The sequence below is a fragment of the Anabrus simplex genome, chromosome 3 (assembly GCF_040414725.1).
Source record: "Anabrus simplex isolate iqAnaSimp1 chromosome 3, ASM4041472v1, whole genome shotgun sequence".
In the NCBI taxonomy this organism is placed as follows: Eukaryota; Metazoa; Arthropoda; class Insecta; order Orthoptera; family Tettigoniidae; genus Anabrus; species Anabrus simplex.
Genome location: NC_090267.1, coordinates 418,551,546 through 418,623,634, shown reverse-complemented (window position 1 = coordinate 418,623,634; position 72,089 = coordinate 418,551,546). Strand labels below are relative to the sequence as shown.

Here is a 72,089-nt window from a genome sequence, read left to right as displayed (position 1 = left end):
CACATACACGTTTGAGATATTCGTTAAGATACTGACGAATCAATTTCAGAAGTAATGTAATTAAATCATTACTAAATGTAAAATACTTCCTACATATTTTTCACATATTACTTTCAAAACAAAGAACACTGTATCTTAACTTCAATGAAACACAGATCGCACATAAACACAGTCATCGATCAGTAAACAGAATGCACAGTCCTGAAATATCACAATAATGAACACACGGTTTTAAATCATTTATTTCAACGACGAATTCCGAATTGTCACATCAGATCTCATTTAGAATGACATGTTCGGAGACAGCTGATCACTATTTACCTACACCAGCGCCGCGTAGTGTAGGAACATATCAACCAGCAGAAGTCGTCATACTATGCAGTTCTTCACAACCGTTCTAGGAATATACTATGACGTCAGCATCGGGAGGCAAGCTTGAACCTTTTCAGTAATAACACAGCAACGAGTTTGGCCTTTAACGGTGAAATTAGAAGAGTTTTAATTCGTTTAATGGTGCCAATTGCTAATACCGTTGTACGTAATGGTACTGATATGTTGCGTTCTCAGGTGTAAGGAGAACTGCGACAGTGATAACGAAGTGCATACATTATGTTTCCGAAAGACGAGGTAATGCGGCAGATATGTTTACGTGCAATTCCAAGACAATACTACAGAGTTACTAATAACTCAATGGTGAGTAACTATTATTATTACATTCTCACACAATCATAATGATCATAGGCTTATGCCGTATTTAACTACACGCAACACCTGGTGATATGTAGGCATATTTACTCTTCAGTGATATAAGGTTATGTTAGCTCAAAATCATCGGATTCATTATTTTAACGATATTATTTTTATTATTATTATACGCATTGAAACATACCACCTATAAGAGGTGCTGGTGTAGGCCGATTCACTCTGTAAATGCACGAATTTCACTCACGGTGATACATTCCGTTGTTCGCACTTACAAATAGTAGCACTAGTGCCATCTACTGTGATACAAACAAAACATTTCAACTGTCGGGCAAGTGTGCGCGCCTAATTCAAGTGTGGAGTAGTAAACACAAGCGACTGTATCGCGGTCATCTTGACAGCTGTCAAAAGCACGTGGATTTTAAATTCCGCGCCCCTATGTAGTCAAGACGGCAGCAGTGAGGTTAGGCCCTGTCAAGATGGCAACAGTGATGTTAGCGACGTTCACTTGTTCAAAATTCCGCGCCCACGTGGTTAGGACCTGTCAAGATCAAACAATCAATCACTACTGATCTGCATTTAGGGAAGTCGCCCAGGTGGCAGATTCCCTATCTGTTGTTTTCCTAGCCTTTTCTTAAATGATTGCAAAGAAGTTGGAAATTTATTGAACATCTCCCTTGGTAAGTTATTCCAATCCCTAACTCCCCTTCCTATAAACGAATATTTTTCCTAATTTGTCTTCTTGAAATCCAATTTTGTCTTCACATTGTGATCTATCCTACTTTTAAAGACATCACTCAAACTTATTCGTCTACTGATGTCATTCCACGCTATTTATCAATTGACAGATCGGAACATACCACTTAGTCGAGCAGCTCGTCTTCTTTTCCCCAAGTCTTTCCAGCCCAAACTTCGCAACATTTTTGTAACGCTACTCTTTTGCCGGAAATCGCCCAGAACAAATCGAGCTGCTTTTCTTTGGATGTTTTCCAATTCTCGAATCAAGTAATCCTGGTGAGGGTCCCATTCACTGGAACTATACACTAGTTGGGGTCTTACCAGAGACTTATATGCCCTCTCCTTTACATCCGTACTGCAACCCCTAAATACCGTCATAACCATGTGCAGAGATCTGTACCCTTTATTTACAATCATATTTATGTGATTACCCACATGAAGATCTTTCCTTATGTTAATACCCAGGTATTTACAATGATCCCCATAGGGAACTTTCACCCCATCAACGCAGTAATTAAAACTCAGAGGACTTTTTCTCTTTGTGAAACTTACAACCTGACTTTTAACCCCGTTTGTCATCATACCATTGCCTACTGTCCATCTCACAACATTATCGAGGTCATTTTGCAGTTGCTCACAATCTTGTAACTTATTTATTACTCTGTACAGAATAACATCATCTGCAAAAAGCCTTATCTCTGATTCCACTTCTTTACACATATCATTTATATATAGTCCGACTCGTTGGCTGAATGGTCAGCGTGCTGGCCTTCAGTTCAGAGGGTCCCGAGTTCGATTCCCGGCCGGGTCGGGAATTTTAACCTTAATTGGTTAATTCCAATGGCACGGGGGCTGGGTGTATGTGTTTCATCCTCATCACGACGCGCAGGTCGCCTACGGGAGTCAAATAGAAAGACCTGTACCTGGCGAGCCGAACCCGTCCTGGGATATCCCGGCACTAAAAGCCGTACGACATTTCATTTCATTTATATATATAAGAAAACAAAAAGGTCCAAAAATACTGCCTTGAGGAATTCCCCTCTTCATTATTACAGGGACAGATAAAGCTTCGCCTACTCTAATTCTCTGAGTTCTAGTTTCTAGAAACAGAGCCACCCATTCAGTCACTCGTTTGTCAAGTCCAATTGCACTCATTTTTGCCAGTAGTCTCCCATGATATACCCTATCAAATGCCTTAGACAGGTCAATCGCGGTGCAATCCAATTGACCTGCTGAATCCAGGATATCTGCTATATCTTGCTGGAATCCTACAAGTTGGGCTTCAGTGGAATAACCTTTCCTAAACCCAAACTGCCTTCTATCAAACCAGTTATTAATTTCGCAAACATGTCTTATATATATATATATATATATAAAATGCTTTCCCAATACTTACATGCAATGCATGTCAAACTGACTGTGCTGTAAGTTTTAGCTTTGTGTCTATCACCCTTTCTTTTATACACAGGGGCTACTATAGCAACTCTCCATTGGCCGCCTCCGTAGCGTAACGGTTAGTGTTATTAGCTGCCGTCCTCGGGGGCTCGGGTTCGATTCCCGGTACTGCCAGAAATTTAAGAATGGCAGGAGGGATGGTATGTGGTTAAAATGTTACCTGCAATGGGGGTGTGCCTGAAAAGAGTATAGTTCGCAAACAATAATCAAATAAGTACTTCAGATTTGGTACTATATCCCAACCCATTTAGTACTAGTCACCTCCTCTATCTGGACATTATCCTTGTAACCAACAATCTTTACAAACTGCTGACTGAATACGTCTGCCTTTTGAAGATCCTCGCATACACACTTCCTTTGTTCATTAATGATTCCTGGAATATCCTTCTTGGAACGTTTCTGACTTAAAGTACCTACACATACTCTTCCATTTTTCACTAAAATTTGTACGGCCGCCAATTATGCTTGCCATCATGTTATCCTGAGCTGAGTTCTTTGCTAGATTCAATTTCCTAGTAAGTTCCTTCAATTTCTAGCAACTGTCGTCTTGACAGCTGTTTAAATTCCGCGCGACTACGTGGTTGAGATGGCAGCAGTGAGGTTAGGGTCTGTCAAGATGGCAACAGTGAGGTTCTCTTGTTAAAAAGTGAGGTTAGGATCCATCAAGATGACAGCTGTCAAAAGCACGTGGCTTTGTTTGTAAACAATGGCACGTGACCGGTCACGTGGTCATTACGTCATGGGGTCAATGACTTTGACCAGGGTCAATGGGCTCGGGTTTTGACTCAGCACAGAAAATGCTGACGAGGTGGCTCACAATCCTCCTATCTCATACTACTATAGTACCTATCATAAGGGCACGACCGCTTCCTTCCCCCTTCCTCGTCTATCCCTTCTAGTCTTCCCATCCCCCCACAAGGCCCCTGTTCAACATAGCAGGTGAGGCCGCCTAGGTGAGGTACTGGTATTCCTCCCCAGTTGTAGCCCCTGACCCAGTCTGACGCTCCAGGAGACTTCCTTTGAGGCGGTAGAGTCCGAGGAAAAAACAACCTTGGAGAGTAAACGGTTTAAAAAAGAAAGAAAGAAAGAAAGAAAGAAAGAAAGAAAGAAAGAAAGTGTACCGGGCGGTACACCTCCACGCCGCTTATTTAAAATTTGCGCCAGTTGAAACTCCTCTGTTGGAGGAAGTCTGAACTTTATCTACGGTATTAATTTTCAAGTTTCTCAGAAGATGTCACTACTTGGAAATCTTGGAGTTTTTGAACTGTGTCATTTTCGACGTATTTTTGTTTTGCTTGTAGTAAGAAGTGTGAACTTTCTCTTCTAGAGGACACTACTGAAGATCAACAATAGTGCACCCTAGTGCGAAGTGAAAGAACTGTTTTTTGGAGAAAATTGAATTTCAAAAGTTTGTTCTTTGCTAAATTTCTTTCAGTCATTGTTTAAGTTGGCAATATTAACCCTTTCTTTCCCCTTGTTTTGAATTTAGCCAATCCCGAATTTCTTAAATTAATTTTCCACCAATAATGTGTTTCTTCTTCATCTTGTGTAGGGGTTCTCTTTATTCACCAATAAAATGATTGTGGGCGGGTGTTTTCCTTCCTGAAACGCCTCGAACTTTCCGCGAGAGTATATAAACTGCTGATTTTAGGGTCTCGGGGCCACTTCTGTTCCATCTTTTCGTGTGTAAAGTACATAGCAGGGGGCGGGAAGCGCCTCTTTCTTCGGCGGCAGTCAACAACCAGGTAATGGCCGATTAATAACTTCTTTTCTTGCTAGCTCAGCAGTTTAACTCTCGGGGCGGGTCCGAAGCGTTTTCACCATGTAACTTTCCTCTAAAATGTAAAGACACTTAGTTTCAATTCTATCTTTTAAACGGCATATCGGGATAGAGAGTGCTTAACCCTCTCGAGCTCCCACTCATATTGTTTTGAGGTGAACTTATTTTTCACAACCAATTCTTCCTTAATGTAATGTAAATTTGCTTCTTTCTAAAGTCACCTCTTTAGTATGGGATTAGCCCTTGCATTAGCGGCCTAGAGCCAAGTTAGGTTTTAAACAAATGCATTAGGAGTGCAAGTCGCCTCCTCTCAAATTGGTATTTTAGAGGCCATGTAATTAACCTGTTCTCATTTAATAGGCCTCAGTAGGTTGGGTATTGTACCCCTGTGTATAGGTCCTTGGAGGACAGCTTGAACGTGGAGTTTGGTGTGGCCTTTGATAGGCTTAAATTTTGAGAGCGCGTCGCTCTTTATTGAAAATTTTGATTTCTGTGTGCCTCGAGGAGGCTTTACTGTGTAAGTAGTAGCAAGAGCTCCTGGGCATTATTGGGGTCTTCTGCCCCGTCGTTGAATCTTGTATATCGTAATGTTGGGCTTATAGCACAAGAATGGTGTGTCTGGCTCTTGAAGCCCAAATCCTGTAAATACTGTACTTGTAATTTGTTACCTTGCTACTCTGTACCTGCCATTCGTGTTTTTTTTCTGAATTTTGGAAAGAAAATATAACCTTGTTAAATTTTACGTTAACTTTAATTTCGTAGCCTGAGACCTGTTCACCCCCGCACCTTCTTTCACCTCTACCTACCACAAAAACACGGTAACAAGTGGTAGCAGAGCGTGGTTGAATGGGTCTCAATTTAGCCCCTTTTGACGGCTAAACATTGTTTTGATCCAACCTCTAACTATTTTCTCAGTTGCTGGATTTTTTTATCTTTCCTGTTTCAAAATTGTTCTGTCATCATGCCCGGCCCTCGCGATGTTCTCCATCTTAACTATTTGCGCAAGGAGGAGTTGATCTATGAGTTAACTATCAGAAATGTGCAAGCTGGAGGCACGGTTGCGATAGACACCAACAAGCTTAGAGAGTCCCTTGATTTGCCCATTTCCATCCCCAATTTGGGAGAGAAAGAAATTGACGACTCTCTTTCCACGATCACCGAGAATACTACTGGGCTAGCTTCTGTAGTTAGTTTTTTTGATGAAAATGATCCTTCTCCTAATCAAATTAAGCGTGTGCAAGCCAGGCTATTTCATTTTTCCAATAGGGTTAACGATCTGTTGTCTCTGAAGTTGAATGACGTTCAGAGGAAGGAAGCTAGTATGCTGCTTGAAAATATTTCTGAATTATCCAGTAAGGTCACTCAATTGTTAACTGGCGAAATTCCTCCCAAAATCGATCAACCCAACACGATGAGTGTAGGTAGCGGGGAAGAGCCTCCTAAGGGAGAAGTCAATAGGATAACCGTTGCTGCTCAAACTATCTCTGCCCCATTGGACAACGAGTCTGAACGCCGTGCATCGTTGAATAATATCCGTTCTGAATTATCTTCCTTGCCACTGAAACCTTTACCTACTATGTCACCCGGGTTTAAGAGCTTGCCTCATCCATTGGCAATGTTGCTCAGAGGTATCTCTAAGTTTTCCGTTAATACCACCAGTGAAGTAATTTCATTTTTAAGATTTTTAGTTGAATTTCAGGATCATGCCCTTGTGTTTTCTCTTTCCCCTTGTCAGATTTTGCAAATCATCTATCCCTATGCAATTGGTATTCTCTCAGACAAAATAGTAAGAGCCATTGCCGAGCAATCATCTATTGAGGATTTCCACGCCCACTTGCTAGCTAACTTCATCCCTGCTAGGGCCAGGTCCTCCCTAATTCAGAAGTACTATTATCGTGTGCAGCGTTTGGATGAAAACTTGGCAGACTTCATCCAAGACATTAAATTCTATACTAGGGTGTTCGCTCTTCATTTTCCTGAAGACCAGATTGTACAGGCTATTGTAGAAGGAATTTCACCATCCTATAGGTCATATTTATGTTTCGCGGTGTGCCCGCAAACTTTCTCTGAACTTGAAGCATTGGCCGTCTCAGCGGAAGGAGTTAGATACGCCGATTCTTTGCGTGTCGCGAAAGAACCCCCTCCTTCTTTTGGTAATCCTCGGCCTCCTCCTCGCCGACCAGTCACACCTCGTAAATGCTATGCTTGCGGGTCGCCCGACCATCTTCGGAACAAGTGCCCATCGCTCAAGTCTAGTGGGACAAGGAATGGAGCTGGTTCATCACAAGGCTGTTTTAAATGTGGGGCTTTCTCACATATCGCCAAGAATTGTCCCAATTCGAATAGCACCCCCTCCTGCTCAACTTCAGGTGCATCTTCCAACAACAATCAAAAGTGACTAGTGGCTTCGGCTGAGTCGACTAATCCATCTTCCCGAGGCTCAGCCCCTGGCAAACAGGTCGTAAATTTAGGGAATGTTCAATCTGCAAATCTATCTTTTGAATGCCCCAAAGAGTGTCTTAGGATTGCGGCGGATACCCCCGCACCGGTCCCTTTTCTCAAACTTGAGTTAAATAATGAACCTGTAACAGCTCTTTTAGATTCAGGCAGTGTTTGTTCGATTATTTCGGCTGAATGGTATTCTAAATTGAAATCTGTTTGTAAACTACCTGACTATGGCTCATCTCCTGTTCAATACGTTTCGGCTAATTCATCTCCATTAGAAATTCTAGGTTCTTTACATGTCAAAATTCGTATTTTTAAATTTACATGGAAAATCAGATTGTTTGTGGCTAAGCACCTGTCTTGCCCCATCATATTGGGAGCTGACTTTATTTCTCACACTGGTCTTGTGCTCGATCTTCAGAGTAAGTCGTGCACGTTCAAATTTGCGTCCAATTGTAAAATCCCCTTGTTAAAGTGTAATTCTGTATCATGTTCATCTATTTCGCCTACCCAGGATGAGATGTTGTTAGACCTTAGACATCTACCTGAGGAGCAGGCTGATAGTGTTCGTAAATTATGTCAGTCATTTCCAGAGGTGTTCTCTGATACTCTTGGCGTTACTGACCTTATTGAATACAAAATTGAGGTCACGGATTCAATTCCTGTCCGTTTTCAACCTTATAGGCTATCTCCACCTAAAATGAAGGCTCTGAAAGAAATCATCGATCAGATGTTGAAGGATGGTATTATTAGGCCCTCTAAGTCGGCGTATTCGTCACCTATTTTTCTAGTCCCGAAACCCCAAGGGGGCTTCAGGCCTGTCATTGATTATAGGGCTCTCAATCGGAAGGTGGTGTTACAATCTGTGCCCCTTCCCGACCTTCATTCTTGTTTTTCATGGTTCCGTAAGGCCAAGTTCTTCACCATCTTGGATCTGAATCAGGCCTACAATCAAATTCCTCTAGCCGAAGAGTCTAAACATCTTACAGCGTTTGCCACGGACTGGAATTTATACGAATACAACCGCGTGCCTTTCGGGCTCCCCACGGGAGCAACTGTACTCACTAGGCTGCTAGATAGGGTCTTCTCCGACATCAAATTTGAGTACTTGTATCACTACTTGGATGATGTCGTCGTATTTTCGGAGACTTTTGAAGAACATCTTGATCATCTGCGAGAAGTTCTCAATCGCCTTCGCAAAGCTGGGTTAACTGTCAAGTTGTCCAAGGTTGCCTTCGCTAAACCCTCCATGTCATTCCTAGGGCATATTGTGTCGCCCGATGGTGTGGCAGTCGATCATTCCAGAACACAGGCCATCCGGGATTTTAAACCTCCCAAGGACATCAAAGGTATCGCTAGGTTCATTGGTATGGTGAATTTCTTCAGGAAGTTCATTCCTAACTTCGCTAATAGAGCGGCGCCCTTGAACCTTCTTCGTAGGAAAGGCATCAAATTTGAGTGGGGACCTTCTCAACAAGCCGCTTTTGAAGATCTTAAATTAGCTCTCTGTAATGCCCCTGTCTTTGCTATGCCTGATTTCTCAAAGAAATTCATCGTCCAAACCGACGCGTCGTCGTCAGCAGTAGCCGCAGTCCTTCTTCAAGAGACTGAATTAGGGAGGCGACCCATCGCCTATGCATCTAGGACTCTGTCGGCTCAAGAAGCCAAGTATTCCATCTATGAGCTTGAAGGTTTGGCAGTCTTATTTGCCCTAGAAAAGTTCCGTCTATATCTGGAACATGTCAAATTCGACCTAGAGACAGATGATCAAGCCTTTAGCTGGGTCTTAGGTAGGCCGCGTCGTACTGGTCGTATAGCCCGTTGGGCCATCCGTATTTCTGCCTTCCAATTCGATGTCCGGCATATCAGAGGTACCGAAAATGTTGTTGCTGATGGACTCAGCCGTATGTTTTCCAACGACGTCGAGACCCATGAACCGGTCGACAGTTCATCACCTCCCGAGTCCATACTATCTGGTGTTAATGCCATCTTAACAGATGCTCCCATGCTCTTTAGGGATATCGAGAAATACCAACGTGAAGATCCGACGCTGGCTCCGATAATGGAAACCCTTTCTTCTGGGGAACATGTTGTCCCTTATGTTCTGAGGAATGGTGTTCTATGTTGCCCTTCGAGGCATGATAAGATGATGAAGGTTGTCGTTCCAGCTGTTCTTGTGCCTATGATCTTCAAGTACTATCATGAGACCCCATTGGGGGGGCATCTTGGAATCTTTAAAACTCGTGAAAAGATTCGTGAAAGGTTCATCTGGAAGGGTATGGACGGTGAAATCCGTGAACTAGTAAAAGCTTGTAAATCTTGTTTGCTCAGTAAACCCACCATGTCAACCAAGGTAGGCCTTTTGTCTTCGCATCAAGTGTCGCGCCCCATGGAACGCCTGTATATTGATTATGTAGGACCCTTCCCCCAGTCAAAGGGAAATGCCAATAAGTTCATCTTTGTATGCGTAGATGGTTTTACAAGATTTTCCTGGTTATTTCCGACTAAGCTGGCTACCGCTCAGTCCACTATTTCTTGTCTAAATTCTATCTTTGCTTCTTTTGGTCCGTGTCAATATATTGTATCTGATAACGCTAAGGCTTTCACATCTAATTTATTTCGTAAATTCTGCTTTGACCTGTCCATATCTCATGTGACTACTTCTGCTTATTACCCTCAACCATCTCTGGCTGAACGGGTTAATCGTAATCTCAGGTCCGCGCTTATTGCCTATCATCATGAAGATCATTCTAGGTGGGACACGTCCCTGCATTGGTTAGCCTTTGCTTTGAATTCGGCGGTTCATGAATCTCATAAGTTTACTCCAGCTTCGTTGATGTTCAAGTTCGTTCCCAACACGCCGCTCTCTAACCTCTGGTCTCTGAGTGACATTCTACCCGAGACAATAGATCCGGATAATATTAAAGATCTTTGGAAGAAGGCTAGAGCCAATCTTAAAGTCTCTCATGAAAAGGTTAGGGAAAGATATGATCGTGGACGGAGACCCACCCATTTGAAGATAGGTGACCAGGTGATGGTCAAAAATTTTGTTCCCGCGGGCAAGCTTGCCCCCAGATTTCATGGGCCATGCATTATTCTCGATTTTCTTACGCCGGTCACATTATTACTAAGCAATCCAGCCACCGAGAGGATATTTAGGGTTCACCTGTCACAGGTGAAACCGGTGTAATTTCTGTGTTAACTTGCTTCATATAGTTTTGAAAGAAATAGGAAGGTTATATTTTTTTTTGAGGGGTTTCTCTTTTAAGGCCTTCTGCCCTTGGAATCTGTTTACCTTGTCTGTAACCATTGATTGTAAACCTTCCCCGATTAGTTAAACTGCCATCCTGTCCTTGCCACGGCCATTACCACGCTCCCGTCTCCTGCTCCACTACACACAGTGGCTCGCATCTGAAATGAATTTCTGCACGCCGCTGGCCCCTCAACCTCCCCACAAAGCCTGTGCCCTCAAAAATGATGATGGTTCAACAAATTCTGCCGCCTAGCTTGAATGTTTCAGTGCCCCCGCAGCCGCGTGGCGCCGTGCCGCGACTGGGGTAGAGGAAGGGCCCCCTCTTCCCCAGCGAGGACGACATGTGCACGGCGAGCCGGAGCCCTCCTCCCGGCCAAGTCTGATGTGCGGCGCACGACCTGCTACTGGCCCGCAGCCTGTATATGTTCACCGCGGGCGCGGCGTGCTTCTACACCACTACTCCTCTCATAGTGCGGGCGAGCGGTATCTCAGGGTACTTGAGGGGTCCGAGCGGCCTCCTCTGGACACAAGCTGCAGCGGCCGGTCTGGCCATCCAATTTAATTAACTACATGGACAATTACTATCAGCAATTACTACACCTAGGGATTCAACAGCAATATCTGGTGGACTTAGAAAGTTTTTCCTCAACTCTAAAAACTAAAGTTTTTCCTGCTGAATTCAACTTCTACCAACTTAAAGACATTACTTCAAAAGTTACTACAAGTATTTTGAAACTGGATCAAACCAAATTTAGAAAATTTCATAAATGCTTCTGCAATTACTCTCCATATCAACCTCATAACTTGCACCTGGTTTACAAACAGATTTCATGTGTCACCCCTGGAGGAACTTTTGGGGGGGGGGGGAGGTCTGTACCGGGCGGTACACCTCCACGCCGTTTATTTAAAATTTGGGCCAGTTGAAACTCCTCTGTTGGAGGAAGTCTGAACTTTATCTACGGTATTAATTTTCAAGTTTCTCAGAAGATGTCACTACTTGGAAATCTTGGAGTTTTTGAACTGTGTCATTTTCGACGTATTTTTGTTTTGCTTGTAGTAAGAAGTGTGAACTTTCTCTTCTAGAGGACACTACTGAAGATCAACAATAGTGCACCCTAGTGCGAAGTGAAAGAACTGTTTTTTGGAGAAAATTGAATTTCAAAAGTTTGTTCTTTGCTAAATTTCTTTCAGTCATTGTTTAAGTTGGCAATATTAACCCTTTCTTTCCCCTTGTTTTGAATTTAGCCAATCCCGAATTTCTTAAATTAATTTTCCACCAATAATGTGTTTCTTCTTCATCTTGTGTAGGGGTTCTCTTTATTCACCAATAAAATGATTGTGGGCGGGTGTTTTCCTTCCTGAAACGCCTCGAACTTTCCGCGAGAGTATATAAACTGCTGATTTTAGGGTCTCGGGGCCACTTCTGTTCCATCTTTTCGTGTGTAAAGTACATAGCAGGGGGCGGGAAGCGCCTCTTTCTTCGGCGGCAGTCAACAACCAGGTAATGGCCGATTAATAACTTCTTTTCTTGCTAGCTCAGCAGTTTAACTCTCGGGGCGGGTCCGAAGCGTTTTCACCATGTAACTTTCCTCTAAAATGTAAAGACACTTAGTTTCAATTCTATCTTTTAAACGGCATATCGGGATAGAGAGTGCTTAACCCTCTCGAGCTCCCACTCATATTGTTTTGAGGTGAACTTATTTTTCACAACCAATTCTTCCTTAATGTAATGTAAATTTGCTTCTTTCTAAAGTCACCTCTTTAGTATGGGATTAGCCCTTGCATTAGCGGCCTAGAGCCAGGTTAGGTTTTAAACAAATGCATTAGGAGTGCAAGTCGCCTCCTCTCAAATTGGTATTTTAGAGGCCATGTAATTAACCTGTTCTCATTTAATAGGCCTCAGTAGGTTGGGTATTGTACCCCTGTGTATAGGTCCTTGGAGGACAGCTTGAACGTGGAGTTTGGTGTGGCCTTTGATAGGCTTAAATTTTGAGAGCGCGTCACTCTTTATTGAAAATTTTGATTTCTGTGTGCCTCGAGGAGGCTTTACTGTGTAAGTAGGAGCAAGAGCTCCTGGGCATTATTGGGGTCTTCTGCCCCGTCGTTGAATCTTGTATATCGTAATGTTGGGCTTATAGCTCAAGAATGGTTGTGTCTGGCTCTTGAAGCCCAAATCCTGTAAATACTGTACTTGTAATTTGTTACCTTGCTACTCTGTACCTGCCATTCGTGTTTTTTTTTCTGAATTTTGGAAAGAAAATATAACCTTGTTAAATTTTACGTTAACTTTAATTTCGTAGCCTGAGACCTGTTCACCCCCGCACCTTCTTTCACCTCTACCTACCACAAAAACACGGTAACAGAAAGAAAGAAAGAAAGAATCAATCGTCAATGGACATAGGTAAGTGAAACAAAGGAAAAAAAAAAACATTTAAATGGGATTGAACACCGGGCGCAAAAGTATCAAGTTGCGGCGATAGGCGTTGCGCCACGGTGTCGATTACATTGGTTACGCTCTAAAAGGCACATAAAACACGTCGGACCTTTATTTTCTTGGAAACGGTCGAGTGTTTTACGGATAAGCCGAAACTTGTGCACGCTTATTTCGACCCCTCTTTCTGTGAGCGAAATTTCTGGGAAGACGGGTTATTACACCCTTTGTAAGACCTGGTTTGAGATTCACGCAGCCTACATGAGAACAACTGAGGAGCTATCTGATGTTGAAGTAGTAACCCTGGTTCAGATATCCAATTCCCCTGTGGGTGGGGCAGTAGAATAACACCCACGGTATCCCCTGCCCGTCGTAAGAGGCCCAAGGGGTTCGCAATTTGGGAGCGTGGTTTGGCGACCACGGGGCCATTATCTGAGTCCTGGCATTACTTCCACTTTTGCCGGGCTCCTCACTTTCACCTATCCTGTCCGACCTCCCTTGGTCAACTCTTGTTCCTTTCCGACCCCGACGGTATTAGAACACTCGAGGCCTAGGTAGTCTCATTTTCATGCCCTTCGTGGCCCTTGTCTTCCTTTGGCCGATACCTTCATTTTTCGAAGTGTTGGACCCCTTCCAGTTTTTCTCACTGATTATTAGTATATAGAGGATGGTTGCCTAGTTGTACTTCCTCTTAAAATAATAATCACCACCACCACCACCACCACCAGAAGGCCAAGAATAACGTAACACGCTCTGACTACCTCTCAGTCTACAGCCCTTTGGGCTGTGCAGTGGTCGCTTGTTAGCCCAAGGCTGTCGCGCAATAGGTTTCATGTATAGTCAAGAATGGCCGATGGTGGAATAACGTGTTCCCGAATATGTACACATTGGCTAAACTAGTCGTCTTCTGATTCAAAAAGAATGTAAATGTGTCTCATTTCCAAGGCTCTCTATTGTTATATCAACCATCTAGTATTGTTGCTGTATCTATGGTAAACTCTAGGAGCCACTAAGGCAGGCATAAAGACCCAAAATTCCAAGTTTCATTTTACTCCCAATTATGACCGCAAAACACTTAGCGGCATGTGAATTTGTTTGAGCCCCAGGTGGAAAACAATCGAGAGCTACCATGGCTCCGAATAGCAGAAGTCCGGAACAGGAGGACTTCCTCAATGAGATGGAACATGTATTGGATTCGCCTATCGACTGGGACCAAGTGGATAAAATCGGAAAGCCTAGCCTTTTTAAGTGCGTCAAACACTATCTTTTTAACTACGTTGACCCGGACATATACATAAAGATTGGTGATAATACCTTCCATTGCCATATTCTTGTGCTGAAATGCTACGCAGCTTATTTTAAACGTTTTAAATATGGAGAAACTGTTATCTTGCCTGAGGAGTACGTCTCAGCTGATGCTTTTGAGACTGTATACGACTGGATGCTTAGTCCGAAAGAAAGATTGCTTCATATTTTGACGAGAAGAAATTCCTTGGATTTGCTTCTAGCTGCGCAGTACCTTGGGATTTCAGTACTAGAGGAACAATGCTGGGCATTCATAGACTCAATTTCCATCTTTAATGAAGAAACTGCACTAATTTTGCATATAAAAGCTGCATTACGAAATATTCACACTGTTGCAGATCTGATGCTCCCAAGAATTTCGAGAGCATTTTTACCACTCGTGAAATCTGACGTCTTTGAAAAATTACCGAAGCATATTATCTGCAGTTTGCTCTCTTCCAATTTCATTGCTGTACATGGAGAAGATGAAGTTTTAATGGCTGCTGTTAAATGGATCCTCTACGATTGGAAGACGCGCCAAAAAGATCTAATTGATATCATGAAGTGTGTTCGGTTTGGTTTCCTGTCACCTTGCAAGTTAACACAACTACAGAACGATCAGTCTGAGTACTTCACCCAGTCAGAAGTAAGGGACATGATAGAGGAAGGGCTAGCATATGCTGTGTGTCGCTGTAGTTACCAAGAGTTACAAGGAGAATGGGCCACACAGCTCAAACTGAAGATTCCCGAGCATCGGAATTGGATAGGACCTGAAGTCAACAAGCAGCTTACATCTTTAGCCGGTATGTACGCTCAGTTTCATTGCCTCCTGATCATAGTGAAGCAAATTATTCCAGTACATATATTCGTGTTAAGATTTTACGAGCACGTTGTAGGCGGTATTTCAAAGCTATATCTGGTACAGTAGCCTATTTTAATGATACGGCGCCTGGCTTTTCTACAGGTGTCAAAATTCTTGGGTAGACGAATTGGGTTTGTGATCGTGGATGATAAACTGGCCTAAACATGTATTCCGTTGATTTTCACGGTTTTCCTATTCCTTTCTGTCATAATATCATCTTGTCCTAATCGCATAGTTGGAAATTATTTTCTTTCTTTCTTAAGCTGTTTAACCTCCAGGGTTGGTTTTTCCCTCGGACTCAGCGAGGGTTCCTACTTCTACCGCCTCAAGTGCAGTGTCCCGGAGCGTGACTTTGGGTCGGGGACACAACTGGGAAAGAGGAACAGCACCTCGTCCAAGTGGTCTCACCTGATATGCTGAACAGGGACCTTGTGCGGCGAGGGGGCGAGTGGGTGGGAAGATTGGAAGGGATAGATAAGGAAGAGGGAAGGAAGCGGCCGTGGCCTTAAGTTAGGTACCATCCCGGCATTTGCCTGGAGGAGAAGTGGGAAACCACAGAAAACCACTTCCAGGATGGCTGAGGTGGGAATCGAACCCACCTCTACTCTGTTGACCTCCCGAGGCTGAGTGGACCCCGTTCCAGCCCTCGTACCACTTTTCAAATTTCGTGGCAGAGCCGGAAATCGAACCCGGGCCTCCGGGTGTGGCATCCCCTGTGGGTGGGGGCGGTAGAATAACACCCACGGTATCCCCTGCCTGTCGTAAGAGGTGACTAAAAGGGGCTCCAGGGGCTCTGAACTTTGGAGCGCGGGTTGGCGACCACGGGGCCCTCAGCTTAGTTCCACTTACTTATGCCAGGCTCCTCACTTTCATCTATCCTATCCGACCTCCCTTGATCACTTCTTGTTCTTTTCCGACCCCGACGCTATTAGGTTTGCGAGGGCTAGGGAGTCTTTCATTTTTCACACCCTTCGTGGCCCTTGTCTTTCTTTGTCCGATATCTTCATTTTTCGAAGTGTCGGTTCCCTTCCATTTTTCCCTCTGATTAGTGTTATATAGAGGATGGTTGCCAAGTTGTACTTCCTCTTAAAACAATAATCACCACCACCACCACCACCGGGTGTGGCAGCTAATCACACTAACCACTACACCACAGAGGCTGACACACTTATTTTTCGCGGGAGAAAAATATGGAAGGAAAATATTAAATGTCAATGATTGCTCAGATGTGTCAAACCTCAACATAATTTTCTTTTAACTTGTATCCTGTTAGTCGCTGACTCATTCTTTTATTTACAAAGAGGTTGAACATGGCTCACTGTCAGAATAGATCACGATGGGGGAAAACCGAGCTTGATAGCTGCAGTCGTTCAAGTGCGGCCAGTATCCAGTATTCGGAAGACAGTGGATTTTGAACCCCACTGTCGGCAGCCCTGAAGATGGTTTTCCGTGGTTCCCATTTTCACACCAGGAAAATGCTTCGGATGTACCTTAATTAAGGCCACGGCCGCTTCTTCCCCACTCCTAGCCTTTTTCTGTCCCATCGTCCTCCTGTGTCGGTGCGACATAAAACAACTTGTGAAAAAAGGACAGTGGGGGGAAAGAATATGCCTGCGAATGTGCGAGCCAGGCACCTTCGTACCTTGACGCCGCTGTACGTATTATGTCTGGCCACGCCTTATCTCTCCCCAAACACCGTCAACCCGCTATCCGGCACACGGAGGTCTGACGCGAACTGTACTGGGGTAGAGGTGGGAACGGAGCGAGTAATACCGATGAGTAATCCGGTTGTAGCGGTAGAGCGCACCACCGATCCCCTCCGCTTACAACTGCAAGTACTCGCGGAGGACCAGAGCACAGTGTGGCGCACGACACGTGTTTAACAAGGAGAGCTCACGACGTTCAGATCACGGATCATCTTCATATTTTGTACACTTTTAGTAGTCTATTAGGACAAGATAATGTGCAAATAGTAAGGCGTACTATTAAGGTGTTTTCAAGAAAATCGCAAGAGAATTTTCGCGTCGAATGTGTACCGGTGCGTTGCGGTAACGAGCACGCGGTGGCGACGGGCGAGTGGTTGGCGTTCAAGCTCCGTAATCGCTGGATCACTGGATCGAGTGTCGCTTTTCACTTTTTGTTTTTCAACACTGGTCATATTCTTTCATATATATTGCAGATCAAAGCGTCCAGGTGCAAAGCAGTTCCGGGTACCTTACTCGATTTCACTGTCAGGTATGAGGGATTTCACAAATCACGACAGGCATACATTTTCAGGAATACTTTATGCACTGGGCCGTTTACTTGTTGATAATTATAAATGATATATTTTTTTGTAGTCCACCTCTGTCGTGGAGTGGTTAGTGTGATTGGCTGCCACCCCAGATGCCCGGGTTTGATTCCCGGCTCTGCCACGAAATTTGAAAAGTGGTACAAGGGCAGGAACGGGGTCCACTCAACCTCGGGAGGTCAACTGAGTAGATGGGGGTTCGATTCCCTCCTCAGCCATCCTCGAAGTGGCTCCACAAGGCTCCTGTTCAACATAGCAGGTGAGGTCGCCTGGGCGAGGTACTGGTCATCCTACCCAGTTGTATACCCGACCCAAACTCTCGCGCTCCAGGACACCGCCCTTGAGGCGGTAGAGGTGGGATTCCTCGCAGAGTCCGAGGGAAAAAACCAACCCTGGAGGGTAAACAGATTAAGAAAGAAAGATATTTTTTGCAATGATAAACATTAGTAAAGAGCCAAATAACATTGGAAATCCAATAAAATTTCATGCAAATATAACTTTTTTCAGTATATTACCTTTGAATTGTAATGTATATGAAAGAATTTTACCAGTGTTGAAAAACAAAACGACAAGCGGGACGCGAACCAGCGATTACGGAGCTTGAACGCTAACCACTCGTCCACCACCGTGTCGGCTCATGATCGCAACGCACCGGTCCCTGGCACGCCGTCCCTCTCTGATAGGCGGATGACCTGGAACAGAGTAGAGAGCTCCCTCTCCGCGTCGCGCATCCGCTCCTCGTTGTGGTGTCTAATGATGAGGCCTCCTGGTAGGAAGGTTTCGACGGCCATGGTCGTCGATAGGATTCTGCCTCCGTGGTAGGGACGCCGCATTCTGTCCAGGACTAGGCCCCGTTCAGACGATACAGGGATCCCCGGCCTGTAGTACACCAGCAGCGCATCACTCTCCGGGTCGAAGTAGCCCTCGGAGAAGAAGAAGCCGTTACGGGGGTCGCACCCGTCCCTGTACGGCTCAGTCTCCACCTCGATCTCCGGCGCCTCCTGCTTCAGCTCCAGCTCTGGTGCCGGGGTCTCTGGCTCCGTACTGATCTCCGTCGCTGGTGGGACTCGGCTGAAGAGGTTCCGGACCATGAGCCCGGACACCCTCGCAACCTCTTCCGGCTTCCTCGGTTCCATCTGATTGCCCTCTGTTGTCCGCAGTAGTCCTCCTGTAATAGAAATCCTGAAAGAGAAGCGAGCATTGAGAAGTGCTCAGCTTAGACAAATGCTCCTTCGGGAAAGTACTAATAAGTACAGTTGCCTGGCATGCCTGGCGAGGAGAAGGACGGTGGAGCGAGAGACAAATACGTGTTTTCACTAGCACAGTCAAGCTCGTCCTCGTCGGGGCCCAGGCGGCATCACCTGCTATGCTGAACAGGGGCCTTGGTGGGGATGGGAAGACTGGAAGGGATGGACAAGGAAGAGGGAAGGAAGCGGCCGTGGCCTTAAGTTAGGTACCATCCCGGCATTTGCCTGGAGGAGGAGTGGGAAACCACGGAAAACCACTTCCAGGATGGCTGAGGTGGGAAACGAACCCCCCTCTACTTAGTGGACCTCCCGAGGCTGAGTGTACCCCGTTCCAGCCCTCGTACCACTTTTCAAATTTCGTGGCAGAGCCGGGAATAGAACCCGGGGGGTTGGCAGTTAATCACACTAACCACTACACCACAGAGGCGGTCATGACCAGTGTTGAAAAACAAAAAAGCTATGGGCGGGACTCGATCCAGTGATCCAGCGATTACGGAGCTTGAATGCTAATCACTCGACTGTCGCCATGTCGTGCTCGTGACCGCAACGCACCGGTACATATTCGACGTGAAAATACTCTCGCGATTTTCTCGAAAACATTTGAGTAGTCCTAATGGACTACCAAAAGTGTACAAAGTTTGAAGGTAATCCATGATCCGAACGTTGTGGATCTCCGCTTGTTAAACATGTGTCGTGCGCTACACGGTGCTCTGCCGTAGCGCTGTGAAGAGGAGGCGATCCTCCTGTTGATTGAATCGGATAATACGATTACAGCGCTCCTTCGGTGATCTCCGGTACTACCGACGGAGGCAAAGCAGTTACGGAGCTCCGGAGGTTAACCGGAGGGCCGCCTGCTATACAAGAGTCTAGCACCTGCGATCTAACTATGGCTCCACCACGCCGAATACTTCCGAACAAACCCGAGAGTTATCGAATGCACTTGCCAGGGGGTGGAGGTAAATGACCCGCCTCCCTTTGGAATTCCAGCTGGCGTTTAGTGTGTTCTGTGTTACCTGGCGCCTTTCTTAACTGGTTTGTAGTGGTAGAAGAAATTATCTTTAACAGGTGATATATGTGTCGTAAGTTATACGGTCGGTTTGTAGCGGTAGAAGAAATTATCTTTAACTGGTGATGTACGTGTCTTAAGTTATACGGTTCGTACTATCATTTTTAAAATGCCAAAATCATATATCTGTTCGGAATGTGGAAACAGCTACGATTATAACAAAAATCTTAGGAAACACGTGTCAAAAGTACATCCAGACAAATTAGGTGATATAGCTCCCCTTAAAAACAGCAAGAAAACATATGCTTATAAGTGTGAAAGTTGCGACAAACAGTTCAATAACCAGTACGTTTTTAAACAGCATGAACGGCAATTTCACGGGGCTGTTTATCTTAATGAGAAGAGGTTACAGTGTTGTGACGTATTGTGGATTACACTTAAACCACCAAAACGAGATCTGCGCATAGGCAACACTGCATCGAGGAGTAGATCAAATAAAACAAGAAAACAGCAGAGTGAGCGGAAGCAGCACTGGGGGAGGGATAGTAGGAGAGGTTTACCGTGGATGGTACCAAATAAGAAAATCAAAAAAGAACACCTCGTTGCTAAAAATTTTTAGATGACCAAGTGTATTGGAAACAGCAGCTTTAACGAGAATACATTATACATTAGCATTTTTGAAAAAAACAGATCCTCATATATACTCTAGATATTGTAGGAAATAATCAAATGGACAATTAAGCTAAAACCTACAGAATAAAATTGACCAATATATATATATATATAATATGCACCTTGTTAAAACAAGAAAATATAGTCCGAGAAAAATATCCCAGGCATTGATTTTACAAGGACAAAACAGCTCTGGTCCCCGTTTTAGAAAAGGGGACTAACCCTCAGATAAGTTAGGACAAAAATTAAAAAAAAAATTTTTTACAATAGAATCACTGTGTCAGCGTAAAAATCTCGACCAAAACAGTTTCTCATATATTACTATTTATAATTTGAATAGAGACGTGTCATACACACAATCACCTCAGAAGGTTTTTTCTAAATATTATTATCTGATCAAATTTCGAGGCAACAAGTACAGTTTTTACCATGAAGATCAAGAAATATTTGGCCACACTAGAAAAAACCAAATACGCCTCCAGGGCGCCCTAATATAAAAAAGCATACACACCTAATAAAAGAAAAAGGGGTAGGGTAATAAGGAGGATCAGTACAATAAGGACAAGTGAGGATGAAAAGAAAGGAAACTCCGACTGCGTAATGCTGGAGAGTGTCTGATCTGCCAATAGATTTTTTTAGAATCATCTAAAGTTGTGAAAATTTTCCGTTTGACGATGTTTAGGCTCAGTCCACATCACCAGGTATTCAGCATAAAGAATCAATCAAACTTAATCAGTTTTGAAGGTGGCAATAAATTAAATTTAAAACCAAGGCCTTGAAAGTTTTTGATAGCATGCCATTGCTCAAACATGCCGAAACAGGCCGAGTATTAAAGTTTTGCACAAACAAGTTTAGCAAATGATATGTTTAGCTCACCAAAGTCCTTTCAGAATAATTCCATCAGCTCGTAGGGAAGAAAATGGCGCAGCACACGGCAAGCCGTGCGAGGTCCGTAGTCCCTCCACACACACACACTATTTACAAAGGATGATGCCAGTCTGCCGAAAACGGGCCAAGCAGTCCAATATATACACGCCCGGAAGCGAAGACTAGTTCATTCGAGAAAGATCAAGTGACGTAGCAGATGACGTAGTAGGTGCGAGGCAGACAGAAAGACAGCGGTCAGTGTGTCGAAAAAAGTCGGAGGGTAACGACAGGTGAGCAAAGTAAGGTAATTCTGATGATAGGAAGAAGTATTGATAAGCAGAGCAGACAATAATAATAGCATTATAGTCTTGTAGAAACATAAACTTGTAGAGTATGTGGAGATGTACATGCGACGAAGTTTGCAGAAACTCGTAGAACGTCGATGGAGAGGTTATGGCAGTAGCACGTTACATATTCCTGCCACCGGGCGGAATCCGAAGGATGGGCGAAAGCAAGTAGGCGTAGCAGCAGCAGCAGCGGCAGCAGCAGGGATGTCCAGGAGCAGCTTCTCCACCGGAATCGATGATCGGCGACCAGAAGAAACGCAGTATCGGAAAAAAGAAAAAGGAACAACAGAAGTATGGAAAACAAGAAACAAGCAAAACAAGGAAAACAGAGAAAAAGAAGGGAAAGGGAAAAAGGAAAGAAGAAGGAAGTAGGAACAATGAAAAGCGGTCCAGACGAATACATAGTAGACTAAGTGGCCAAATATAAAAATGACAGGAAGTTTCCCATGAAAAATAAAAAGCAAGAACAATACAAGAAAGGGGCATGGGAGAGTCTGACATCAAAAGTGTGTGTGGGTGGAGGGAAAAGAAAAAAAAAAGGACTGGGTGAGCGAAGAGAGAAAAATAAATTTTCAGAGACGTGGACCAGAACAAACAAAGCAAACAGAAAATAAATCCAAATAGCAAATAATAAACAAAAAGGGACTCTCCCTCAGTACGCAGGAAGGTTCAGGAGGAAAACTTCTTAAGTTCGGAAAAATGGGCCTGCCGAATATCCTGAGGGTTGGAGAGAGACTGCAATTGAGCAGTAACCAAAGAAGGGAAAGAAAGAATTCGGTATGGGCCAATCCATGAAGGGGAAAGCTTAGCCGAAATATGATGTTGGGTAGAACTAATGGGATGGTTTTTTAACAAAACCTGATCAAAAAGCTTGAACTTAGGCGGACGAAGACGGGAATTACAAGTTTTACGGTAAAGGTCCCTGGCATGATTTAAATTACCAAGAGCTTCCTGAAGTTGAGAGTCAGTGAGTAAATGAGGAGGGGTAAGCAATAAAGAGGGTAGGTTCCAGTTTAAAGATAGAGGAGTATGAAGATCTCTTCCCAAGAAGAGTTTAGCGGGAGAAAAGGAGGTAGAGTCATTAACAGTAGCATTTAAAGCTAGACAAAAGTGAGGGAGTTCAGTATCCCATGACTTTTGATCTTGGGAATGAAAAATGGAAAGAAAAGATTTAAGATTCCGGTGGTAACGTTCAACAACATTTGCCTGAGGGTAATAGGGTGAGGTACAGACCTTTTTGATACCATAAGAAAAACAGAAATTATAAAAAACTTTTGAAGTAAAAATTGACGCGTTATCAGAGACCAGAATTTTAGGAATGCCTATAAGAGGAAAAACGTGATTAGTTAGTAAGTTAATGATAATCTGGGAAGAAATGTTACGTAATGGGCGTACAACAAGAAATTTGGAAAAACCATCCAATAAAGTAAAGATGTAGGAGTTTGATTTGGAAGATTTGACCAAAGGACCGACAATGTCGATATAGAATTTCTCGGCCGGGTAAGTAGAGGGGGAGGCTGCATATGTCCCAAAAGGTTGATGATTTTGGGGCTTATGCTTTTGGCACAGGTCGCAAGATCGGACCCAAGAGAAAACATCCTTTCGCATTTGGGGCCAATAAAACTGAGAGGCAATGCGAGAATAAGATTTCGCCATTCCAAAATGTCCACCAGTAGGGGATCCATGAAAATATTGAAATATCATGGGGCGTAATGCGGAGGGGAGAACCAGACGAGGAGTAGCCCGAGGAGTAGGTTTAAAGACAAGAAGTTGATTTACAATGCGAAAAGGCCCAGAATAATCATTAGAAGAAATATCGTTTTTCAATTGTTGGCAGTATGGATCGAGATTTTGATGGTCTTGGCAGGATTGAAAGGACAAAGGAAAATCAGTAAGAGAAGAAATAGAATTTACCATAGCAACCGGAAGGTGGTGTATTTCGGAATCAGCAAGATGATGATCGTCAAATAGGCGAGACAACGCATCAGCGACCGAATTTTGAAAACCAGAAATAAATTTCAAAGAAAATTTGAAACGTGACAAACGAAGCAACCAGCGACCAGTACGTCCGATTTTCGGAGCATTATTAAGTAACCAAGAAAGTGCTTGGTTGTCAGTGCTGACGATAAACTCGCGATGATCGAGATAGTCAGAAAAATGTTCAATTGAAAGAATTAAAGCAAGTGCTTCCCGTTCATAAACGGAATATTTACGTTCCACAGGTGATAGTAAACGACTATAATAGGCAATAGGGCGGGTTTCGCCCTGTATAGTTTGTTGCAAGACAGCGCCAATGGCGACATCGGAAGCATCAGTAGAAAGCTCAAATGTAATGTTAAAATCAGGAATTTGTAAGAGAGGAGCTTGAGATAGTTTGGTTTTTAAACAGGAAAAGGCATTTTGCTGTAAGTCACCCCAGTGAAACTTTACGCCTTTGCGTTTCAATAAGTTAAGAGGTTCGGAAATATGGGAAAAATTAGGTATATATTTTCCATAAAATCCAACCATACCAAGAAAGGAACGTAACTGCTTTAAATTCTGTGGGGGTGGGACTTTATGGATGGCAGAAACCCTATCCGGATCGACAGCAACACCGTTAGAACTGAGAATATGACCTAAAAACTTAATCGAAGTTTGAGCAATTAAGACTTTAGAAGGATTAACCGTTAAACCCACGGAACGAAGACGCGTTAATACTTCACGAACATGCTGTAGGTGAGTGGAAAGATCAGGGGAATAGATCAAAATATCATCAATAAATGGGAACAAATATTGATATTTTATGTCAGAAAAAAGTGAATCAACAAAGCGTTGCATAATTTGAGAGCCTAAATTAAGTCCGAAAGGAACTTTCTTAAACTGAAAAAGACCATTAGGAGTAATAAAGGCAGTGTAACGGGAGCTAATTTCATCTAGGGGAATTTGATTGTATGCAGAATTAAGATCGAAAATAGAGTAATATTTGGCGTTAGAAAAATGTTGAAAAGCGGACTGCAATTTGGGCATAGGATAGGAATCGTAGAGTATACGCCCATTTAATTTACGATAATCCACGATAAATCTCGAAGATCCATCGGGTTTATCGACAATAAAGGCAGGGGAAGCATAATTAGAAGAAGAAGGAATTATGGTTTTGTCCTGAAGCATTTTATCAATTAATTGATTTAAAATTTTCATGCGAGGAGGGCTGAGAAAATAGGGGGATGAACGAACAGGAGTAGAATCAATTAAGTCAATATGAGCCTTGAAATTTTTGACCGTACCAAGAACAGGAGTAATGACATCAGAAAATTCAGTTAACAAGGAATCAATTTGATCAGAATGAATAGAATTGATACTGTGAGACATGGATGAAGTTGAAGAAGGATAATCAGCAATATTAATTAATGGAATAACCGTTGAAGAAAAATGAAAAGAGATCGTAGAGTTCATAGAATCAAAAATAAGACCAGTGTGGGAAAAAAATCATAGCCTAAAATAAGAGGACAAGATAATTCCGAAACAACAAGAAAGGTAAACGGCCAAGAAAAATGTTGAATTTTAACAGTGAGAGAAATATGACCAAGAACATCAATAGGGTAATTAGAAGCCGAAACACAACGGACAGTGGAAGGAAGAAAATGAAGGTGAGAAAATACCTTTTTCAGAGATTCAAAGAAAGATAAACTGATTAAAGAAACAGCAGCCCCTGAATCAAGAAGAGCGACGGAAGGGACATTATTAATAGTCAAGACAATATGAGAAGTAGGAGGTAAAAATGACGAACTTTCCGCCAAAATAAGTTGAGAAGAAAATTCAGACGGCAAAGATCGAACATTTGAAACAAGAGTAGAGGGGGACTGAAGAACAGAAGACAGATTTTGCCCATTGTTACGCCTACTGTCTAATGACGCGGGTAAGATACGTTTCCCGAATAAGGAGTAGCACAATTCCGAGATATATGACCCTTTCCTTTACAACGGAAGCAAATAACGGGAGAAGGAGTATTAGCAGAAGAAACGGATGTAGAAGGTAAAGGACGAGAATGGAGAGGAGGGGGGATAGATGAGTAATAAGAAAGATCTCCAAGAGAATGAATGGCGTGAGATTGAGCTAAGTTAAAGAGCTGAAACATGGACGTAGGAGGATTTAAGGCATCGAAAAGCTGCCGAAAGGAAGGAGTAGCGTAGAATTGAACGATAGAAATTAAATCATTGACCGAGTGAGCAATGTTTAAAATATCACTATAGGTCGTAATCGAATCAAGATAGTCATGAGCAGGTTCAGTGGGAAGTTGATGACGACGAATAAATTCAAGGCTCAGCTTGCAACGTATTTCGTAAGGTAAGAAATAGTTGTGTATGGCATTCCGAAGTTGATACCAATTGGAAAAACTTGACATATTATCAACCCAAAATTTAGTAAAAAAAACCGGTTGTTTTAGGGGACAGTAATCCCATTAACTGAGGAAAAGAAGCTAAACCAATATTTAGAAATTTTCGTGCAGAAAAGAGCCACAAGGTCAAACTCCGAGGATCAGTAGATTGTAAGTTAGGGACTTGATCAAGAGATTGTTTTATGATCTGTACATTAAGAGAGGCATCAACAGGCGGGTATTGAGGTAGTGAAGGGGGAGGGGGGTAGAAATGTGGATCGGGAGGCATAGAATGAAGTTGAGGTAATGAGGAGGGCTTTTCCTCTGAATCACTGAGCAAAGCGGAAGAATTAACACGGGAAGATAATGTTGGGGTATCAGAGAAGGAGATTAAGTTACTAGTCGAAACCTCAGGTAAAGACCGAGTATGATATAGTGGGGGTGGAGATGAAACGCTATCGGCGCCCAATCGAAAATTATCCGAAAAGCAAGCCATAGTGTTACTAGAACAACCAATACAAAATGCGAAAAGATCTAAGGAGAAACCAAAAAGTGTATCAATTTGAACAAGAGAATATGATGAGAATGGGGAAGAAAAAAATGTCTGCTACCATATGTGACGTATTGTGGATTACACTTAAACCACCAAAACGAGATCTGCGCATAGGCAACACTGCATCGAGGAGTAGATCAAATAAAACAAGAAAACAGCAGAGTGAGCGGAAGCAGCACTGGGGGAGGGATAGTAGGAGAGGTTTACCGTGGATGGTACCAAATAAGAAAATCAAAAAAGAACACCTCGTTGCTAAAAATTTTTAGATGACCAAGTGTATTGGAAACAGCAGCTTTAACGAGAATACATTATACATTAGCATTTTTGAAAAAAACAGATCCTCATATATACTCTAGATATTGTAGGAAATAATCAAATGGACAATTAAGCTAAAACCTACAGAATAAAATTGACCAATATATATATATATAATATGCACCTTGTTAAAACAAGAAAATATAGTCCGAGAAAAATATCCCAGGCATTGATTTTACAAGGACAAAACAGCTCTGGTCCCCGTTTTAGAAAAGGGGACTAACCCTCAGATAAGTTAGGACAAAAATTAAAAAAAAAATTTTTACAATAGAATCACTGTGTCAGCGTAAAAATCTCGACCAAAACAGTTTCTCATATATTACTATTTATAATTTGAATAGAGACGTGTCATACACACAATCACCTCAGAAGGTTTTTTCTAAATATTATTATCTGATCAAATTTCGAGGCAACAAGTACAGTTTTTACCATGAAGATCAAGAAATATTTGGCCACACTAGAAAAAACCAAATACGCCTCCAGGGCGCCCTAATATAAAAAAGCATACACACCTAATAAAAGAAAAAGGGGTAGGGTAATAAGGAGGATCAGTACAATAAGGACAAGTGAGGATGAAAAGAAAGGAAACTCCGACTGCGTAATGCTGGAGAGTGTCTGATCTGCCAATAGATTTTTTTAGAATCATCTAAAGTTGTGAAAATTTTCCGTTTGACGATGTTTAGGCTCAGTCCACATCACCAGGTATTCAGCATAAAGAATCAATCAAACTTAATCAGTTTTGAAGGTGGCAATAAATTAAATTTAAAACCAAGGCCTTGAAAGTTTTTGATAGCATGCCATTGCTCAAACATGCCGAAACAGGCCGAGTATTAAAGTTTTGCACAAACAAGTTTAGCAAATGATATGTTTAGCTCACCAAAGTCCTTTCAGAATAATTCCATCAGCTCGTAGGGAAGAAAATGGCGCAGCACACGGCAAGCCGTGCGAGGTCCGTAGTCCCTCCACACACACACACTATTTACAAAGGATGATGCCAGTCTGCCGAAAACGGGCCAAGCAGTCCAATATATACACGCCCGGAAGCGAAGACTAGTTCATTCGAGAAAGATCAAGTGACGTAGCAGATGACGTAGTAGGTGCGAGGCAGACAGAAAGACAGCGGTCAGTGTGTCGAAAAAAGTCGGAGGGTAACGACAGGTGAGCAAAGTAAGGTAATTCTGATGATAGGAAGAAGTATTGATAAGCAGAGCAGACAATAATAATAGCATTATAGTCTTGTAGAAACATAAACTTGTAGAGTATGTGGAGATGTACATGCGACGAAGTTTGCAGAAACTCGTAGAACGTCGATGGAGAGGTTATGGCAGTAGCACGTTACAGTGTGCATTGTGCAGTTTTACAACCGCTGTGAAGAAAAGTTTTCATGAACACTTAGAATCAGAACATTGTATTTCCGTTAAGCTGGAACGTAACGAGTTTCGTACATTGCAAAATTTTCTACAGTGGAAGGAAGAAACTGAAAAGAAATCCTTGGCTAAATATGTTAAAAAGCGTGGTTCGCACCGTGGCGCTGACAATGTTGCTAGACATTACTATACGTGCCATCGTTCGGGACATTACTATTCTGAAAGTACAGGGATTAGACATATTAAAACTCAAGGAAGCAACAAAATAAATGGAAACTGCCCTTCAGGTATGCAGGTACTTGAGTTTGAGGATGGAACTCGTAGAGTTGATTATATACCAACACACGTAGGGCATGAAAATGATGTAGCTCACCTGAGTCTAACAGAAATGGAAAAAAGAAGCTTGGCTACAGACATCGCCAACAAAATTTCGTTTGATGCCATACTAGACAAGGTCCGCGACTCACTTTCGGACTCTAAACTAGATCGGATTCACCTCTTAACAAAGAAAGACTTGTACAACATTGAACACTGCTTCAACTTATCTTCCTCGTCCGTGAGACACAGTGATGACGGTACTAGCGTTGAAGCTTGGGTAAATGAAGTAAATTCTAGTGATAACCCATGTGTTCTGCATTATAAACCCCAAGACACAGTGAATGAAAAACACCCAGGATTAATGGCAAGTGATTTTGTATTAATTATCATGAACAGTGCCCAGCAAGAAATCTTGAAGAAGTATGGAAGCGACTGTATTTGTGTCGATGGGACTCATGGAATGAATAGTTACGGTTTCGAACTGACCACACTTCTTGTTCTAGACGATATGAGACAGGGGTTCCCGTGTGGTTTTCTCATATCTAATAGAAGTGATCAATATGTCCTTTCTATATTTTTTGAGTATGTAAGAGAAGAGGTTGGAAAATTAACCCCTAAAGTTTTTATGTCTGATATGGCAGAATCTTTCTTCACGGCCTGGATTTCAACAATGGAGCAACCAGAAATGCGACTCTTCTTTCTGTTCCTGGCATGTAGACAGGGCTTGGAGGAAGAACATTTCAAAAGCGAAAGGAAAGGAGAAGCAGGCTGAGGTATATAAACTTATTAGGACCTTAATGCAGGAAAGAGATATCACAGCATTTGAAATCATGGTTCCAGCTGTAATGAAACAACTTAGTGAGGATCCTGACACAATTGAATTTGCCATATATTTTCGGGAAAATTATCTGAAAAATGTAAAGTCATGGGCTTATTGTTACAGAATAAACAGTGGCCTGAACACTAATATGCACATCGAAAGAATGCATAGGACACTAAAATATATATATTTACGTGGTAAAAATGTCAAGCGACTAGATAAAGCAATTCATGCTTTGATGACCTTCGTAAGAGATAAGTTGTTTGATCGGTTGGTGGTACTTACAAAAGGAAAAGTAACGAGTAAACTTAAAGATCTTAGAAGCAGACACAAAGCAGGTTTGCAGGTAAATTCAGGTCTGATAATTAAAGAAGCAAATGGCTGGATAATTCCTTCATCTTCCGATGTCAAGGAGACCTATTTCGTGCAGGAAAATATTTGTAACTGCAATTGCAAATTAGTTTGCGAGGAATGCAGTGCCTGCATTCATCAATACACTTGCACCTGTGTTGATTCCAGCATAAAATGGAATATGTGCAAGCATATCCATAGCATTTGCTTGCTTAGAAGGAGCCAGAATGAAGTGTTCAGTTCGCTGCATAATGATAATGGCGACAGAAACAGTGAGGATGACTTATTCATTCATACAGATGAACACTGTGCCACTGAGAAGGACAATATTATAGAAGAGCTCGCGAAGAAGGGAAATAAGCAATCTACTCTAACTTTGGAGACTGAAAAAGAGAAACTAACAGAAGAGTTCACTCAGTTAATTACAGGAATACGATCAGAAAGTGAAATCACAGTTCTTAAACGCCATATGACATCACTAAAAGCGACCATAGCTGCTGTTCGTTGTAATGAAAGCTGCGAACCCTTGAGGAGAGACAAATCGGTACCTCTGTCAAGCAAAAGATGCATAGTGCCACAGAGGAGATTGTTTTCCACTAAAAAGTAAAAAGAAAAGAAGTGCTCAGCTATGAGGAAACCTGACGGCACAGAGGCACAGAATATCGCTGTTTCCTTACTTCAGGGAAACTGACTGTCCCCAGTCTCGTGTATATAGTGTAATAACTTGTAGTGTGTAGCGTGGATTGTTGTAAGATAAGTGTTTTATTTTCGAGTTAAGGCCTACTGTAATTAGCAGCATTATAATTTTAAAAAATGTTACGTGTACAGACTATCGAAAGAAACTTTTGTGATCGAACCAAGGACACCGATGTGAAAAATTAGAAGCCTAGGAAGCAGCATCGTCAAATTCACCAGGTATGTTTGTATGGTCATTTTAAAATTTATTGCCTGTGTTTGAGCCTGCTTTTTGTGATATTTGTCATTTTAAAATTTCATGCCTGTGTTTGTGCCTGCTTTTTTAATATTTGTTATTTTAAAATTTCTTGTCTGTGTTTGAGCCTGCTTTTTGTGATATTTGTTATTTTGTGGTATTTGTCACAGTAGCTTGTTGACGAGTGAGAACTTAAACAATTTGAACTGACCGCCGTAACATGAGGAGTAGCCGGCGGGAGTAGCCGGCGTTAGTGCCACACTTACATCTCGATAACTCTCGGGTTTGTTCGGAAGTATTCGGCATGGTGGAGCCACAGGGCTAGACTCTTGTGCCTGCTATTCGCTGCAGTAGCTCCGAGTGTAAGGACGTAGTGGGCTGTAATGTCAAACTTACGTCCATGAATGTAGGCGCCCTATAAAAGTCGTTACCTACATACACAAAAATTGATCTATATCACCGATATTCCATACAATACCCCTTAACAGAGAACGAAAAGTCATGCAGAACAATTAATGAATCCTCACATTTGTTAACAAGAAAATGTAATGATATCGACATATAATATATATCCCATATACCTGTAGGTATAAACCCTGTAGATACAACAAACAATATATCAAAATAGTTTCAGTTGTTTCTCAGAAAAGTGCAGGCTCTACCTGTGCTGAACTTCTGTAAGTGCTGCGCTGTAAAACATGGCACAAATGATTTGTAAGCGCCGACCTCGCGGCGTAGGTGGAAATGCGTCCGCCTGTCACTCAGCGGCCCCGGGTTCGGTTCCCAGCCGAGTCAGGCTTTTTTATTGTAAATTATTAATATCCCTGGCCTGGGGACTGGGTGTTTGTGTCATCTTTAACGTTCCTTTCCTCACATTCAACACGTTACACTTCCGCCATTTACATAATACAGACAGGTTTCCTCACATTTGGTGCAAGTAGGAGCAAAAAATCTTCATACCTCGGCGCCCCGAAAAAATAACATTTAAAAAGTTAAAGGAGGAGGGTAGTTTTGCGCAATAATAGCGTCAAGTTATAAATTCCTGTGAAAATGCTCGTTTATTCCTCCTGTATGAAGTTTACACTTCGCGCTTGTCATTCAGTGTTTGTGCGTAAGAATGCTATCTGTAATGAAAATGAAAATGAAAACCTACAACCTATTTTCCAGTCAATGACCGGGTCAGGGATGTGATGAATGAAGCAGATATAGGCTATTAGTACGATGGGGTCGCCACTCCCAAAGTGATTTATTAATGACTGACAGATGCTATGAAATGAGAATGGAGAGTGTTGCTGGAATGAAAGATGACAGGGAAAACCGGAGTACCCGGAGAAAAACCTGTCCCGCCTCCGCTTTGTCCAGCACAAATCTCACATGGAGTGACCGGGATTTGAACCACGGTACCCAGCGGTGAGAGGCTGACGCGCTGCCGTCTGAGCCACGGAGGCTCTCTGCTATCTGTAATATCGTCCAATAATAAAGGTATAAACTTAGGGGCCTAGTTTCTCGCGATAATAGTGACAAGTTATAGATTCCTGTGAAAATACTCGTTCATTTCTCCCGTACCAAGTTTACACTACACGCTTGACATTCAATCGGAGGTTCTGATACATAATTACTTTTGTACGTGTCCGACTCGTTGGCCGAATGGTCAGCGTACTGGCCTTCGGTTCCGAGGGTCCCGGGTTCGATTCCCGGCCGGGTCGGGGATTTTAACCTTAATTGGTTAATTCTAATGGTCCGGGGGCTGGGTGTTTGTGCTGTCCCCAACATCCCTGCAACTCACACACCACACATAACTCTATCCTCCACCACAATAACACGCAGTTACCTTCAAATGGCAGATGCCGCCCACCCTCATCGGAGGGTCTGCCTGACAAGGGCTGCACTCGGCTAGAAATAGCCACACGAACTTAAAATTACTTTTGTACGTAAGAATGCTATCTGTAATATCGCCAAATAATTAAGGTATTAACGGAGGGGTGTAGTTTCTCACATTAATAGTGACAAGTTATAAATTCCTGTACAAATGCTTGTTCATTTCTCCCTACCAAGTTTAAACTACGCGGAGGTTCTCCGGAGGCACCGATTGAAAGCGCCCGGAGCCTCCGCTCCGTAAACAACCGCTCCGTTAACAGCGCTATGCTCTGGTCCTCCGCGAGTACTTGCAATTGTAAGCGGAGGGGATCGGTGGTGCGCTCTACCGCTACAACCGCATTACTCACCGGTATTACTCGCTCCGTTCCCAGCTCTAGTGCTGAAGATGACGAGCGCCGAAAAGAACCCACAGGGTTTCTGTAAGATGTTACTTCTAGTTCTAATCTTGGGAGGTGTTCTTGACGAATGCTCTTTGAAGCTAAATGACCTTTCCAGTACGGCCCCTAGATATTATATGATAATAATGTGTGACCTAGTTGTATTTCCTCCTAAAACAGTTATCACCACGATCACAACCCCGCGTGATCATCTGCCACTTATCACACCAACACTATACGATCGCTAGAAGTAAATATAAACTTCTACATTTATGACTGCAGAGGTTCGTTGAAATATAGACATTCTAACAGAATGATTAACCTTTCTTTGTTCGAGCCTTACTTCGAAACTTCACTGGTCGAGGATGAGCCCAGCGTTTACTTCAACGGTACAGTTCACAGAAACAGTTTCCGAGTACAATTGAATGTCACACTTCCCCATTCCACAACCGTAACTCCTACAACCCCAACAAACAGCTACCTCAAGACTGAATCATCACATTTCAATATCATTTTACTCAGAATACAAATTTAAAAAGCGCTCGTTTACTGAAAATTTCAGTCGACTGTATTATCGACACACTTTATCTTGGTGCATTTACACCCTAGTGCTGAATCCGTCGACCTCGGCAATCTTCGAGATTCGTGCTGGCAACCTTTGAAACACAAACTATGAATCGCTTAAGGATCGTTGTGCGACATCCGGCATACACTTTACGTACTAGTACTGTTGTTGTTTACACAGCAAAGCCAAACTATAGAATTCATGCTAGGAACAAGATTCGCATCGAGAAATGTTATATAATGTTATATAATGTGTGACGCAGTTATTGGCTTAATATAATAACGGTTTAGAAACTTCATATCGATCGATCATATTCTCGATTCAATTCAGATTTCATTTTCATTCAGTTGACAGCACTACCGGAACCGGGACAGCTCTCTCCTTACTCCTCACCCCCGTACGCAAATGCACCAAGATAAAGTGTGCCGATAATACAATGATCTTAAACTAAATGATAAATTTTAATTTCGTGTTATTTTGAAAATATGTTTTAAATTGTTTTATGTGTATCCCTTTTAGTTATTATTTACATTATCGAACACTGATTAAGTTGTAGAGGCAGTTAGTCAAACAAAAGGAATCTACAGCTCTACTTGCATTTAACTTTAGATCAATAAATTTCAATTTTAACCCTCGACCAACAAAAGGTTAGATAGCTGAAAGGGTATGGATATTACAGTGTCTAATAAATAATCGAACTCGACATCAGATGAACTGTACACTAATTCTTCCACACTTTTAGTTGTACTGTGTTTAGCAGCAGTTTCGTTCCATTTTATTGAAGAAAGGGTGATGATTCGGCTGCTAATCTGTTTTTGTAGCTCACTATATGGCGTCAATACTTCACCTAATTAACCTTTGTTATTACAGTGAAAACTGTGTAAGTCGAAATCTTACGGGATCGTATATTTTCCCGGTTTGTACAGGTTTCTGGGTTGAACAGATTCAAATAAACACAAGTGCAAATTGAACTTCAGTACTACGGTACGTAAATATTTATGCACTGTATATAGGGTCTCTCGTATAAACTCAGACCGAACGCACGGTGTTTGTACTGTGCGCTACGGCAGCATCCTCAGCCGAACTAACGTCGCGCGCGGTCGCCCTGCTTTAAGCGTGCATGCAATCTTATATGAAATATTACCTTATAAAAAATGCTGAAAGTGTAGTCCTTCCTGGGTAACCACATTCTGGTTGACACTAGTGAATTCTACCACTGTAATGTTCTCATTTCATTCTTAATGTTTTCTTTCAGTTCCTCCAGTGTGTAAGGATTTATTCCATACAATTTTCCTCTCAGTTTACCCCCCAAGTAAAAATCACACACTGTTAGGTCTGGAGAAGGAGGGAGAAATAGATCAGCACTGATCAATCTGTCTGCAAACTCTTCCGAGAATGTAAGAAGGAAATCTTCTGCTGTATGAGCAGGAGCTGAATCTTATTGAAACCACCCGCGACTTTTCTTCTTCCGTTAACTGATGGATGAACGGCGTTAAAATGCCATCTTGGTACCTCTCGGCATTCACTGTCGTCTCGAAAAATTAGGCCCAATTATTTGTCTTGCATTAACAGCACACCAAACACCAAACTTTCTAACATAATGAGGGACTTCATAAACTCCATTAGGATTTTCTGCACACCAATAGCGAGAGTTATGACTATTCACACGACCATTGAGATGAAACCAGAACTTTTGCATACGAAAATACGGTGTTGTTATGATAACTGTCTTACCATGTTAACAGCTGAGATTCAGACTGGCGACTCATTAAATGTTTGCCAAGTCGAACACGTGCAGGCTGCTTGCAAGGTCAAGAATTATGCGTGCGCTTCCCATACTGCAGCTGACGTAGCGCAGAGTACAAACACCGTGCGTTCGGTCTGGGTGTATATGAGAGACAACGTATGGTTCTCTCACCCCTTGTTAGATTATTCTACTTTTACATTTTTCCACAAATCCAGAAGAGTTTTTACTTTAATTTTATAACTGACTGTTTCTCAGTCAAAGTTCGTAGAGCGAGGACGGGTTTCATCATTTCTTTACAGTTTGACTTTTCCACGAATTCTTCTGTAACGCATCTCTGAAGTCTAAAATTTTTCAACAGCTTCACAATTGCGCTACCTATACAGTCATACAAAAATAACATCTCGTTAGGTAAGTTGTTTATGCTGCACTGTATTAACCTACAAGTGTTTCAAGCTTACCAATTCCTGTACTTGCGTCTTCTTCTTTTCCACCACGGCGTGCTTCGGCCGCGTTTATTCTTGCTTCAATAATTTCGTCCAAGGTGTAAAATCTGGCTTCAGATTGTATATTCTCGTCGATATTGACGTAATCCTGTGGTTCAGTTCCATTGGTAATTGAGGCGCGTAAGTTAGAGATGGGATATTCTTCTTTTGGTCTGAAATTTTCTTCTTTGTTTCTTTTAATGCCAATTTTCCAAAAGCCATTTTGTGATATATATCGGGTTAATATTATTAAAGGCACTGAAAATCCATCTTATGACATCGATAAAGGATATTTTCTCCGTTAATCCATCCACAGACTGACACTGCTGAATGATCGTAAAAACCTGCTGCAGAACGTATTTTCGGTTGTGTGCTACAAAAATTTTAATCACACCTTGATACAGTGGTTGAGTAACGCTAGTTGTATTCGCCGGTAGGAAACAGAGTTTTATATGTTCTAGAAGGGGGTGATAGAATTGTCTAAAAACAACAAAATGTGCCGTTTTTTTTGAATCTTCGTCTTCTGATTCAGCGCCTTAAACCATTCCTCCATTATTTCACAATTCATCCACGCTTTTCTGTGAAAATGCCACACAAGCGTTAGGTCGGATATCTGAACATTTTTGAAGCATATTGGCTTTTGAACTTTTCCAATCACTGATGGTTTTACAAGTTTTCCCTCCGTAGATTCGCGTCAATCTCTTTCTTTCGATTGTTTTCCGCCGACACAGTTTTCACCGACGTCTAATTTGACAAAGTGCGGAAAAACAAACAGGCTTCATCACAGTTTGCAATTTTTTTACGGTGGTAGTCCACAATTAAACCTTCGATATTAACTTTCCACTCATTGACAACATCCATATTGACATTATTTGCTTCCCTGTTGACTTCTCCAAAAGTTATTTCATGTCTGGCACGATATTTACAATAAGATACAAAAATTGAAAACTAGAAAAGCGGCTGGAATTTATAAGATTCATGGGGATATACTAAAGACAATGGGTTGGGATATAGTACCGTATCTGAAGTACTTGTTTGATTATGGTTTGTTGAAGGAGCTATACCAAATGAATGGAGAGTTGTTATAGTGGCCCCTGTATATAAAGGAAAGGGTGATAGACATAAAGCTGAAAATTACAGGCCAGTAAGCTTGACATGCGGTGCGTGTAAGCTTTGGTAAAGCATTCTTTCTGATTGCATTAGACATGTTTGCGAAATTAACAAGTGGTTCGATAGAAGGCAATTCGGTTTTAGGAAAGGTTATTCCACTGAAGCTCAACTTGTAGGATTCCAGAAAGATATAGCAGATGATTCTAGAGGTCAAATGAACTGTATCGCGATTGACCTGTCTAAAGCATTTGGTAGGGTGGATCATGGGAGACTACTGGCAAAAATGAGTGCAATTGGACTAGACAAAAGAGTGACTGAATGGGTTGCTATATTTCTAGAAAATAGATCTCAGAGAATTAGGATAGGCGAAGCTTTATCTGACCCTGTAATAATTAAGAGGGGAATTCCTCAAGGCAGTGTTATTGGACCTTTATGTATTCTTATATATATATAAATGATTTTAGTAAAGGAGTAGAATCAGAGGTAAGGCTTTTTGCAGATGATGTTATTCTCCATGGAGTAATACACTGACTGACAGTGACAATGCAACACCAAGGAGGAGTGGTTCGAAAGGGATGAAAGTTGGGGAAAAAGCAGAGACGGCACGGACGAATAATTGATGTTTATTTCAAACCGATATGCAGGTTACACAATGCGCACGGCATCGACTCAGTAGGATGTAGGACCACCGCGAGCGGCGATGCACGCAGAAACACGTCGAGGTACAGAGTCAATAAGAGTGCGGATGGTGTCCTGAGGGATGGTTCTCCATTCTCTGTCAACCATTTGCCACAGTTGGTCGTCCGTACGAGGCTGGGGCAGAGTTTGCAAACGGCGTCCAATGAGATCCCACACGTGTTCGATTGGTGAGAGATCCGGAGAGTACGCTGGCCACGGAAGCATCTGTACACCTCGTAGAGCCTGTTGGGAGATGCGAGCAGTGTGTGGGCGGGCATTATCCTGCTGAAACAGAGCATTGGGCAGCCCCTGAAGGTACGGGAGTGCCACCGGCCGCAGCACATGCTGCACGTAGCGGTGGGCATTTAACGTGCCGTGAATACGCACTAGAGGTGACGTGGAATCATACGCAATAGCGCCCCAAACCATGATGCCGCGTTGTCTAGCGGTAGGGCGCTCCACAGTTACTGCCGGATTTGACCTTTCTCCACGCCGACGCCACACTCGTCTGAGGTGACTATCACTGACAGAACAGAAGCGTGACTCATCGGAGAACACGACGTTCCGCCATTCCCTCATCCAAGTCGCTCTAGCCCGGCACTATGCCAGGCGTGCACGTCTATGCTGTGGAGTCAATGGTAGTCTTCTGAGCGGACGCCGGGAGTGCACGCCTCCTTCAACCAATCGACGGGAAATTGTTCTGGTCGATATTGGAACAGCCAGGGTGTCTTGCACATGCTGAAGAATGGCGGTTGACGTGGCGTGCGGGGCTTCCACCGCTTGGCGGCGGATGCGCCGATCCTCGCGTGCTGACGTCACTCGGGCTGCGCCTGGACCCCTCGCACGTGCCACATGTCCCTGCGCCAACCATCTTCGCCACAGGCGCTGCACTGTGGACACATCCCTATGGGTATCGGCTGCGATTTGACGAAGCGACCAACCTGCCCTTCTCAGCCCGATCACCATACCCCTCGTAAAGTCGTCTGTCTGCTGGAAATGCCTCCGTTGACGGCGGCCTGGCATTCTTAGCTATACACGTGTCCTGTGGCACACGACAACACGTTCTACAATGATTGTCGGCTGAGAAATCACGGTACGAAGTGGGCCATTCGCCAACGCCGTGTCCCATTTATCGTTCGCTACGTGCGCAGCACAGCGGCGCATTTCACATCATGAGCATACCTCAGTAACGTCAGTCTACCCGGCAATTGGCATAAAGTTCTGACCACTCCTTCTTGGTGTTGCATTTGCTCTGTCAGTCAGTGTAAATAAGTTACAAGATTGTGAGCAACTGCAAAATGACCTCGATAATGTTGTGGGATGGACAGTAGGCAATGGTAAGATGATAAACGTGGTTAAAAGTCAGGTTGTGAGTTTCACAAATAGCAAAAGTCCTCTGAGTTTTAGTTACTGCCTTGATTGGGTGAAAGTTCCTGTTGGGGATCATTGTAAGTATCTGGGTGTTAATATAAGGAAATATCTTCATTGGGGTAATCACATAATTGGAATTGTAAATAAAGGATACAGATCTCTGGACATGGTTATGGGGGTGTTTAGGGGTTGTAGTAAGGATGTAAAGGAGAGGGCATATGCGTCTCTGGTAAGACTCCAACTAGAGTATGGTTCCAGTGTAAAAAAAGAACCCAAAGAAAAGCAGCTCGGTTTGTTCTGGGTGATTTCCGACAAAAGAGTAGCGTTACAAAAATGTTGCAAAATTGGGCGGGAAGAACTGGGAGAAAGGAGACGAGCTGTTCCACTGAGTGGTATGTACCGAGCTGTCAGCGGAGAAATGGCGTGGAATTACATTAGTAGACGAATAAGTTTGAGTAACGTTTTTTTTTTGCTATTTGCTTTACGTCGCACCGACACAGATATGTCTTATGGCGACGATGGGGTAGGGAAGGCCTAGGAATTGGAAGGAAGCGGCCGTGGCCTTAATTAAGGTACAGCCCCGGCATTTGCCTGGTGTGAAAATGGGAAACCACGGAAAACCATCTTTAGGGCTGCCGACAGTGGTGCTCGAACCCACTATCTCCCGATTACTGGGTACTGGCCGCACTTAAGCGACTGCAACTATCGAGCTCGGTGAGTGGCGTTTTTAAAAGTAGGAAAGATCACAATATGAAGATAAAGTTGGAATACAAGAGGACACATTGGGGCAAATATTCATTTATAGGAAGGGGAGTTAGGGATTGGAGTGAATTACCAAGGGAGATGTTTAATAAATTTCCAATGTCATTGAAATCATTGAAGAAAAGGCTAAGAAAACAACAGATAAAGAATCTACCAGCTGGGAGACTGCCCTAAATGCAGATCAGTATTGATTGACTGAAAGCTCTCCGACCATTCCTTTGACACTTTGTTTAGTCTCTTCGCCACCAGTTTTCCTCGGTCTTGTAGAGTAAGAGGATAGTCGTCCAACTTATACTTCCTCTTAAGGGTCGTATTCAAGAACAAGACTTTGAGCGGATTCTTTACAAAGTCTGTTTTGGTAGGCAAGTCTAATGCCTATTGCTCACGGTAAGATGTTTCGTAAAATTTGTTGTACAATTAATTTTATAAAAATTTGGTGAAAACAAGTTGTTTATAAAATCCGGGGAAGCATCGGGATGGCCATCTACGAACTCACTTCTGAACTAAGATGTGTATGTCCTGCCATCTATCGATAAATTTTAAACCAAGAATCAGCTGTTCAACTTAGTGTGTTTGAGAGTATGGTTCCAACAAACAAAGCAAAACTTGCTGCTTTAGCTGCAATTATATGTTATACAGTGGTAAAAAGGAAGAAACGAAATGCCAGGAAATGCTGGACACGGGATTGGATCAAAAGAAGAGAGGAAGGTAGAGGATTACTCTCTGGTCGAAAATTAGTTGAGGTTAGAATTCGGCGATTGTGTTTTCTGCCTCTCTTCTTGCATTTCTGTTGTGGTAAAGTGGTGTTTTAACTTCGTAAAAACAAGGATATTTCTGGTATTCGTCCAGTAAAGCACTAACAGCTTCCTTAATCCATCCGAATTCTGCCATTTTAGAAAGAAGTGTTTGTTTACAATCGAGCTTCACAATCTTCTCACGACGTAGCGCCAGGCATCATCGTGATGTCAGCTTCGCTGATTGATTCGTTCCATAAAATTAATTTTAAGGAATAGAACATGTCCTATTTCATGAAAAGTTTTATCAAATATTTTATAAAACTTGAATTTGACCGTGAGCAACAGAAATTTTATAAAATTAAATTATTGTACAATAAATTTGAGAGAAAATTTTACCGTGAGCAACAGGCATAACTTTGCTCTAAAGCGGCTCTGTTTCATAGACGCTACTTTCTCCAAAGTCGACTTTGGCTGAAGTATACTTTGCAAAGTCAAGATTTTATGAGCTGTATTCGAAGTTGGCAATGTTAATGACTGTAATAATCATAGAAAACAAGAGAAGAGCGGCTTCCGTCAAGCACTTTAAGTTATTTCTGATCAGACCTAGCGTATCGTAATTTTTCGTGTTTCCATTTTCCAAACCATAGAAGAAAATAAAAATATTTTCAGCTTGTGAAAACTTGAAAACGGAGATATTTTTCTGGCAGTCAGTACAGCTACTCTTCTAATTTTTCTACTGATGGTTAGCTGACTACGTAAGTCAGCAGAAACTAGTTGAAAATTGCCTATGACAAAATAATAATTTAGGCCTATAACTAGAACATTGTGCTTATTCATTAAACATAACCTCAATAAGTTACGTGTAAAAGCATTAGGCCTTCAATAAAAAGTAAATTAATAATTCTAATAATTCACATTTACCCGTGGCATAACATCTTAAAGCAATTATCAGTACTATAGGTAGTCCTCTTCGATTTTTCATCATTAGTGCGCCTTCGAACATCATGAGTTCGTTTATCGAATATGTAGCTACCTTTGAATTCGTTATTCATGCAGAACTCAGTCGGATTTTGCGCATCTCGTATAACTCGACGAGGAGTATATGGAGCTTGGATAATCTCCTGAAACTATTCAAAAACTTCCACAAATAGGATTATGTTTACAATGTCCGCCATATTATTATCCTCTACAGTCGACTTTATGAAGTCAAACAAGACCGACTCCAATCCGCAGACTGTAATATCAACAAAAACATGGAGGCCGAAGTAGCTGTATGCCTCGGATTGGCTAACGCAAGAATATCACGTAAAATGGTGGTAATTTAACATGTAAAATGTAACATCATAGGGAAAATCACTTTTTCTACGTATGAAAACGCTTCGCCAACAAGTACGCACCACATATAATCGACTAGAAGCTCATATATTCTGCTAGAAAAGAGAAAAACAAGTTCATTATTTAGAAATTTCATTTAGTCAAATAACGTTTTCTCTTAAAATTTCACTTCGCTCGATAGAGGAAAATGTATAATAAAACTGTTACAATTATATTTATAACATCATTTTGAATGTTTCAAAATAAATTAAGGTGCGAAATTCCTCAATTTATTCGCTCTCGTAAGAAATATGAAACATAATTTGTTGCCTTACTTTTGAAGTGGACCGAGCTCGACAGCTGCAGTCGCTTAAGTGCGGCCAGTATCCAGTAATCGGAAGATAGTGGGTTTGAACTCCACTGTCGGCAGCCTTGAAGATGGTTCCGTGGTTTCCCATTCTCACACGAGACAAATGCTGGGGCTGTACCCAATTAAGGCCACGGCCGTTTCCTTCCCATTCCTAGGCCTTTTCCATCCCACCGTCGTCATAAGACATATCTGTGTCGGTGCAACGTAAAGCAAATAGGGAAAAAAAACCTTTTGAAGTGGTGGGCGATTTCTTATGTTCAGCACCCAATGAAAGGGAGGTTCACCCGAAATAATAATGTTATTGGCTTTACGTTGCACTAACTACTTTCGTACGGTTTTTGGAGACGCGGAAGTGCCGGAATTGATTCCTGCAGTAGTTCTTTTACGTTCCAGTAAATCTACCGACACGAGGCTGACGCATTTGAGCACCTTCAAATACCACTGGACTGAGCCAGTATCTACTTCCTCTTAAAACAATAATCTCCACCACCACCACCTGAGCCAGTATCGAACCTGCCAACTTGGGGTCAGAAGGCTAGCGCCTTAACCGTCTGAGACACTCAGCCCAAGTACACTCGAAATGATCATGTTAACTCAGTAAACGGCCCTGGTAATGCTAACATAATATTGACATGTGGCATAGCAGCACTTCACACAATGATGGTAACCATAGTAATGAAATATTCAGGCATTTAAAGATATAATAGTGCAAAATCTCTATTGACTCTAAACATTGATATTTAACCACATGGACGAGTTTCAGTTCTGTGTAGTCTGCTTGATAACGGATAACCACAGCATGAATAGAAAGGTGTCGGTAGTGTTAAACCCTGCGTTACAAACCCAGCTAATCCCTCCAAGTCACTATTTCTTCTATGTGACAGTATACAGATTGCTCCATCTGTCACACTTATAAGTTTTGTTATACTCCAAGATCTAGTCAAACATTTCCGCAGGCAAGCACAGATTATTGTAAAATACACTTACATGTAAATCACTCGACACTGTAAAGCAGATAGACACACTGAAGGCATATCACAATATCAATTATATTTTATCTACTTTATATTCTTTGAGTAACATGAATAGGTTCACCGTTTGGAATAGAGAAGTCTTCCCTAACCTCAGACTTATTCTCAAAATCATGTATGCACACTACAGTTTTGTCATCGACTTCAAAATAATCACGATGTATATTCCTAACTCATGTCTCTCTTAACGTTTTATTCCGTAGAAAAATTAAGAATAGTTGTATGAGAGGCATTGCCATAGTTAAACCTAAACCTGGTTCACAACATAATCAAACCAAACCCATTCTCACATACTGCGTATAATTACCGATCCTAAGTGTCCATTGACTCATATAAATGTAATCGCACACTTATATTCTAGAAATAAACTAACATCTATCGTAAAATTTCATGAAATTATACCGACTTCATACGATAACAACAAACCAAAACAAACCCCCATTTCCAACATGTCCGGCTAATCGATTCGTCATATTTGAACGATCGAGAGTAGTATTAAGGTCTGAGGATTGGAGTCGGTCTTGAGTCAAAGTACGGGCCATTGGCGACTTTCAAGCAAAGTCTCAGCCGAAGTCTACTTTGTGCAAAGTCTCGACGATGAATGGAAAAATGGTGACCTTGGTGGGTACAAAGTCGATTTTGCCTCAAAGTCTTGTTCTTGAATACGATACTAAAACAAATACCACCACCACCACCACTACCACCATGACCACTGTCTCTTGTAGAATAGATCGTAAAACGAACAAATTTCGTGATCTTGCATCCAGAAGCAGTCTTTTATAATTACATTTATGTCCTTATTTCCGATTTTTCTTAACTTACCCTTCGAATCATCACTCCGTTCCTTAATGAGCTACTCACTTTCTGTTTCGTCTTTGTTTTGTAGAATTTCAGACACTTGAGTTTTTCCATATGGTACTTAAACTTTAGCACTTAATTTATTTTCTTCGTAACAATGTAATGGCAACGCATTGTTTTTCACGTTATTAATTTTGCTAACTGGATATCTGTATGGATATCTGTACTATTTGAAATATCGTGCCATACTGACTGCTTACCCAAGATCTCTGAACTGGTGTTGTAAATTTAGAAAAGAGAGGAAGTGGGAGAACCCATTAACTAATTCTTCAGCTCATCCCTGTCTTATCTTACTTATAATCCGCAATCCGCTTACAGCGTGACGTATGTACATATCTGATAGGTTTGTATTTAGTCGAAGAATGAATGAAATTTAAACTAATTTTACGTTTTCCGCGTTAGACAGATTAAGTTTTATTCGAGATTTTTAACGTATTAACTGCGGAAAATCGTAGGGACCACGGAAATGTCGACTTAAACAGGTGTCCGGCTTTCCTGGTTCCGGCTTAAGCAGTTTTCACTGAGTTAGTTTTGTAGTTGTTGTTTATTTTACTATGGGCTTTATGTCGTACTGGCACATACAGGTCTTACAGCGAGGAAACTGTTGTTGTTGAGTCAGTACTGTGACAGACAGAGGCCAGTCATTGGTATCATGCATTTGGGAAACTATCAAATCTCTGAAGGTTTAAGGATTACAGCCTTGTCCAACACCTTTAACAACGTGTGTGTTTCGACAGAAAAACTTACATTGTTATAACTATTAGGCACTTGTACCTGGAGACCATTTAAAGCGTACCCTCGTCATAGAAACTTGGAACCTGTTGTGTCAGCCCGTTTGTGATGGCATCTTTCCCACTGTCATTGTCAAATCATTTGCAGCAGGTACTTCTTTGGATATGCAGTAGATGAAAACCCGACTGTGCCAAGTATTGACTACTTACTGCCAGAAAGGCTAGTTGTGGTGGTGGATGTGTGCGTGATTTCGTTGGAAATCTTCTCGACACCCATTCTACAACACAGAGTTGACACCGTCATATTTTCATCTGTTTTCTTAAGAGAAGGAGTTCCTTGCTACAAAATGATTTGACAATGAATAAGACGTAGATGATTCCCAGGATTGGTTGAAGCAATATACGGAAACTTTCTGCGACAAAGGAATGGGCCAACTGATCTGGAGATTAAACAAATATCTAGGAGACTATTTGAAGAAGTAAGGTAAGAGATAATGTTATAAGTTAGTACATTTAGTTTCCTTAAGATTATACAGAGTCTCTCATATTAATTAAGACCGAACGCACGGTGTTTGTACTCTGCGCTACGGCAGCTGCCTCAGCCGAACTTCTGTTACGCGCGGCCGCCCTGCTTTAAGCGTGTATCCAATCTCATATGAAATCTTACCCTATGAAAGATGCTGGAAGCGCCGTCCTTTCTGTATTATACAGGCACTGTTTCTTGTAACCACATTCTGGCTGACGCGAGTGAGTTCTGCCACTGTAATGTTTCTGATTCCATTCGTAATATTTTCTTTCAGTTCCTCCAATGTGAGGATTTGTTCGATACACCTTTTCTTTTAGTTTACCCCACAAGTAAAAACCACACACTGTTAGATCTGGATAACGAGGGGAAATATACCAGCACTGACCACTCTGTCTGCAAACACTTCCGAGATTGTAAGAAGGGAATGAGCAGGGGCTGAATCTTGTTGAAACCACCCACACGATTTTTCTTCTTCCGTTAACTTACGGAAGAATGGCGTCAAAATGTCACCTTGGTACCTCTCTACATTCACTGTCGCCTCGGAAAAAGGGCCCAATTATTCGTCATGCACTAACAACACACCAAACACCTATCTTCCTACCATAATGAGGGACTTCATAAACAACATTAGGATTTTCTGAACACCAATAGCCAATGTTATGACTGTTCACACGACCATTAAAATGAAACCAGAACTTTTAGATACGAAAATACGGTGTTGTAATGATAACTATCTCACTATGTTAACAGCTGAGATTCAGACTGGCGACTTGTGTTAAGTTTTTGCCAGGTCGAACGCGTGCAGGCTGCCTGCAAGGTCAAGAACTATGCGCGCGCCTACCATACTGGAGCTTACGTATCGGCAACTACAAACACCGTTTCGACGGTCTTACTTTAAATGAGAGACCCTATAAATGCTTTTGTTCCAAAACTTTCATTAACTCTCATTGCTGGTTCATTAGAAAGCCACACAATTTCTAAGATTGCGATCGCCCGGTAGTGACAAAAAGGCCTTTAGCTGAGCCTTGTATTGTCTCTATTTAGTCGTGCCAGCCTCCTCACTTTCATCCCTTCTATACGAGCTCGTTTAGTCAACTTATAATCACTCCAGCTTGAGACTTCTTCCCTGCCCCGCTGATTGGCTAGAAACAAGTTAGTAGATAGTATAGAAACTATTTGCACTTTCAAAACATACTGTATAAAAAGAGAATTTATAGATGTTGAATGGACTGGGCACCCTTCATCTATTTTCAATACTCGTAAGCTTGTAATTACGCTACTGGATTTACTTATTCCCTCACATATGGTTTCTCTCTATTTACAGTGAAGAGCAATTAAATTAGAGATAGCTGCGTTTTCGTTAAATGGTTCTATCCCATTTACATTGGATGAAATAACAACCGGAAACCCTGATAAATCTACCAACGTCCTTTTTTTTCAGTATGTACTTCAGCAGGGTTTCAGCTTGATTGTGGTGAATTTTTTTATGAACCCCTCCTAACACTAACTAAAGTATGTCGAAGAAGAGTGCTAAACCATGGGTATCTGGTAAAGAATAGAAAGGGCCATGAAAGATGGGAACATTAAAGACTTCCAAGGCCTCGCAAATTCCGTCGATTGGAAGACAGCGATAGTTCGCGTGGGGAAATCGGAGGTAAAGGATGATAGGAGAGGACTGACACAAATACAATGAAGCAAAGCCAAATTCAGCTGAGTTTTGCAACAGCTACATTCTGACAACGTGTGAGCAAGCAATGTATTGTAGCATTCACCAATAAGCCATTACATTATGACCACCTACCTAATACGGTGTAGGACCACCAGCCGGAAGAACCGCGGCCACTCAGGGAGACATCGATCAACCGGAGTTGCGAAAGGGCTCCAGTGTGTCCCATGAAAACATTCTCTCAGACCATCGCATTCCGGCCTGTCTCCATCTAACAATGTACTCAATGCCAAAGCCTCCGATGGTGATCGGGGTACACATGCTCCGTCATCGATATGATGAACCAGAAATATGGATTCATCAGACCAGGTGACCTTTTCCCAGTCATCCACAGTCCAGTGTGGATGACTTTGTGCCCACCGTATGCGCTACTGTCGGTAGTATGCAGTCATCATTGAGGTACGGCCTGGTCTTTTACTCCGCAGTTCAATGCGCAGCAACGTTCGCTGAACCGAGTACTGTGATACATTGCCCTGCTCACCACTGTTGTACCTCCGGCAGATTTCTAGAACTGTGGTCCTGTGGTCTCTGGAATCAATGAGCCGCTGTTGACACACAGCTGGACGACCTGTCTTTGTTTGCCCATCGTTGCCAACACTTTCGATACATTCTCACAACAATGGCAAGAGAGCAACCAACAAACCATGCCGTTTCAGAGATGATGGTGCCAAGGCGCTGATCCATCGCAATTTGACCTCTATCAAACTCGGAGAAACTGCCCACTTTTCCTATTATGACACCTGAGACACGACTAACAGTGAGCCTGTAGACCTGCTCTATACAGAGTGATCGGAAACAACTTGAACCGGACTGCGAGCCCGTAGACCTGCTCTGTACAGGGTGGTCGGAAACAACATCAACCGGGTATACGAACGTTAGGGGGTTGGTCGTACTGATAAACAATTTGAAAACAATTAATTCGATATCTCGAGCCGTTGTCATTTTATCAGTTGCTGAAGTTAACCAATCACATCGCTTCGCAGGCGAATTCAAATGGGCTTTGTGAGACGGTGTTACTACATCTGCACGTGGCTGAATAAAGGCTTGAGAGCGATGCCGAGAAATCAACATCAAACACGAACACACACAGTGGGTTTCATCCGGTGTCACCCTATGGCGCGTTCCGGTCAGCTCGGAGCTCCATGTTCAAATTTCTCCCGTTTTGTTTCCTTGATTGGTGCTCTCAAGCTGGTCTTAGGTCACGTACAGATGTATCGACACCACCTCGGCGCGAGATACTGAAATATCTTGTCAAATTATTTATCAGTATGACTAACCCTCTAACGCTCATATACTCGGCTCATGTTGTTTCCGACCACTCTGTATATACCACGCTGCCAGCTTGTCACGTGCGGTTATCCGCGCTCTAGACGTTATAAATGTTCCCAGGTCGGGGTGGTCATAACGTAATGGCGAGTCGGTGTATAGATGGCCAAAACAAATGCACGCATACGCCCTACATCATGAAACTTTACAACGACAATAGAGATGACATGTATGAAAATACTATTAATAATAACTCTGTGTGTTTAACGAACCTTCAACAGCGATTGATTTTAAGATACGTTGAAGTACTGGACTGGAACTTTGTACTTACGAGAAGTTCTTTAAAAAGCCAGCGAATTCTGCTGTAACGGGTCTCTCGCATTCAAACAGGCTTAAAAAGTCAATCGATTAAATGTTCGGATTCGATCTCACAACCTTGAACAAATGGGGCGACTGCCTAAGCAGCCATGCTACGCAGCCGATTTGAAAATGTTTCATCCAACGATATTTTGGCGGCATAACGTGACACTTCTGTACTGCAGGGAGTAGCCCATTACTCCATACGTCATACTTACACTCTCAACTGTTTTATAACGACCTACATTATATTACATAGACTGGCTGGAGGGGCTCATACAACGCTCTGAGCCGAGGAAACTTTTAACACGTCCACCATGTTTCCTGATGGCACTCATCAGCAGTTCGTTGTCAACAAGGAAAGATATCTAAGTCGTGTTCTGCAATTAACTGCACGAATAGAAGGAATACAAGAAGAAATGTGTCACTTTTTATTTTTATTTGTTATTTATTTATTTAGTTTTATTTTTGTATATCATTTTACTTTGTTTCTTGCTACCATCAGAGAACATGGCGGAGCAGCTTTCAACTTTCTTCAAAGATGGCAGGTCTTCCGTCAGTCTATGTAGTATAATATAGGTCGGTGCTTGCAAGCAAGATGGATGAACATCGTACAGGTTGACCAACTCGAGAAGTAAAATTTACCGCGTTAAATCGAGCATGAAATTTACCACTTCAAAATTTCTCGAAAGGGAAGACGATATTGTGTTTCTGACCCGTAAAGGGTCGTAGCATAATGCTACAGACATGCAGGAATAAGGTTGCAAATGGTTGAAAAACGTTAAGGAGCAATCACTCAGTCAAACAATCACCAATGATCTGTCGACCAGGTGGCAGATTCCCTACCAGTTATTTACCTAGATTTCTCTTAAATAATTTGGAAATTTATCGGACATCTCCCTTGGTAAATTTTCCCAATCCCTAACTCATCTTCCTATAAACGAATATTTGCTCCAGTGTGTACTCTTTAATTCCAACTTTACCTTTACTTTACGTTAACTTTGTGATCTTTAATAACACCACTCAAACTTATTCGTTTACTAATATCATTCCACGCCATCTCGCCACTGACTGTTCGAAATATACCGCTTAATTAAGCAGCTCGTCTCCTTTCTCCTAATTAGTCTTCCCAGCCCAAACTTTGCAATACTACTCTTTTGTCGAAAATCCCTTGGAACAAATAGGGCGGACTTTCTTTGGATTTTTCATTTTTCGAATAAAGTAATCCTAGTGAGGGCCCCATACACTGGAACCATACTCTAATTGTGGTCTTACCAGAGTCTCTACTTTACATCCTTACTACAACCCCTAAATACCGCCATAACCATGTGAAGAGATCAATAACCTTTATTCACAATCCCGTTTAGGTGATTGCCCCAATGAAGATATTTCCTTATATTAACACCTAGGTACTTACAGTAATCCCAATGTGGAACTTTCACTCAGTCAACGTAGTAATTTAAACGGAGAGGACTTTTCCTCTTTGTGAAACCCACAAACCTGACTGACGGCTATAAAATGGATGAAATGAAATGGCGTATGGCTTTTAGTGCCGGGAGTGTCCGAGGACATGTTCGGCTCGCCAGGTGCAGGTCTTTTGATTTGACCCCCGTGGGCGACCTGCGCGTCGTGATGAGGATGAAATGATGATGAAGACAGCACATACACCCAGCCCCCGTGCCACGAAATTAACCAATGATGGTTGAAATTCCCGATCCTAACGGGAATCGAACCCGGGACCCCTGTGACCAAAGGCCAGCACGCTAACCATTTAGCCATGGAGCCGGACATAAAATATATAGGAGAATACTATGGAACTTTGATATTTTTGAAACATTTCACCCACCCTTAAACTAAAAAAATATGAAGTAAAGCTGTATTAATGATGTTCAAGGAATGGGGTCAGAATTTTGAACCATTCTTCTTCTTCTTCTTCTTCTTCTTCTTCTTCCTCCTCCATTTTCGCAACCCCTGGTAGGGTCACGGGTGTAAACTGTCGCACGCTTGAACTTGACGCTGTTTTACCTCCGGATGCCCTTCTTGACACTAACGCTATGTGGAGGGATGTATTTACTATTGAGTTTTCCTGTACTGGTTGGTGGTGTAGTGTGTTGTGTACGTATAAAGAGAATTGTTTTGGAACAAACCCAAACACGCAGTCCCCAAGACAGAAGAATTAACCGACCTGGACTAAAACCCAGGGCCTACTGAACCGAAGGCCTCGACGCTGACATTGCAGCCAAGGAGCCGGACAGAATTCCAAACCATTATTTCCCGCCGGTGAATATAGAAATGTCTGGAGAGAATCACTTTAAGGTTAGTCGCTGACAGTTACCATGATTCAGGATTGAATAATAGATTTTCAGCTTTCCTACCATCGAAAATGGGTTTTCGAAGGTGAGTACATTTCATAAAATCAAAAAGTCATCTCTACAAGGGGAATCAAGTGGAAGGAAACGGCTATCATTATTTGTAATCTCGGCACGAGGATTGGTAGAATGATGGTTAGTCCTATGTTCGACCACTTCCGCCTCATGTCTGTAAAGATGCGTCCACGCTTGTATGAGGTCACCATATCTGTATCATATCGGCCTTGTGAAAACAGAGTTCTGTATCAAATATCATACAATGATTGGACCGGGGATGTTGCCACCGAGAGTCGGTCTTTTGCCGTCGCATCAAAGGGAAGATACGTGATACAGATATTGACAGTGTGGACGGGGTGTTTCCCCGATCAGCACTTCGTATCATCGCCTCGTGTACTGCGCATGGCCCGAGTTCCCATCACTGTTCCCTCCACCCCTACCCTATCACCGTCCTCCCCACTTCGTTTAGTTTTGCACGAACCTTTGTTTGGGGATCTTCCGATTTGAAGAAAAATGTATTCGGAGTGGTCCAGACAAACAGTTCAACAATTGATAAGTTGTTATCAACAAAAGACCATTTGTAGGTTGAAAAAGAATGACGCATAGGACGAAATCGTGAATGACGTAATATTAAAGTCCTTGGTTGGCAACCCAATCGCATCGTGCACAAAAAGAGTATCTGAAGAGCGGACTGCAGCCAGCTGCAGCTGGAGAGACATTTTCACTATAACGGAGCCAACACTCAACTGATGATACAAGACCGATGGATGGAAAACTGACAGAAGCGCATAGAAGATACAGGTACGTGATACAGATTGGGCAGCCTTGTCAAAAGACAGCTGTATCATGATCGAGTATCAGTTATTCTTGATACAGACACGCTGATCTGATACAAGTGCGGACGCACCTTCAGATGTGGACGGTACATTTTGCTCGTTTCCATAGTACTTACAGAGTGTCAGATAAGGAAAAGAGACACCATCAGCTAAACGTTTTGTGGTGGTGGTGGTACTTATTGTTTTAAAACGAATTAGGCCTACAACTGGGCAACCATTTTCTAGCACACATTGTATGTCAATATTTGTCGCGTTTCTGTACGGGGTCAGGTATGAAGTGAGTTGAATCTTCATAGGGAGTATTTAAGACCCGATGCCCTTCCTGGCATCAACCTCATCAAAGGAGTTAATGGGATGAAATGAATGACGTGGTGTATGACAGTAGAAGGGGAGAGGGTAAAACCCGGTGCTGGCATTTAGCCTACTCCTGTCGAATAGCATCAAGGGATCTACTCAAGGCTTAACGTCCGCTTTCCGACGGACGAATCACCATCAAGAGCGTCATATTCCCTCACTGCAGAGAGGTTTGAAATTGAATTCAGGCTTTTAGCACGCAATCTAGTGACTATAGATTGTATACCACCACCTTCCTTACCCTGCCGGCCAAGATTCTGAGGTGACTCCAACCGGCTAACCTCGATGTCATCAGACTTGATGCCTTAACAATCATGGCCACTTGGCGGGCTCATAGAAACCATATATTTTTAGCACAGGTGGTGCTGGTGATCATTGTTTTAAGAGGAAATACAACTAGGCAACCATCCTCTATATAACACTAATCAGAAAGAAAAATGGAAGGGATCCGACACTTCGAAAAATGAAGGTATCGGCCAAAGAAAGACGAAGGCTACGAAGTGCGTGAAAATGAAGGACTCCCTAGGCCTCGAGTGCTCTAATACCGTCGAGTTCGGAAAAGAACAAGAGTTGACCGAGGAAGGTCGGATAGGATAGATGAAAGTGAGCAGCCTGGCACAAGAAAGTGCCTATACTAAGCTAAGGTTCCGATGATCACCAATCCACGCTCCCAAATTTAGAGCCCTGGGGCCCTTTTTAGTCGCCTCTTACGATGGGCTGGGGATACAGTGGGTGTTATTTTACCGTCCCCAATCACAGGGAATTCTTGTAGCACACATCAGGATGAAAAAAAAAGATGAAGTCTGACCCTTTAAATGTATCGGGAAAGGAAAAGGCCGCGAAGGGTGTCAAAAAGAAAGAATCCGTAGGCCTCGCAAATCTAATACCGTCGGGGTTGGAAGAGAACAAGAGTTAACCGTGGAAGGTCAGATAGGAAAAAACTCAAGAGACTGGCACAACTTAAAATTACCAGATTTGGCTGGGACCCCGTGGTCACTAAACCACACTCTCAAATTGTGAGTCCCTGGGGATCCCTTTCAGTTTCAGTCTAGACAGGGGATGACATGGGTTGTGTATTAACAAACTTTCTACTCTCACATATGACTATAAAGCTTATTTAATTGATTTACAGAGTAGCAACAACTTCATAATTACAACAAGGGCATTGTTGTTCATTGCTTCATTGCCTTTCCTTTGCCTAGATATGAGGGTTGGCCTTTCTAGACATAGAAGTAATTTAAAGGAAACTTATTATTGTTTCTTTAGTAAAAATTAAAATAAGGAAGACACTGCTAATTACAAACTTCAACATATTTGTGCAATGTGGCCTTTTTTAAAACACTTCATCCTGTTCGCTTATACGAATCAAGCAGTAGGAAAGTTTTCCCCTCTCCAAACCCGAAATGTAACACACTTAGCACTCTTAAGGAGTGAATACATAGTTCAATATGTTTAATTAAGCTGTCTTGGGACACACTTGATCATCAGCTTTGTGATCTTATACGGTTAGAAATTGTCTGAAAAACTGTATTAGCCTCTCGGTGTTAGAATATATTGAAACGGGAATGCCCTGTCACCATTCGCCGTTCATGTATTTCTTGAGGAGAACGCGCTAACCCCCGACTGTCTGGATTCAAAACGATCGCTGAGCGCGCAGGCATCATGGGGGACAACATGCAAGCGAGCGCTGCTACAGAGTGCCAGCAAAGACCAAGTGACGTCACACCGAAAGTTCTATTCGATTCGACGGCATTTCACCACGAACGGAAGGGCAGATCGTAATTTGGAGAACGTCACCTGGTAGGCCTGGACAACAAATGCTACTGCCCAAAATTTCGTGAAAATCGGCGGAAGGATGGCCGAGATATGAATTTTTATAGAAGCTCATATTTCCAGTCTCGCCGTCCGACCTTGAGCAATATAAGGGGGTCGCCAGCCCCGAGGAGATCAGAGTGTGTGAGCGAGTACTTCGTCGTGAACCAGCCGCCTCGTTGTTCGGGCCCGCTGATGTGATACAGTTCGTTACTCTGTCCGGTCAAGGACCGGTGGCTGAAAGTACGTGATGCGAGTGTTGAAAGCCTTCTCAGTGGACTCTTAACTTCGCGTATAAGCGGAAAACTTATTCACTTAGAATATAGGTCTGTCGAGTCGAGTAACATTACTTCGTTTTGTGAATTTTGTAATTGAGGAGACTGTACAGTAATCACTAGATATTTTGAAACTGTGCTTAAAGGACTTAGGGCATAATGACTGTGCTTTAGTTGTTTCCTCTCCAAGAGACTGTGTCAGGTTATTTCGTGAAACTGTGCCCTAGTACAATTTTTTTTATGGACAGTGTCAATTTGTTTCATAAAGGACAGTGCCAAACTTTCTTTCAAAGACTGTGTCAATTCACTCCGTTAGAAAACAGTGTCGACTTTTCTTGTCATAAGACTGTGCCAACCTTCGCTTTCAAAAGACTGTGTCAATTCATTTCGCAGAACTGTGCTAACATTTACTTTCATAAAACTGTGCCGATATTTCCTTTCAAAGACTGTGCTGATTTGATTCGTGAAATACAATGCCTTTATTTATTTTCAAGCGACTATGTTAATTCAACTCATAAAGGACTGTGTCTATATTTATCGACGAAAAGTTGTATTAAATTACGTGTAAAACTGTGCCTCAGTGGAAAATTTATCTCTGAGAAACTACGTAAAATTTTTTGTTAAGACTGTGTCGTAATAGAACTTGGTTCTTTTCCACGAGACCGTGTCTTAAACTGTTTCTTTTCTGTCTTCGCAGAAACTTTAATTTATTTTTACGTGTGCTAGAACATTGCATGTGCTCAATACAAACAGTACAAAGAATGTGTCCATAGGAGTTAATTTCTTTTCTTTTCGCACTGAGATTACGTGAAGTGGTAAACAGTTGTATCTCAGAAAATTCCAGATTATTTTCACTACCTATCACTTCGAGTTCGACTGTGAATATTGCACAAACAATATTAATTATTTTCACAGAACTGTGATTTTGAATTCATCTCTTTTCCATAAGTAATGTGTGTCCAACACAGTTCCCAGTGGAACTTGTTCGACCAGTAAACAATGTCTTGCCATAATTTGCAGTGCAGTGCGGTAGAGAAGTGTCGTATCAGATTCTATTGACATTCAGTGCGAAAGTTACATTTCTCTACTCCCTTCATGGGACTTAGTGGAATACAAAACTGAACAACTATTCCACGCTGCACGACCATCAGACGACCGCCCCAGGTTCGAGTCTCCTTCAACATCAAGGGCTAACAACCGCCGTGGGACGACGCCGACAACGTGGGACGACGCCGATCACGTGGGACGACGCTTTCTCCACATCTTTGAGGACATTCATACCATTTGTCTGTAAAAGGTGATATCATTTCTATAAATTTTTAAATCAACTGCAAGTTCCACTTTAAATATGAACTCATTTCACTACCCTTCTCTCGTACTCTCTTAAGCATGAACCGTACACGCCTTGGCGTTAATCCATGCTCTCCATAATGCTGAAGTACGGGCGTTCCTGTTTCAATACATAAATCTGCAATTACTTAAATGTATGATTGAAGCAGGTGCCTAAGGGATTGAAACCATGTACTATCAGAGTATTTACCTGGCAAAATATAGAAAATATTGTATAAAGTTCATCTTTAGGGTAGCCGCTGTCAAGGTCCGAATTCCGTTTTCAAATTTTTGAACTGTGTTAATTCCGGGTTTTAATGTAGAGTGTGACGTTTACGAAACTGGGTTTGGATTCTTGGTCATGAGGAAATGCTGTATGTTAAATATGTAGTACGTTTTTTACATTTAGTCCCATTTAGTAAATTTGTGAAGACCAAGTTACATTGTTAAGATTCTACTTCTGTACAATCTCAGTGTTTCAACGGTGGTTTCTTGTAGGTGACATGTCTCTTTGCTTCACCTTAGTGATGTGTAGCGTAGTTAATAAGGTGCATGCATTGTCAAGGTTGCAGGATCGAGTCCTGATACAGTCCGTGGCATTTAAGAATGCTCAAATGCGAGAGATCCGTGTTAGTATATCTGCTGACACTTTAAAGAACCCCCTTTACAGGGAAAAAATCTCAGTACACTTGCGTTTCTTAAATCGATAGCACTGGAAGGGTTGGTAAACACAAAACATTATTATTGACATTCATGTGCCAACTACATTCGAAGAACTAACGCACCCGGTGTTGCACAGGGTCTTCTAGAAGACGTACCTGCTCTATCTGGACGACGTCATCGGCCTTGGATGGATCACCTCATCGATCACGAAGAACCCATTAAGTGACTCCAGGGTGTTGCATTTAAGGTGAGCCCCTACAGGAACTGTGTTCTTCTCAGGATAGAAGTGACAAATTTGGGTTTGGGTATAACAAAGTATGAAGTAAGTACTGACAGTGAGAAATTAAGGCAGTAGCTAGTGCCTTGGTAATGGATACGAGTTCTGTAACTGTCTAGTGCACTGCACCTACTGTCAACGTGCTGGGTGAACTCACAGCGTTGATTAAGCAAGGAAAATGGGTGTTAAGTACTCTCTGATAACGGTTCTAACGCATATATTTGCTGTTGGCTTGTACAGCAAAGTCTGCAAAATAAATTAAGGTTGCAAGATGAAACTTGTTGCCATTGAAACTTTCTGGGCTGTTTCTTTCAGATGAGTCTTTCTAGGATCGGTCGTGTCTACGGGGACGTCGTTAGCAGACATTGCACTATAATTACTTTCGTAGAAAGTTTTATTTAGTGAAGAAAACTCCGTACGTTCGTGTCAACGAATTTTCAAGCCACAGTTCGTAGTAATTTCACGCTACCTTCTTAACAGTAAGCTAACACACTTCAGCTTGAAACTGGCGATTCTACCTCTATAGCGCTAGTACCGATGGTATCAGCTGCCACATGGTACCCAGGGGAAGGTCTCAGAACTACTTGAAGAAATCAATAAAATTATGTACGAAAATCAGCAAATCTAAATACATATAAAATAAAAACTATTGTTTCTAGGATTTTAGATTGTACGCTCTAAAATTAGGGGTCACTCACTGAAAACTGTTCAATCGTTTTCTCACAGTTTCCATTACCGGAAGATGGCTTATCAAATTATATATAGACTCATCTCATTTGATACTGAATAGGCCTATCAGAGGAGGGATAATGACTTTTTACATCCCATTCTTATAAGTATATCCTACCGTTAGCCAGAAGTGTATGTAATGGAGCGGAAAAAACGGACAACTCTACATTTTTGTCTTTTCTTAGCATGTTGGGATTTTGAGTTCTTATTACAACTTACAGTGGTGTGGTCAGGTGTTTCAATCAGCTTTCAGGTTATTGGCTCAACATTCACATACGTTGATGTTATTTAACATCCCTTCTACTACGAATTATCATGAAAATGGAGTACTGGAAATTCGTCCTGAAATGTGGCTCCATAACGTGCCGTATATTCACTGGGATGAGTCTCACACTTAAGCCCTCTTAAATGTCAACTAACTGCTCCAGGTACCGACCCTGCAACCTATATGCTCAACCGACTTCGCTATGCCTTCAGCCATACATACATGCAGTGTACAGAATGGATTCCGCGAACTAGAGATTGATTGACTCTTTATTTCCACATTTCTAATAATAATATTAGTATTTTTACGTCTAGCTAAAAGATTTCGGGAGACGTCGAAATGACGGAGTTTCGTTCTACGGATGTTCTTTTTCGCAGTGGTGAATCTTCCAACACGAGACTAGTGTACTGTATTTGAACATCTTCAAAGACCACTGGGCTGAGCCGGGATCGAATCCGCTCTCTTCTGCCCAGGAAAACTGCGCTGTACTATCTGAGTCAGTCTTGTCTTAGTAAATACTAGCTGTAGTACCCGGCGTTGCCCAGATAGTTTCTGAATATTTACCTTTAAGATTTGCATTACCAGTTAGTTATGCGTGATGTGAATTTTTATAGAATTCCTTTTTGACTTGCAGATTGATATGTTATGATCTATTATGTAGTTTTAGAATTATTTAGATGTGTTTGATTTCAAGTTTTAGATTATTTAATTTTCGAGTAAAACTTCGTCCTTATGGAAGCTCGAATCGACTGGGAAGTATTTGAACCTGTCAAAAATTAATAAGTGATAACTATATGTATTTAGCCGTCGCACTATAGATACGATGTACAGGATTTCAACTGTCAATGAGACTGTCCCCCTCACGCCCCCCCCCACCACTAACAGAGAAAAATCTGGATTGTCACCATTCATCTCTGTGACCCAGAAAACTGTAGATTCGACACTGTTTTCGATTATTTTTATATTTCACTCCCCCCCCTCACCCACACCCCGAATGGGGCAGAACATGAATTTTAAAAAATTCGGAGTGTCACTAATCATTTCAGCGACCACGAAAACTATGGATTCGATAATATTTTAGATTATTTTTATACCACCTCCCTCGCCCCCTGCCATAAGGGTGCTAGGGGTGTCTTACCCTCACGCGGTTTGTCTCCTGATACTAATTGGTAAGTGTACCAAGTTTGGTGAAATTGCTCCAGTGGTTTAGGATGTGTCATTTACACACCCACACACACACCCATGCACACACATACATAAATTTTTATATAGATTAAGAAGAAGAAGATACGATTTTTATATATAGGTTTTGGATTAATTTTATATCTCACCCCCTTCGCTCCCCACTTGGACTTGCAAAAAATCCGGAGTATTACTATTCATCTCAGAGACCCTGAAATCTATGGATTCGAAACTGTTTTTAATTATTTCTATATCTCACCCCTCCTTTGCTCCACACCTAAAAGGGGGCTGGACTTCGACTTTAAAAAATTCTAGAGTATTACTTTTCAACTCAACGACCCCGAAAACTATGAATTCGACACTATTCTCGATTATTATTATAACTACCCCTCCCTGACCCCCTCCCTTAAGGGCGCTAGAGATGGCTTACCCCCACAGTGATCGTCTCCCGATAGTAAGTAATACGTGTACCAAGTTTGGCTGAAATTGCTTCAGTGGTTTAGGAGGAGATGTGTCATTTACACACACACACACACACACACACACACACACACTTTCATTTTTATATATATAGTAAGATTTTTATACTCGTACTTCACCCCCTTTCCATCCCCGCCCAAAGGAGTCCTATGAGTGCCTTACACAGCAGTATATTTTTTCCAGATATTAAGTCTTATTTGTACCAATTTTGGTTGGCAGCTATGCCCAAACGTACATACATAATCTCATTGCTCTAGAACCCTGGAGCTGACGTTGCCATAGTTACGGCAGTTCATTTCTTTATCCGATTCCTAGAGCAGGGGTAGTGTGGTGCCAATATCTCCGTAACGGTTGGTTTTAGGGCCTTAAAACATGGTTTTCGGGCCCGTAGGGCTTACCGAGTTTTGTTCTTTGCGTCAAGAGGATTAAATTGAGCTTTGTCTCGTCCTTATACGACAAATTCGATATTTTGCCTATATTAGCCTATTACTTTTATATTTCTCCCCCGTGCCCCCCCCCCACATCGAATTATTTTGAAAATAAAATACACTGACTGACAGAGCAAATGCAACACCAAGAAGGAGTGGTCAGAACTTTATGCCAATTGCAGGGTAGACTGACGTCACTGAGGTATGCTCATGATGTGAAATGCGCCGCTGTGCTGCGCACGTAGCGAACGATAAATGAGACACGGCGTTGGCGAATGGCCCACTTCGTACCGTGATTTCTCAGCCGACAGTCATTGTAGAACGTGTTGTCGTGTGCCACAGGACACGTGTATAGCTAAGAATGCCAGGCCGCCGTCAACGGAGGCATTTCCAGCAGACAGACGACTTTACGAGGGGTATGGTGATCGGGCTGAGAAGGGCAGGTTGGTCGCTTCGTCAAATCGCAGCCGATACCCATAGGGATGTGTCCACGGTGCAGCGCCTGTGGCCAAGATGGTTGGCGCAGGGACATGTGGCACGTGCGAGGGGTCCAGGCGCAGCCCGAGTGACATCAGCACGCGAGGATCGGCGCATCCGCCGCCAAGCGGTGGCAGCCCCGCACGCCACGTCAACCGCCATTCTTCAGCATGTGCAAGACACCCTGGCTGTTCCAATATCGACCAGAACAATTTCCCGTCGATTGGTTGAAGGAGGCCTGCACTCCCGGCGTCCGCTCAGAAGACTACCATTGACTCCACAGCATAGACGTGCACGCCTGGCATGGTGCCGGGCTAGAGCGACTTGGATGAGGGAATGGCGGAACGTCGTGTTCTCCGATGAGTCACGCTTCTGTTCTGTCATAGTCACCGCAGACGAGTGTGGCGTCGGCGTGGAGAAAGGTCAAATCCGGCAGTAACTGTGGAGCGCCCTACCGCTAGACAACGCGGCATCATGGTTTGGGGCGCTATTGCGTATGATTCCACGTCACCTCTAGTGCGTACTTAAGGCACGTTAAATGCCCACCGCTACGTGCAGCATGTGCTGCGGCCGGTGGCACTCCCGTACCTTCAGGGGCTGCCCAATGCTCTGTTTCAGCAGGATAATGCCCGCCCACACACTGCTCGCATCTCTCAACAGGCTCTACGAGGTGTATAGATGCTTCCGTGGCCAGCGTACTCTCCGGATCTCTCACCAATCGAACACGTGTGGGATCTCATTGGACGTCGTTTGCAAACTCTGCCCCAGCCTCGTACGGACGACCAACTGTGGCAAATGGTTGACAGAGAATGGAGAACCATCCCTCAGGACACCATCCGCACTCTTATTGACTCTGTACCTCGACGTGTTTCTGCGTGCATCGCCGCTCGCGGTGGTCCTACATCCTACTGAGTCGATGCCGTGCGCATTGTGTAACCTGCATATCGGTTTGAAATAAACATCAATTATTCGTCCGTGCCGTCTCTGTTTTTTCCCCAACTTTCATCTCTTTCGAACCACTCCTTCTTGGTGTTGCATTTGCTCTGTCAGTCAGTGTACATCCCATGTTACTCATTGGCAATGCATCTTTCTATAGGTGAAGAAATTTTTAAAATCGGTTCAGTAGTTTTTGAGCCTATTCGTTACAAACAAACAATTTTTTCCTCTTTATAATATTAGTATAGATAGAAATGTAATGAAAGCTCACTTGCACGGAAGTGATAGGAGAAATTGTGCGTGTGCGTCCATCCCTTGTCCCGTTTCTCTACGGGGTCTCGGATATGTAGTTTTCCGTTGTTTCCCAGTTTCACACCAGGCAAATGCTGGGGTTGTACCTTATTAAGGCCACGACCGCTTCCTTCCCACTCCTAGCCCTTCCCTGTCCCATCGTCGCCGTAAGACCTATCTCTGTCGGTACGACGTACACTACCGCTCATTAATTGCAATACACCCAATAATTGACATCTAGTTCTCTGTAGATAAGGTCTAATACCGTGGGTACGGTTGAGGGAGCAAAGGAATAGTACAGCAGTTGTACACATGTCACAATTTTTGTTTGTGGTCATCGAGGTACAATAGTATCCAACAAACAATGTTGTGTACATAAACGTTATGTATAACCCAGCCAGCGAATTGTTGCCGGTGGCGGAAATCGGAACTAATGCGCTCTGCCCAGCTACACGCCTGCGATAGAAGTGCAGTTGTCGCCAGCGAAACCTCATCGCATGTCGTGTGAGTGTATGATTCGTGCGTTGTAGATTAGTAAACCCGTGTACGTAAGTAAGTACGTACGTAAGTGAAAACAGTTAATAGAGTATATTGTTCGTGGAGAAGTGGAGTAGATGTACGTTAACATCTAGTACACAGTACATGGGACGAATAATAATAATAATAATAATAATAATAATAATAATAATAATAATGGAAAGGCCGAAACAGGAAAAGGGAAAATGGACTCATTCAGCGGAGAAGAAAATGATATACAATGTCGTGCAGTTTTGTAAGCAAGAGAAAAAAGAGAACAAAGTAATTATACCTCTTTAAAAAGCAATTTTAAGGGAGGCACATATGGTTGGAAGTCCGAAAAAACCGTAAGAAATATTTTGAAAGACATTGAATAGGCGGAGAAAACCGGCGAAAAGGTTATAACACCACGAAAAATACGGTCTGAAAGAAAAGTGATTTCTGCGGAAACAGCTTGTATTTGCGAAACATGAAACGCAGTTTAAGGGAGGAAAGGAAACTTTCCGGAAAATTGTAAGAGAAATGGGGTTTTATTTCCGGAAGTGTAAAAATAAACTAACTATCCTCGCAGAAAGGTCAGACATTGTTGCTAGACGTGCGGACTACTTACCAGTTATAGGAAATAACGCGAAGGGTCCAAATAAACCAGCAGTGTACACGGATGAAACGTGGGTTCATACACACTACACTGTAAATAAATGTTGGCAACATGAAGATGTCGCAGGGGTTATGACGAATCACAGTCAAGGACAACGAGCTATTGTTGTCCATGCGGGAGGAAAAATGGGTTTCATAGAGGGAGCAGATTTAATTTATGACTCAAAATCCAAATCACAAGATTACCATGATGAAATGAATAGCTGCATTTATCAGAAATGGATAGAAGATAAACGTATTCAAAATATTCCACCCGAGAGCATAGTTGTTAACGATAACGTGTCCTATCATGCTGTGGAAGTCAATAAAGCCCCCCACTAATGCATCTCGTAAGGCTGAAATGGTAGACCGGCTTACTCAGCATAACATATATTGTGATCCCACTTGAAGACGAGCTGAATTTTTGAAACTTATAACACGTAATAAGCCGCAACCGGCATATGGAGTGGATACAATGTTAGAAAAAAAGGGGTTTACTGTCTTAAGGCTCCCTCCATACCATTGCGAACTTAATCCGATTGTACTTTTGTTAAAACAAAAGATTGCTGCTAAAAATGTCTCTGCTATTAGCTTAAAAACCCTAAAGGAACTGACCAACACTTCTTTACGTGAAATCACTCAACAGGACTGGGCAAAAGCTTGCGAAAAAGTACGAACAATTGAGGAAAGTTATTGGTACAGGGATTGGTTAATGGAGGAAGCCATAGAAAATGTCATCATAAATGTTGGCCTTGACAGTGACGATAGTGATGATGAAAATACAAATGAAAATGAGTGTCGTGACAACACTGAACAAAGTGATATGGGTACTGATACTGATACTGAAAGTGAGAATAGTGAGACCGACACAGCTGATGAAGAACCTGGTGTAGTTGGGGACAAAACATGACGGCCTCAGTTCCTAGAAGCGAGCTGGAAGCCAGTAGTCAATCACACCCTGCACCCTGCTGAGTTAACGAGTTGTAAGTGACCCTTGTTTGTTTTGGAGAGGCTGCCAAACCACTTTCTTCCTTACTCTCTGTAGTATTTACCCTTTCTTCGTGTACAGCAGTAGCCGATTTGGCAACTCTGGCTGCAGTAGAGGTAGTAAATCCTATAAGTCGCTAATACACACCGAGCTCCCGCTGGAAAGTAGTGGTGTGAGGCGAGGTCGTTATGATTTGTCCCCAACTATATCTATCCTTTGTGTGCAGGACCTTCATCGTCTAGTACAATCAACGAGCTAGCTCGTTGAGTACAATGTAACTTCAAGCAGGTTAGTGGTACTGTTCTCATTGTATGACTGTACGGGCGATCCCCCTCTTGCCCCTCTCCCGTCTGCGGCAGCCATACTGTGGCGAGCTGACGTAATGTTTACACAACAGCCCCGCTCCATCTCTAGCGGTAACAATTCCCTGGTGGAGTAGTACCTATCGGATATGTTTATTTACCTATTTGCCGACGGACGCCGTATTTGGTGCACCTGTGTTGTTCCCTGTAGTGATGTGATATCTGCAGCGAACGGCAAGCATTGCTACGATACATAACATGTGGTTCCTGCATGTCAGTTCCTTCGTGACAGTTGAAGTGTGCACATCGCTAGTATGGCTCCACGAATGGAGATATCCATAGAAAAAGTGCTGCAATTGTAGCACTTAGCCAAGCAGGTTTATCTGTTCGCCAAATTGCGAAACAATGTAGTGTGTCTATAGGGGGAGTGCAATACACCCTTCACCGCCAGAAGACAACAGGTCGCAATAAGGACATAAGTTACCACGACCAGAACGACCTCATAAAACAACTAAAAGTGATGATAAATATATCTGAATTACCAGTAAGAGAATTAGATTCAAAACAGCGCCCCAAATTCTTGCAGAATTGGTAGAAATGAATACGACAATAATATCTTTTGTAAAAATAAGACTGATTGAAGCCGGCTTGAAAGGATGTGTCACAGCAAGAAAACCCCTTCTAACGCCCATAAATAAACAGATGAGACTTGAATGGGCTAGAAAACATCGTAATTGGACATTGGAAGAGTGGACGAAGGTGTTATTCACCGATGAATCCATGTTCGAAATTTTTGGAACCAGAAGTAGAATATTTGTTCGCCGATTTGTAGGGGAAAGGGTAGCCCAGCAGTGTGTTCGACCTACAGCTAAACACGGTGGAGGTTCTATTATGGTTTGGGGATGTTTTGCCGGAGATAGAGTTGGCGACATTGTGAAAATAGAAGGATGTATGGGTCAGAAGCAGTACCATCGCGTACTTCAGTACCATGCAATACCAAGTGGATTGCGCGTAATAGGGAAAGGGTTCACCTTACAACAGGATAATGACCCAAAACATCGGTCGGCATACTGTACGAACTACATTGCATCAAAGGAAAAACAGAAAGTACTGAAAGATATGGTATGGCCGTCCCAAAGCCCCAGTTGTAATTCCATTGAAATGGTCTGGGATGAAGTGGACAGACGTATTAGGGAAGTTAATACATCCAGGAAGGAAAATCTCTGGAATATTGTTAAGGATGTGTGGAATCATATAGATTCACGATACCTACAAAAACCGATTGACCGCATGCCTCGAGTTTGTGAGGCAGTCATTAAATCCAAAGGAGGATACTTTGATGAAAGTAAAATATAATGATTGTGATTGTTTTATATATGTGTAAGTTAATATAATTACTTTTCGTGAGAAATAACGTTTGATTTGTGTTGTAAATCTGAAATACCAGGGGGTAGTGAAATTAATGAGCGGTAGTGTAAAGCAAATTGAAAGGAAAAGAGGACAAATTGAGGCAAATATTCATTTATAGGACGAGGAGTAAGGGATTGGAATAAATTATTGAGGGAAATTCAATAAATTTCCAAGTTCTTAGAAAATGTTTAAGAAAAATTGATAGGGAATGTGCCACCTGGGCGACAGCTCTAAATACAAATCATTGATTGAGGATGATAATGATGATCAAAGGGTATCGATGAACGTGACGATGGGAATAGAGTGAATATAACTCCCTCATGTGGATCAGTAATACAGTGTCAGCTTCTGGATCCCACGATCATGGGTTCAAATCCAGCAGCGACAGTCAGATTCCTGAAGGACAGAAAAAAGTCCATTCGATACTCCATGCCGTACGATTTCGACAAGTAAAAGATCTCGGGTGACACATTTAGTGTTTACCAGACTAAGGTAGTTAAAACTCAACCTCACATCACCCAACAGTGATCTGCTTCTCCACCATCTGCTGGAGTGAAACTGATAGTTGAAACTGACAAGTAAGCAGCCTAAATGGATCAAATAAAAATGCCTGCACACGAAAGCTGAGGACATAAATGTATTATTATTATTATTATTATTATTATTATTATTATTATTATTATTATTATTCCGCCTGGTGACCATGATAGTTCAACATTCAACAACCTCAACAAATATCATTGGGTACAGCAATGCTACTGTTCAGGACAGCCATATCACACTCAGCGACCTGATGACAATAGAAAAAGTCAAGGCCCGATATCTCAAGAGAATTCTAGGCATTGGAAAATCAGCCCCTTCAAGGTTAACACATGTTCTAACCAAAGAGGACTATTTCATTGACGATATCAAAACACAGTTTTGTCTACCAAACACCAAGCCCTACGAGAATACACGCCAAACTTTAAACGAGAGAAGAAATGCTATTTGGTCCGACTTCTACTCCACGGACGCCATAATGACGAAAGGGTGGAAGCAAGCAAATTACGAGCTACGGCACGTAATTACACGTTACGCCACTCCTGGATTTCACCACAGATTCTGCCAAACCAAAAACTTCCACCAGCCGAACGAAGACTGTATGTGTAACCTGTGCAACGATCATTGTGAAAGATACCATGCACAAAACTGCAAAATGAGGACAACCTGAGTAACAAGAATGACATGAGCATAGTTGACCATCTGTACAAAAATTGTTTTTACACATTGTGCGCTTTTCATTTAATAATAATAACTCCCTAATATTTTGCCAGAAATATAAAAACTGAGACTCTTCAGTATTTGAAATTCATCATTCGTAATACACTTGAAATAAATCACATTAATGAGGTTGTAAATAAACGTTATAGATGTCTTCATATGGTTATCAGAGTATTTAGGGGTTGTAGTAAGGATGTAAAGGACAGGGCGTATAAGTCTCTGGTAAGATCCCAGTTAGAGTATGGTTCCAGTGAATGGGATCCGTACCAGGATTATTTGATACGAGAACAGGAAAAGTTCCAAAGGAAAGCAGTGCGATTTGTTCTGGCTGATTTTCGACAGAAGAATATAGCGTTACAAAAAAAAAGGTGCAAACTTACGCTGGGAAGACTTAGAAGTAAGGAGAAAAGCTGCTCGTCTAAGTGGTATATTCCAAGCTGTCAATGGAAAGAGATAGTGGAAATCAGCTTGAGTGGTGCTTTTAACCCGCGAGTGGTCGCTATATGAGATTTTCTCTCACATTATTTTTTATTGCGATATTACTTCACAGTGATGAAAGGGAGGTGACTGTTCCCTCTTCTAACTGAGTTTATAACTGTCGTGAGTAGAGCGATTCACATTTGAAGGGTAAGCACCTCCTCCCCTAGTCAGAACAAAGGTTCCTATATGACCGTGCGCACTGAGTGAGGGTTTCTCTCATCGCGCGACCAATGGCGTTGGTGTTATGTTGAAGTAGAGCGGTAAACTTACTCATGTTGTACGCGTTAGTATTTGTATTATGAGCACTTCTTGTTTTTGAAAATGTTATTGTGTTCAGAAACCTTGCTTTGTACGTAAATATTACTAGATATAATGCATGTGTGAGATTTAATTTTTTTACAACTCCAGGACGGAAGTTATTTTTGTGTTCATTGCATATGTTATTTTAAGTAGCAATTTGTGTCTTTAATAAACAGCTAATCATTTCATATTTATGTCCGGCTCCATGGCTAAATGGTTAGCGTGCTGGCCTTTAGTCACAGGGATCCCGGGTTCGATTCCAGGCAGGGTCGGGAATTTTAACCATAATTGGTTAATTTCACTAGCACGGGGGCTGAGTGTATGTGTCGTCTTCATTATCATTGCATCCTCATCACAGTGTGCAGGTCGCCTACGGGAGTCAAATCAAAAACCTGCACCTGGCGAGCCGAACTTGTGCTCGGACACTCCCGGCACTAAAAGCCATACGCCATTTCATTTTCCTTATTTCATTTTTATCTAAAATATATAAGGTAGAACTTGCGTTTGATTTCAGTGGTAAATTTCAGCCTTACGCCCCACTAAACTGTGAAAAATGTCATATTTATTTTAATGTGAAAGTCTCACGCGTGACCACTCGCGTTACATTTTGGCTAGCGACCACTCGCGAGTTAAAGGTGGGAAAGATCATAATATGAAGATAAAATGGAATTCAAGAAGACAAATAACGGCAAATATTTTATTGGAGGCATCTTCGAAAACCATAATAGTGGTACGTAAAACCAGTAACGTTATCATATTTCTCTTTCAGGAGGAGGAACTAGGGAATGGAATAAATTATCGAGGGAAATGTTCATAAATCTCCAAGTTCTTTGAAGTAATTTAAGAAAAGATTAAGTAAACAACTGATGGAACATCTACCACCTGGGTGACAGTTTTAAATGCAGGTCACTAATAATTTATTTATTTATTTATTGATTAATATAATGTTTGTTTGATTGATTGATTGATTGATTGATTGATTGATTGATTGATTGATTAGATGTGTTACGAATTTCTGTTCTTCTTTGGTGAAGAATTGTTAATATCAGTTTTACTGAAGTGGAGAATACCGGGCGAGTTGGCCGTGCGCGTAGAGGCGCGCGGCTGTGAGCTTGCATCCGGGAGATAATAGGTTCGAATCCCGCTATCGGCAGCCCTGAGGATGGTTTTTCGTGGTTTCCCATTTTCACACCAGGCAAATGCTGGGGCTGTACCTTAATTAAGGCCACGGCCGCTTCCTTCCAACTCCTAGGCCTTTCCTATCCCATCGTCACCATAAGACCTATCTGTGTCGGTGCGACGTAAAAGCCCCTAGCAAAAAAAAAAAAAAGAAGTGGAGAATATGAACATGATCATGCAAAACCAACAGACTGGCACAAACTTGAAAATACAAAGCAACCAATTCCTCCACCAAATGAATTTTCGTATTTCTGCTTTCCCATCGAAACATCATTCAAGTGTAGATTAACGTGTGTGCGATTTAACGTATTGGTCGTGCCTTTTCAAGGTTGGTCAAAGATGTTATGGCGTAGAATCGATCATTCCAGTAAAGTAGCCATAATTATGTTGTACCAAATTAGAACTGCTGAACGTCAATTTATATTCATTTTTTAATTATAAATAGGGGACATTCAGGAAATATTCTATTAGTCGGACAGCGGCAAAGTATGCCACAAATCATCTAAATTTCGAGAGATTCCGCCAAAATCGGGAGATCTGGTAACCTTGGGTAACCACTCAATCCCGTTAAGTGCCGAAACGTGATGCCCGTGCGTTCTACTCCATCAGATTAGGGTTGGCACCCCTCAGAATTTGACCCCAAAACTAAGGAATTTTCCATTTTATTTCTGGACTTGGGTTCAAATAGTTTTCCCAGTCAAGTATATTGCAGTACACACATGAGCAATTGAATTAGAGATAGTTGCTGTAGTTGGGAAATGGCGTTGTGCCGGCCCGGTAAATTTAATAGGAGGGCGTGGTATGTAACAGCGAGGACGTCAAATCTCGTACTGTCTGTACGAGTTGACTACAGGATGGGTAAGAAACGAGACCTCAGCGCATTCGATCGTGGCCATATTGTCGGCGCCAGATGCACGGGCCCTCCATCTCTGAAGTCGTGCAAGCACTGGGCTTTCCAGAGACTAAGAGTGTACTGTGAGTACGTGGAGTTGGTCAACACTACCATCGCCAGAATCAACTGGCGTGGTGTACGACGCGTTGATGACAACTGTCGCCGTCGGCTAGCTCGGATCGTACGAGCGGATAGACCGGCCACAGTGCAGCAGATCACTTGTCAATTCAATGCTGGACAACGAAGACGTCTGAGCAGTCACACCATCCAGAACAATCTCTTCGCCATAGAGCACAGAAGCAAGCGTCCCATTAGGGTACCTATGCTTAACACCCGTCACAAGGCACAACGACTGACATGGGTAAAGGAACACCACCATTTGACGCTCGAAGCATGTAAAGAGGTCATCTGGACAGATGATATGGTACATGCTGATGGCCGGGTACAAGTGCGTCGTCAACCGCATGAGGTGATGGATCCCTCTTGCCAGCAGGGTACTGTTCAGGCCTGTGCTGGTTCTTGCAATTTCCTCGTTAACGACCGGAACGCTTTTGAAGCCTAGGTGACCGGCTGTGATCACATTCCTTGGCCGCGGGGTGACAGGATTTCCTCAATTCGAGACACATCGTTGTCAATTCTCCGTTATAACTACTTAACGTCTTCGAGCGAGCAGCGAGACTGAACGGAACTGCGTGCAGCTGTGCAACATTGGAGACCTGACAAGCGAGCCGGCTTCAGCACCGGTACGCTTTTGAAATACTCCACGTGGACTGTCACTGACAAAGCAAGCATGCTATTGGTCAAGAGCCATCTGCTATTGGTCACAATAGAGGCGACTATAGGTAAGGTAAGGGTGTATTCTGCCTGAAGGCAGGTCCAAACCTCCGCAGAGGTGTGCGGGAGTTTACGTACGGTAGAGTGGCCAGTTCCTTGCCGCTCCTTCATTTCCTTACCCTCCACCAACAGCGCGTGGCAGCCCATTCAAAACTTTACCACGCCTAATGTTGCTTAATTTCGGAGATCTCACAGGATCCGGTGTTCGAACACGGCTACGGCCCTTGGCAAGCGACTGTAGACAGACGTAAATCTAGTTACTGTCGGGGGGGTTGGTACTGCTTAACGTTTCAGTCGCCGGCCTTTGATACGTATGACAACGTACCTCATTGGCGAACGTTACAGGAACCTGCTGACAGATCACTTTCACCCTTTTGTTCGTCTCCAGTACCCTGCAGACGACCAGTACCTACGACAAGACAATGATTCAGCTCATCGCTCCCGAATCGTGACTGATGGTTCGATGAGTACTCCACACATGTGAAGATGCTTGCATGACCCCCGAGGAATCTCGATCTCAGCCCCACTGAGCACATTTGGGATGTTGTCGAGGGGGGTGTGCATGCCCTGGACTCTGCTCCGACCACTCTTGATGGATTATGGAAGGCAGTTCCTCGTCGCTTCCAGTGTATTGTGGAGTCCATGCCACGCCGCATCACCGCCGCCATCAAGGTTGAAGGGGATGCTACACGCTACTGCCCAGGTACCTCGAATTCAGTTGCTCATGAGTGTAAATATCAATGAAGAAAGATTGTTTCATGCCAAGCTCTACAAAGCATTTGTAGAATAAATGTAGAAGACAGTATGAATAAATTTCTTTTGACCGAAGTTTTGAGTACATTTCATATTCATTATTGTTACGAACGAGTACAACTCCGTCTCTTTTATTAGCGTAATTTATATCAGGATGACCCAATAAATGCAAACACATATGCACACACAATTCTAATCAACCATGAATGGTCACACTTGCTATTTACAAGCAGATGGTCCGGCCCGTTGCTATAACTTGAGGACGGCTAATGCTTACTTTCACTTCCCCAAGTCATTTAACCGCATACATCCGCTGTGTGTAGATCGCTGGAGTTGAACACAGGGCTACGGGCTACACAACACACGATAACTATTCATTGGTTCGACTTCAGAGACAGTCCATTAATTCACAGAGTCAGATTAGATAAACAACTAAACAGCAACAGCTCAACAGTATTCGACAGCAGGACGATACAACAGCGAATATTAACACAGGTCCATTTACCCTCACACTCACGATAGCGGCTTCCCTCGCTGACTTACGGCGATTCTCAGTACAAGAGAGAGGGAGACACACACACACTCTCTCTCTCTCTCTCTCTCTCTCTCTCTCTTTAAGGCAGTACCCAGTCTTCTGTCCCGTCGTCTTCAGTCTGGCTGTTCGCTGGACACTCCGGGACAAGAACTCTTCGTTCAGACTTCGGTGGGACACTAGCCACAGCCAAAACCTCTGTCGCCCTCAGCCCAGCCACCGATCCCCAACACACTTAGTCTCACACTGACTCCACCACGGAGTCCAACACTGACTCCGAGTCCACCACCAACTCTGACTGACTCTTCGCGGCTAGCCTTCCTTTTTATAGCTCAGGTGATGTGAACTAGAATATTCCCGAGGTGACTAGAGATGAAACATTCCCGTTGGGAGCTTCCTGGTCGGCTGATTTACTAGGCCCTTCCAAGGTTTACCGAAAGGGGCTAACGCGGGCCTGGCACGTAAAATTATTTTAATTTCTCCTTCGATCAAATAAGGGTATTGAGTTCGTATTCTCTTTGATGACCAATCTGTGGACTGATTAGTGCAACGAATGAAATTTAAACTTACTTAAGACAGGATTATGCATTACATTACATTTCAAGATGACATGTCCGCAATTTGCAAAATATCTAAACAAGGTTGTTCAAAGAGACCTAATAAAATGTTGTCAAAATTATGAGAAATAACTTATAGGTTTAAATTTAAAAGGATAGCAAAATAAAGGCAATCTACGTTCACTTTAATTAATTTTGCGATGGTAAATACAAATACATTGCCCCCGTTAAAGCTCAGTGGCAGACGCGAGGATCTCACAGGACGGATCGTTCATTTGGCCCGATATTTAATACAGGGGCATTAAGGTAGGACAATATCAAAGGATATAAATAACAGCCAACAGACATGGAAAATAACATTTATTAAAGAATATTATGAACTTACGTTAAATGATGGACTTCAGAGTCAATTAAATCACCCAGATTTCATAGTATTAATGAGTCTTCTTGATGTATTCATACTTGAAATCACACTT

At 42.5% G+C, this 72,089-nt stretch overlaps 1 pseudogene; it reads left to right on the top strand.

Annotated features, from left to right (window-relative positions):
• The first annotated feature begins 28,674 nt into the window (after positions 1 to 28,674).
• On the top strand, positions 28,675 to 63,381 carry LOC136866835 (uncharacterized; annotated as a pseudogene).
• The last annotated feature ends 8,708 nt before the right edge of the window (positions 63,382 to 72,089 follow it).